At 38.8% G+C, this 72,089-nt stretch overlaps 4 protein-coding genes across 4 annotated transcripts; all 4 read left to right on the top strand.

Moving 5' to 3' along the window:
* Window positions 1-3,217: 3,217 nt before the first annotated feature.
* hoxd10a (homeobox D10a) lies at window positions 3,218-5,590 on the top strand. Its single transcript, XM_079464891.1, has 2 exons — window positions 3,218-4,064; window positions 4,849-5,590. The coding sequence occupies exons 1-2, from the start codon at window positions 3,341-3,343 to the stop codon at window positions 5,121-5,123; spliced, it is 999 nt and encodes a 332-aa protein (XP_079321017.1). The 5' UTR covers window positions 3,218-3,340; the 3' UTR covers window positions 5,124-5,590.
* Window positions 5,591-7,395: 1,805 nt separating this feature from the next.
* On the top strand, window positions 7,396-9,157 carry hoxd9a (homeobox D9a). Its single transcript, XM_079463880.1, has 2 exons — window positions 7,396-7,990; window positions 8,226-9,157. The coding sequence occupies exons 1-2, from the start codon at window positions 7,441-7,443 to the stop codon at window positions 8,468-8,470; spliced, it is 795 nt and encodes a 264-aa protein (XP_079320006.1). The 5' UTR covers window positions 7,396-7,440; the 3' UTR covers window positions 8,471-9,157.
* A 9,396-nt stretch (window positions 9,158-18,553) lies between these two features.
* On the top strand, window positions 18,554-20,994 carry hoxd4a (homeobox D4a; the record flags this gene model as incomplete). The annotated part of the gene is made up of 2 exons (XM_079463508.1): window positions 18,554-19,025; window positions 19,404-20,994. The coding sequence occupies 2 exons, from the start codon at window positions 18,554-18,556 to the stop codon at window positions 19,703-19,705; spliced, it is 774 nt and encodes a 257-aa protein (XP_079319634.1). The 3' UTR covers window positions 19,706-20,994.
* A 1,694-nt stretch (window positions 20,995-22,688) lies between these two features.
* On the top strand, window positions 22,689-31,102 carry hoxd3a (homeobox D3a). The gene is made up of 4 exons (XM_079463509.1): window positions 22,689-22,824; window positions 26,800-26,862; window positions 28,763-29,328; window positions 29,520-31,102. Exons 3-4 carry the CDS (start codon window positions 28,863-28,865, stop codon window positions 30,266-30,268), a joined length of 1,215 nt encoding a protein of 404 aa, XP_079319635.1. The 5' UTR covers window positions 22,689-22,824; window positions 26,800-26,862; window positions 28,763-28,862; the 3' UTR covers window positions 30,269-31,102.
* The last annotated feature ends 40,987 nt before the right edge of the window (window positions 31,103-72,089 follow it).

Below are 72,089 nucleotides of genomic sequence, written 5' to 3' on the forward strand. Positions count from 1 at the left end.
TTCGTCAACTTTGAAACGTAAAATGAAATATGAAAAATTGTATTTGAACTTCTGTAATGTCAAGGTCGTCGCCTTTAACCTTTTTGAATAAGTAAAGTTGACTTTTTGCGGTTTTCCTTGAAAAACTACGCCCTCTCAGAGGCGCCGCAGTGCAGCACGGCCCAACATGGCCGCTGCATTCCTCACATTTACACTGAAACTCATGTGGCCTACGGGTCCATGCAGCTGACTGAACACTCAACATGGACACCCTTTGAACAATAAATGCTCTAATCTGAAATAAAACAAGTATCATTTTTGTTATTCCGATGATTATTCCGAAGCCTATTGTTAGCATTATTATTACTTATACTGATATAGGCTTCTAATAATCACTTCATAATTTTTTTGGCTGCAAAGCCAACAGCCTATATACAGTATGAGACGAATAAAATTAACATGATTACCTTCAATAACTTTCTTTATATCTTATGTTTTAAAAAAACAGAGCATTCCAAAATACATTCAGGCTATAAAACTACTTTAATCTTGCCATTATACTTAAAACAAACATCTGATGTGTAATTTGAAAATACTGTGAAAATGCATGCGGCGGATTTAGGCAAGCTGATTTGTTTTGTAATTGTTTTTCTTGATATTTAGTTGTGGAAAACATGCCTCCATGCATTTTCCTTATACATATTCCGTGGAATATGTGTATTTAAATACGTTAATCAAAAAGTGCTACAGTAAATTATGATGGTCTCTTTTAGCTATTACTACATGAATGCTATGGTGCATTACAAATGTCAAATGTAACAATTACAATGTATTTGCAGAATTAAAATGCAAATACTTATAACTGAACACAACTGCTTTGTCCTGTATTTTCATTTTGCATTAATTTTGCAATGAGTAAACGTTTACATTTCATTTTCACGCCATAAATATCTAAAAACACAAAATATGAAATAAAAAAAATTCACCAGACATCTGCAAATGTATTTTATTTTATATAGTTTTATAGTTTTGACGCATGCTTAAAGCCACAAGAGGGCGAACTTACAGCAATGTTTGGGCCTGGCGCAGTGTAATCCAAGTGTATGTCCGTAACAACAATGACTATGATCTTGAGCGAGTACGTGATCAAAGGTTTTTACACGTAGGCCTAATGTTGTTAATGTGCCGTATCAAACCTCTTAATGTGTTTACTTATTTTGACCCCAAATAAATTGACACTTATGTAAGATTATATCTCAAATTAACCAGAGAAAATCGTTCCTCTTTTTGATCTTCTGGATCCATGTCTGTGAGGTTAGCTTCTCTGGAAAAACGCATTTGTGTGGTATACATGCGTCACCATTCTCTTTTGAACCACCACATTAATATTATTATCATATTAACAACATGAAATTATTATTGTTATTATATATATTACTAGCAGCAGCTAAATATAGCAGATGCATTGTGTAAGGTGATACGCAGTAGGTTTTTGGTGTTTAGTAATTTTAAACACTTTTATGAGAGAGATAAGACGTTCGGAAAATGTATGAATACTCATCGATGGGTTATGCATTTGACACGAAGCCACCACACATTCCAAAAGAACGCCATTCAACTTGTCCGTGTTGCATCTGAACAGGCCTGTTTATTATATTAGTCATTTGTCCGATCTGTTTATTTTGATAAAAATAAGGTTAAAAAATAAGTTTTAGAAGTTTAACTTGATCACGTAGGGACCTAAATGTTTTTAAACAAACACATCATTAAAAACCACAAATTATTACAAATTCTATTCAAATATATATTCTCAAAATATTTGTAATTTCATTAAACCACAAAAGAGTTTTGCTAATCTAAGAAAGAAGTAGCCTATCTGCTCAGCGTTTTCTTTTCACAGATGTTGACATGTACAGTTATTCAGATTTTTTTACTTTTCACAGTGCTATCAGTCATATTAATGTTAAGCGGATACTCGCGCGATTTAAAAAGGAAAGTGATGTTAAATTTAGTTAGCTCATTTTCATGTATATAGTGTGTAAGGAAACATAAAATCCATGACCATACGTTTATTATTTGTTACTTTGCTGATAGTATTAAGCAAAAAATGTACTACCCAAACGTTTACTAGATTTTACAATAAGTAGATGACAGCTTAGCTATTTTCAAAAAATAATGACTTGAAGATAAGTAGGTTATTGGCTACACTTGTAACGTGCATAAAACAAATAATTTCAAGACGCTTAGCAGACATTTATATTTATGTTTTCAATTTGACCTAGTTCCAAAACAAATTATTTTTCTGAAAAGTGTTTTCACTTAAAGCTTTTAGATTTTTTCCTCCTGTAACTTTATAATGACTAATCGACCTCAATTAAAAACACCAATGTTATGGCTGAAAACATGTATACGTATTTGTTTAACCACGGGGTTGATGCCTTTAAAATGATATAATTACACAACATAAATAAAGTAGCCTACATTTGAAAATAAACACACAACTCGTGTGAGATAACTGTATTAATTCATTTGAATGTTTTATGAAATATGTTTGGAATTTGCCTGCTGCACTAAATGTAATGTGCCTGCTGTGGTATTCACTTAAAAAAATAGCAAATACACACACATATAAAGATAAAACACAATTACTGATTTGCACAATTATAATTATCATAAGTTTGTTTTAAAAAGTGTTTTGTTCGTTCCTGGTTCGGTTAGGATTTCTTCGATCATATGCTCCATGCACAAACAGACAACAGGCAACATAATTTGTGTCGCTGAAATTAATGAGAAATACACATATTAACAGGTAACAAGATTTTATTATAAAACACAAGTTTTGCCATTCAGCCTTAGTTCAATGTGCAGTTGGTGATCTTTAGGCTCACGCCCGTTGCATCAGTCTGCGGCATCATCTGCATTTTCCCAATGAAATATTAAACGACGAGAAAATGCTTCAAGTATCTGCAGACAATTCGTATCTTGACCTTGAATTCTTCTCGAAAGTACAGAAATAAAATACAGGCTGTGGTAACTGGTGCGATTAATTCGCCGTACACCCAATCTGTCCATACTTTACATGTCATGTTGAAAGGTGAGTTTTAAAACGATATTCTTCTCATCTTGGAACCAATTTCAAGTCCTTGTTCTAGGTGTCGCTGTTGACCACGTCTAAAACTTCAAACCGCGTTCCACGTTGCCCACGTGATGGGGAAGAGCCTGCGTCTCAAGGCCATTTTCAAATTTCATTGGTGAGAATGTCATGTGGTTGCAGAGAGACTCTCTAGGTTACGCAGGGATTGTTTTGCTAGATATGTAAGCCAACAGAGGACACCTCTCTCCTTCGTAAAAACTCTCCAAAATGTCCTTTCCCAACAGCTCTCCTGCTGTTAACACGTTTTTGGTAGATTCTTTGATTGGGGCGTGCAGAACAGATTTTTACTCCAGCAGTAACATGTACATGCCATCCACTGCAGAAATGGGAACCTATGGAATGCAAACCTGTGGACTCCTGCCGTCTCTTGGCAAACGGGGGGAAGTAAACCACCAAAACATGAGCATGAACGTTCTCTCGTATATACCTCAAACTGATAACTGGGCAGATCCGACTAGGTCTTGCCGGTTAGAGCAACCGCTTAACCAGATGTCCACCTGCACATTTTCACAGAGTATAAAAGAAGAGACAAACTGTTGTATGTACTCCGACAAGAGAGCAAAGGTCAGCGCGTCTGAGATACCCGCGTACTCCAACCTGATTTCCGAATCGTGTTCCGTTGACAGTCCCGAGATTCCGGTCCCTGGCTACTTTAGACTAAGCCAAACTTATGCGACGGCGAAAAACCACCAGGACTATGACAACGAGGCGATCAATCCAAACACCACGTTAATGCAGCTGAACCGGGTGACTCCAAGAGCGCAGTCGACGCCCTTTGTGGAGGTGGAGAAGAAACTCCCGCAAGAACGTGACACAAGGAGCTCGTCCCCGGCGCAGAGCCCGGAGCCCAAAGCCAGCGCGCAGGAGGACAAGATCTGCTCTACTGAGGCGTCTGTCTCTAGCCCTGAATTGCCACAGAGAGAAGGGAAAGGTGGGTACAATAAAAGGATTAATCGCGTCGTGGTGTAACGCGAACGCTCCAGCATCATAAAACCCAATATAAAACACAAACAACCCGAAAGTCGTAATGTTTAATGGGAGTCTTACTCAGGTTGCAGTAAAAGCTTTAACAGGAAACGGCGCTGCGAGGGCGCGTTAACATCAAATACCTTTTGTTGCAACTTGCAAGTGACTTGGAACCATTCTTCTTTGCTCGATATCAGTGAAATGCTTTTTTTTGTATTTCATCCGTACAGCAAAAAATTAATAAAACGTATAACATGAACGAAATTAAACGTTTAAATATTTGTCATTTATTTGATATGGAAAAATTTGTAGAATTCTGGATTTGTAGAATTTGGTCTTGCCATATCTATGTTGCAGCAGTCAGGGGAGGTATTTTCCTGTTACAACATGAACCTATGAACATAAAAACCACATTTACTCAAAAATGAGAAAACGAACCGAATAAATGATAGCAACTTACTAAACATTCAAAATTAGGTTTTCGAGATTTGTTGTTATAAATACCAGCAAACTTGCGTTTGTGCCAAGGACCAAACGAGGTCACATGCGCACACAATTACAACTGGCACGTCCCATGTACGCTCATTTGAAAATTCAGTGTATCACAATATTTCTAAATAGAAATATAGGACAACCCATATCAAATAATTAATTTATTCATACTTTATTTAAGGGCAAATAGAGCCTATCCCAAAGCGAGGAAGCAGGCGGCTGGTGCTGTTGGGTCACTTTGTCTTTTTGTTTTGCAGATTCCAAAAGCGAAACGCCGACAAGCAACTGGTTAACTGCGAAGAGTGGAAGGAAAAAACGATGTCCTTACACGAAGCACCAGACCTTGGAATTAGAAAAAGAGTTTTTATTCAATATGTACCTGACTCGGGAGCGCCGTCTAGAGATCAGCAAAAGCGTCAACCTCACCGACAGACAAGTGAAGATCTGGTTTCAAAACCGCAGGATGAAACTTAAGAAAATGAGTCGAGAAAATCGTATTCGTGAACTTACCTCTAATCTCACTTTTTCGTGAGCATGCAAACAATCAAGAAATCACCTCTTTCTCTCTTTCGGCCCATCTATGTTCTCGTGTGTAATGATAACATGAGGGCTGCGGGCATTGTTTTGGTTCCTTTCACGTTCCAATATTGTAATTGTTGCTACATCCTTGTGATTTGTTGCTACGTCCTTAATAGGATTTTCAATGTGAAGCGTTGTGTATTTTGAATATGTTTCACAGGGTAAACAAACTGTGTTAGGTCCTAATTTAAGCAAACGCCGACATATACATGCATAAACGGTTAAAAACGCCGATTTATTTCCAGCGTGGACAGAGCAAGACTCTCACAAAGAAGTCATGGCTTTGGACATGAAAGCACATATAAACAGTGTCTCCATCCTTCCACAAGTGTATTCAATGTTTGTAAAATACATGTCTAATTGTCTATATCAGTGCATGTTTGTGGCATGTGGTCAGTGGATTAATAAATGGATAATGTTACGTGTAGTTTGCTGTGTGTTTTCTAAAAGCACATCAGATGAAATTGGAAGTTGATTTCTTTGCTTTCCATGCTTTAATTTCCGAAACCAGTTCTGTGCAAGAACAGCTGTACTGACGAATAAGTCAACTTCAATTAATTATGTACATGTAAACGTTTGCACTTGGCGAGATAGCAAACGATGCAAAATATAATGTTTTGTAATGTAATGACTTAAAATTCATTAAAGTCAAATCAATGATTGCGTAATGTTAGTGGCCAGTTTTTGAAGAATTGATATTATAGTTAAGTACTACATTTTAAAACTCGAAAGAAAAACTAAATAAAAGTGCGTTGAGGCACAATCATGTTTTATTAAAAAATGCTTCAACTTTATTATAAGTCAGTATAGAAAACACTACAGTACATATAACGAATGCAACTGCTGCAAACTCAATTCGAAAACAAACATATATAGGCCTATCTTTTTGCACACTTTAGGGGAAAATGGCCCACATCTATTAGTATTGCAGAAGCGTAGCCTACATTGGGGCTTCAGAAGACTCGCATGAACACCTAAAAGTGGAAATGATTTGGCCTGTCATGTACAATTGACCGTCCCTTAACGCCGCTGTTTCCACAAGTCCCAAATAATTATTTTAAAGCTCTCTTCCGCATTTTTCTCTGTGGCGTCGACCGCTATAGGCACACACACACACGCACGCACGCACGCACGCACACACACTAAGAATTCCGTAGAGAAGTGTGTGTGGCCTGGCCACAATAGATGCACAGACAGAAATATAGGCCTATATATATATCTCGGATCTATAACATTTCTGCAAGTTTCTGTTCCTCATGAATATTGTTTTTTTTAAATCACAAAAACGTGGAAAATGTAATCGGTTGCTGTTGTATTTACCCTTTACGCATCTGTTTGCAATAAACAGTAGCCTATTAAACCTTATTTTCATTTGAATTATATGACGCAGCAATATTTGCCTTCTCTGAAGTCAATCCACATGCAGGTCGCCTGCCCGATGTGTTATCAAAAATAAAGAAATTGACCCGAAATATTTTACATTTCATCCATGACAGACACTCATACGCTGCAACGGCACGTTTCTGTTTTATTAAGGGCACATTAATACATAATCAAACGCACCTCATACAATTTTATTGATGTACATAAAATCAGGCATTCTCTGGCTCTCTTTTCAATAAATACAAAAATACGAATATTATTTCCTTTGTCAGCCGTACAATAACAAAAGCACCTTTAAAAGTGAAAGATCTTAACAGTAATGCAGTGCGGACAGTTTATAAAATATGAGAATCTGTGAGACTGTGGTGGATCGTTATTTTACAGCATGTTATTGCATTTATTTTACGAGGACTTGCAACTCAGTACTCTATAAAATACTTTACAAGGCCAGAGTATATGACATACCTTGTGATTACATTTTGCAAGATTTTACACTCTACTGGAATCATTTGCTAATGTAGCCTATTAATGGTGAATGCTGGTTTGAAATAAATGGGGTGGTGTTAATATACCCGCAAAGGAAAAAAAGAGCGGCACCACCTCCGTTCGAGTGGCGCGTTAAAAGCACGAGGAATCACCGGAACCGAATGTACAATCTCATTACACGTTGGTTATGTTAAACGTATTTTTTTGTCCTCATTTTTGAAAGAACAAAATCAAAACATACCGTTATGTGCTGACTGATTTACTCTCAGTATTAGTAAATATGATCACGTGATCCATGTAACCAATCACTGAAGATGAAGGCAGCGAAAATACTATGATTGTTCAGAGGCAAGGTTTCCGTAACGGAGTAACGTTTTATATGAGTTCGCAGGGGTCTGAAAATGTCGACCAGTTCAGCGCTCAGCAGCTATTACGTGGACTCAATAATGGGGCACGATGCGGTGGATGCGTACGGAGCGCGTTATGTTCCCGGTTCACACGCCGCACCCGCGAGGCCGCCAGGTGTGGGTGAGAATGCGGATTTTTCTTCTTGCAGCTTCGCTCCCAAGTCAGCCGTGTTCCCTGCATCTTGGTCCTCGGTCCATCAGTCTTCTACTGCGGCTGTGTCCGGAATTTACCCTCCATACGTTCACCAGACCCATCTGGCAGACAACGGTTACGTGCGCTCCTGGATAGATCCAGTCTCCAACCATATCTCTTTTTCCGGGTTCCACTCTAGCAACCGGCACAGCGGGTCAAAGACTGAACATGTACACCCGAAAAGGACTGAACGCGCTGCGTTTGAAGCAGAGACACCGGTAGTTGCCGAGTTTAACTGCAGCATAGCATCCGAGTGTGTAGACAAAGCTACTGAAGAAAGAGTTGGCAGTAATAGTTCGAGTCACAGTGAGCCAAAAGACGAGAAACAACAACAACAACAACTTGACCCAAGTAAGTACAATGAATTGCACGGTGATTTACAACCGTCGAACTGTACGAGCGGGGTTTTCTTGACCTTTAAAAGTGTCCGTTCTTTTACCATGGGCCGAAAAAAAGGTATTTTTGTGGAAAGAACTGCATTCACATATTCACCTAACTTTATTTTCTCGTATACACTCGACAATAATGTAACAAGTCTGATCGTTTGTGGATGTTATTTACAGGATTTTTATTGTTTATTTTCCAGGCAACCCAGCAGCAAACTGGATCCATGCACGTTCAACAAGAAAGAAGCGGTGCCCGTACACAAAATATCAGACTTTGGAGCTGGAGAAGGAGTTTCTTTACAACATGTATTTAACGAGGGATCGCCGCTATGAAGTTGCACGGATTCTCAATTTAACAGAGAGGCAGGTGAAAATCTGGTTTCAGAACAGAAGAATGAAAATGAAGAAGATGAACAGAGAGAGGAACGTAAAAGACCCTCTGTGAAGAGCGTTATGCTACAGCTGAACAACTCCTGCATCTTTTTACATTTGCTTAGTTTAGATTTGTGTGTCGTTTCGTTTCTTTAGAATTTGAGACTTTTACCCAGGATTGCCTCAGCATCTTCTATTCAATCTGACATCATATTCGGAGTCAAACTAGCTATTCTTTATGTGACCTTCAAAGAAAATGATCATGAATTTACAAGTTTGTAGGAATTAGATGTTGTGTCTTGCCCACTGAAATGTTGCACTTAAACTAACTTGTAGCATTTTATTAATTGCAGAGTTTAATCGGTGCTCTGATCATTTTTAGTTACCGGATGGTCCGGACGACCACTGTCTGTTGAACTCTCTTAATGATAATGCATGCAAAGCGAGCGCTTTTCCCTCGTGCAGAAACATACCATTTCAGATCCTTCATAATTGAAAATTAATTCAATTTAAAATGCACTTGCTTCATGGACGATGCATCGAAAATGTCTAAATTATTTTAGTAAAACGAACTTCTGCTTATAGTCTTGTTTTAGTCTTTCCACAGTGGATCCACCGTTCTTCAGTGGGTGTGTGCCATCTTTGTTGGACACTCCGGTGTTTGGACATGTTTTCGGTCGACTACTCGACATGTGCGCTTACAGATTGTAGAAACTTTCTTTTGTAAAACCATTTTCTACAAATAAATTGAAAGTGGCGCATTTTATTGTACAATGTGCGTATTTGGAAACATTTTTAATAGTAGCATCCATGCGCTTAAATTATGTTAAAATGTCACGACAGACAAAAAGAGAATGCCGCAAATAACCACTTCGTGATTAGAAAATGGTGTTTCAAAGACCCCCAATTTATTGTCAGACCGGTACTAAGAATTGCTTTAAAGCAGGAAGAAACGAGGTCTAATAAATCTATAGAAAGAGCTAGACGTCTGGTCTAAATGAGTTTATGATGCATGGCCGTAATTGCCCTCTTCTTTGAAACAAACCTCACTGGCTTTTTGTGTCTGTTTTTAGCAAACGTAAATGTAGACACTTTTCTACGGGGCGTCCGGTCCATGTGTTGATGAGACTGAAAAGATATCGACCCCCCCAGCAAAATGAAAGTCACGTTTATTTACGAAAGGCATTTTCTCTCTTGCCTTAAAGTTGATGGTCCCTTGGCTTAGTTATATGAGAAAAAATGAAGCAATTAATAAATTAATAATAGGCCTATACTTTTTGGATAATTGTTTAATTTTTAGGTTGAAAGAAAATAAAATGACGAAATATATGGCAGCCAGTCAAATATTCCTTGCACACTATATATGTAGATTATTACAATTTACTACCATGGCCGAAAGTGACATCAAAATAATGACACTTGATAATTCAAGACAGTGAAAGAAAATAACACAACTCCTGTTTTCAAATGCTAATTAAATACATGTGTACATTATTGCCGCTAGAGGGCGTCGTAGTTCTGTAAAAATAATTGGTATCTTGTGGCGGTGCTGTTGTGTACACCACGATAAAGGAGCTCACTCCAATAATAACGACGAAAAATAGACAATGAGCTGTACATCACTTATTAAATATAAATTACCTACAGAAAGTATAGGTATTTCTAGAAATCTGTCTGCGTCTGTTCATGTTTGTCTAAAGTGTATCCGCACTTTCAAAGGCTGTTTCAAATAATCAGTCCTGCTGTTGAATATGTTGGTTTGAAACGAGAACAAAAGAATTGACTGAGTATAACCCACCATGCAATACTGTGGAACTGACATATTACATAGCCTACATTTATTTACAGTTGGAGGTAAAATGGACAAAATGCATTATAGTCTACTATGCTATAGAATATGTCACTGTTAGTTACTGAACTGTAAACATAATTTTAAAATTTATTCTGCATTCTTGACCTTTAGGTGCTAGTGGAAATGACCGAGAACAACTGAATAAAGTATGGGTAATAAAAAGTATATAACAAAATGCACACAATTGTTTTATTGCCCTTATTACAGTGTAATTAGACATCTTAAGACGATGTACTAACCATAGATTTAGGATTTGGTTTTGGGTTAGTTGAATGCAATTATGCATAATGCATACTGTTAATGATATAGTGTGGACGAAATATGAAGTACGTGTAACATACACATTATTAAACAAAATATCACAAAATTGATTAATATGAACACTTTCAAATGTGCATCGATTTCTTTCTCCAGTTCTCTCTACATCCATTTACAACAGCAACTATCTCATAAAGCATGTACAAGACAATTGTTATATTAGTGTTTAAAGCACTTGTGCACGCTGACAAACATTAACACTCCTGTAAAATTTAACTGGCCACTATTGGTGTAAACATGCTAACATATAAAGCTCATTTTAAGGGTTTGTTTCAAAAAGGTTTGCAGATAAGGCAAGACATTTGGTGCTTTTTAAGTCACAGACACTAAGTTGATTCTTGCTTTAATTCCAAATAAACACGCACGTCTTACAACCTCCTAGTAGGAAGAAAATATGTTCCTACATACTGTAATCTGCTTCAGAACCAACACCTCCTTTAAACGCATGGATTTGTGAGATTTTAGAATGCATTGCAATGTAAAAGCATTATAACTTTATTTACCACAAATGAATTGTTGCATTTGTTTATGTTCGTTCGTTATTGTTGATGTTCCCACTCTATAAGTCAAACATAACATATCTCACAATTCACAGTTTTTTTGTGTGTTATTAAAAAGCTCTACACTCTCAAGCAAACGAGCACACAGCACACACCTGGGGAATGATCACAACATTGACACAAGTTGCTGAACGGTAGGCAATGATGTCGACTCAATAATTGTATCTGCTTGGAAACCCTGCGCCTGCACGGAGCACCAGTTATCAGGCGAATCCTGCTGGAATTACGTGTCACAGCGCTTTATATTGCGCTAGCACGATAACTTACAAAGACAGCAGGTCTTTACGACACGGCGAAAGGCTGGCTCGCTACAATACCGGGCCTGTAAATCGTCCGGCAGTAATACTGGCGCCGAACCAGCGCGCCTAAATCAGCACTCGCCTCCGTCTCAGATGCTCGCCTGGATGAGACCTCAAGGTTGTGTGTCATAAAATCTGTTTTCAAATTACCAGCTTACTTTTTCATTTTGAAAATACAACGCGTTCTCTTTCAATACCGTTGTTTGGCCGTGGTTCCCACTTAAAAATGCGTTTTATAAATGATCATGAATAAGATTATACTACTAAACAATACGTTAGGCCTATTGGAAGACAATATTTTATAAGGAATATATATTAAATATTATACATTATTGGAAAACCAGACTGTAATTACAAAAATAAATATTTGAAACTCAAGCATAAATACAATGAAGATCAATCTAACGAGTCTTAGAATTTCTGCATGTTCTGCCCGTATAATTTGTATTGTTTTTGTAATGCTTTATTTCACATAGCCATTAAAGTGGTTAAACATATCGAGAGACGATCTTTATATTCACATTTTTGTCTTGTTGTAGATTTGTCAAATAAGCCGGTTTGTGATTATTTGATTCAACATAATTGGTCTAAAACAATGATTTTACCATTTCTTTGCTCGTTCTAAAAAAACATTTCTAATCGAACTCTTTGATGATTCTTAAAGCAAATGATTCCCTATGATTGTTTATATTTTTTTAATACAAAACACTTAGCAAACCAAACAAAAACAAAAACACACTAAACCAGAAATATAGGGCAATTATAAATTGCAATACTAAAATATTTTAAACTCGTATTACGAGCATTATGTTATTAATCTTAAGTATGAAACGAACCAAACATATATCATAATTGTATTCGTAATTGTATACCTTTATGGGTATATCTCATGAATTTAAAAGCGCTCTCTCTCTCTCTCTCTCTCTCTCTCACACAAACTCACTCTCTCTCTATCTCTCTCTCTCGTTATCTCTCTCACGCACACCCACAAACACTCTCTTTTAGCAGATGTCTGTGGTTGTATTTTCTTTTCTGAAGAAGTACAGCTGGCTCAGTCATTATGCGCAAAAAACTGGAGGCTTTGCGGCAGTCCAGATTCCTTTTTGTTAGAAGACAATTTACAGCTTCGTAATAGATCTTTTTACGAGCCTGTTTCGTCTGTCATTGGATGCCACTGGTCATGTGCAGGACGCAAACGTCTTCATGACCCTTTTTCCTGATTTCCCAGGCGATTTTTTTCTCTGCATTCTGTGGCTAAAGGTTCCAAATCCAAAAACACAGTGCGCTCATATACATTTTTCTTATCTGTGTGTTAGTGATCATAAAAGACAAAAAAAGCTTCTATTAGCGTTCACGTAGGCTGTGTTGTCAGATGGTGCTACAAAACTTGCATTTCTAATCTGAGCAGATCGTACAGTGCTGGACGACTGACACCAAACATGCTTCGTAATGTTCACCATCATCGCAGAACGGAGGACATGGATTATACAGCTTTGTTTGGTAAGTTAAATTTCGTTTCAGTTTACATTAAGGGCTACGCTTTTTGCAAGCGAAACGACAAATATTTCAAAAGAGAAAACGTTACGCTTACAATGCAAAATTGCAAAATGCGTGATTGCTGGTATTGTTAAGATGTTTTTTATATTGATGATGATGGCCTAACTCTGAAAGTTTGTCAAAATGTATTGTTGTTCAATCGAAGGCATGAATAAAAACAGAAACGCATGAAAAAAACAGGAACCGAAACGGATACATCCATAGTAATATTCGTATTGCATTAAAATTATATGAAACTTTGAGAAACATTCACATTACACCTATTCTGTATTTATTTTTTACACACAATCGCGACTTTTGGTAAGCCTGTAAGATCACTTGTGTTGTCCATTATAAAAGACACAGTGTTTATTTATAATAATAAAATTAAAACAATATGCACGCTAATGAAGTTATTCATTATTAGTGTTCAACAATAATGTTTATATTTGTATCTACTTCTTCCCTATATATATTGAATGTATATTAAATATATTAAATGTTTGGATGTAAAGTTGTTGTGAGATTTAAAAGATGCCTCCATTAAGGGTGAGAATGGCGCAGTTTTAGGGCAGGGAGAGAGAGAGAGAGTAAGGGTTTGCGGAACAAAGACAGTATTTCACAGTCAGCTGACAGGCAGAGGTATTTACAACCTTACTGCAATGCGGCAAAATGCAAAGAGCGTAAAGCCTAAGAGCCAAACGAATTTCAGAGCATTAGCTACACGTTTAACTTCATAGCTTCACAACACATTTTATTTCACTTGAGTTTATCAAAATAAAATTCAGCGTAATATTACATATTTCATAAAAGTTATTTTCGTATGTGCAAAGAAAGAGAAAATTGTTCTTATTCCACGATTTCCTCCCCTTCTCATACAAAAACAGAGCTGGAGTCCAATGCAGTTTCCCATCTTGGAATTATGTACCCACTATGCGTCTTTAATTTGGACTTTTGTATTGCATTATTTATATCGTTTTGTAAGGGATTCAGAGAAAAATGTGTCGCCGATATGCAATGTACACCATATTATTTGGAGGCAAGGTATTTTTTTCAGAATTGTAAATATTGCAAATATAATTACATATTAGAAACCTCACAGAGTTTTTCTTTTTTTGGGGGGGGGGGGTTTGGTGGGTGGTTGATTCCAAATACAAATTTTAACTGTGTTGCACAGAATATAAAAACTAAAAACGCTGGAAATAAACGACGTTTAACAACCTTTGGCGGTTCTTTGGGCAAACAAAAACATGTGTCTTTTATGGCATTGCTGCGAATTACCCAATTGGCAACTTTATTTTTAAGAGTATAGTTGTTAAGTGCATACTGATTTTCGGATTGCCCTTGTATGCTGGAAACTGTCACCTGGGCATTTAGCTCTTTGTCCGGCAGGCGGTGCTGTTGTCTAACACTCTGTTCCTTGCTTGTCCGCTTTCTGCAGCTTTGTGCGCGATGTAATTTCCTGTAAGTGTGATTGGCCGACGGCGAGCACGTGATATCATGCGCAGTTTTCTTGTGTGAAATGAATTGTTGACGCATCTTATTTAAATGACAGACTGGACGATTTCCCAACGAAACATAACCACTTAACGCGCTTCAACATTTCCACAAAATGTTACATTAATTTGAGTTCATATTGTATCAGTTTATATGAAAAAGAAATATATGAAATTGTTTTTTTTCTGAAGCTGTGAAGGCCTGTGAACTTTGATGCTAACCAATTGAATATGATATATGTTCATATAAGCCTTCACAGTGCGTGTTTGTGATTTTACATGTCCTGGATTCACCAAATGGCGTTAGCGTGTCTTTTTCACTTTTGTTCGCCTGCTCACCAGGGATGCATTTTATTACCCCACATTTACAGTGAGAAAAACATTCACATTAGTTCGCACGTCAGAGATTACACAAACACCTCATTTGTCCAGAGAACTCAGGCAAAAAAACGAACAAGCCGAAGCGAGGTATTGGCAAGGAAATACCCCAATTATAATTGGTCTTTGCCAAAATATATAGTAGATAATATCCTACTAGGATACGTGAAATAATCTCTAAGGTTCGACAGTGTGGTGTTTTTCCCTCAAAGTGCATTGAATACAAATTATACCCCGTGTCTTTATTTCCTCCTGAGATCAGAGTAATCGCCATTATTGAATAAGTGCAACTTTCAGGATTATTTATGGCACCCGCGCGCTGTCATGAATGGCTGTGGGGAAGCACGTGATACCATTAAACTTTGTTTTATGGCCTGGGAGTTGACAAGCCAAAATATAATTCACATTGTATATTAGAAAGGACGTTCAGACGCTTTAGAAAAGATCCCAGTATCGTTGCACGGACGGAATAAGCTCCACGTTCGTTTTGATCATGGATGTAAGAGTTCATCGGTGTGCTTTACGCGAGAATCCGGCCACTGGAGGTAAGATTATCTTCAGTACTTGTCACTGAACTTGTTTCAATTGAATTGTGCTATGACGTTAAAAAACAGTAGTGGTTTCAAACAGTTAGCCTGCAAACCAACGTGGATCCAATGTGAAATCATCTTTGGATTGTTGGGAAACTGTGGGGAGGAAAACTAATGACGATGACGTAAATGTTGCAGTCTGGTTTTTGTGTGGCGTTACGTTATGAAAGGAAATATTTCCCTTCTTCAGCAGGGCTTTCTTTTTATACGTAGACGAAGAGAACAAATGAACTTCACGTTTATTTTAGATGGAAAATAACAGAGCATATTGCTAATTATTACAATTATTTGGAAAAGTTTTGTATTTTTCGTAAAATAAAAAAATCTATCCCCCTATGTATTAATGCCACAACATTGTTTGTTAGTGTTTGACCTCTACCTAAGCTGTGTAGCAGGTTTTTCAAAGAAACAAAACATCGAAACAAGCGCATAAATGATCTAAAGTAAACTTATATGAGCAATATTTCTAATGTTACTATTATTAAGCTCTATAGCGCCCCCGTTTAAGCATTATACATTTTTATTACATTCATATAATATATATTATGTGATATATATATCCATATATTATATGTTAATAATGAATATATATAATTTAAAATAAAGTGTGACATACAGGTTATATTTGCTATAATATTGGTCCAAAAACTGGATATAACAACTGAAAAAATGACTATAGAAATATCTTAAATAGATGTTATTTAAGAGGGCAATTATTAATTTATCTTAGAATTACGATTGTTTAAAATCGAATTTCAACGTTAAATGTATTTATTTCACAACAACTGTATTTTAGTGTATGGTTTTACGTACATGTATATAATGAGAAAAACCTTTACGTACAACAGTGTATTGAATCAGGTAAATAGTTAACATTAGCAATTAAAATAACTTTAAGTAGAATACCCAATAAAATGTGTGTGGAAACTGGAAAAAGTCACCACAAAAATACTGTTTACGTTAAATACGTACTGTTTGATTTAAAGCAGAGGTCATGACAAATGGTGACTCTCTCATTCTTTTGTTCATCAGTAACTCGGCTTTGACCCGCCTCAACAAGTCGAGAAGCGAGGTGAAACACAGGTCAACATGTCTAACCAAAATTAAAAAACAGATTACAAATCTGGCTACACAAATATGACTATGCAAAAATGTATTTAAAAATCCAACCGGAGGGTGAATGGCCTGCAGATTTGATCAGTAAGTCGCTTTGTTCTTAAATCCTCCAGAACCTCAAAAAGTAAAGTGCGGAATGAAATATTAATAATATGGATTTAATTTTACCATTTTATTTGTATAATTTATTCCTAATTCATAAAGTGTGTTTAAAGTAATTACGCTTATAAAACATTTTTTATTATAGGATTTTTGTTAGCCTGGCTCCACTGATCGGGTGCAAATGGCCACAGGAGCTGGTTATCCCTGCAGGTCATCTGTTATCCGTGAACTTTAGTGCTGCTCTTCCGCTTCAGCCCTGCAAAAAAATGATGCAAACTTTGTGATGTTTGTTGTAAAGGATTCGGGTTGACCTCTCGACCTTCAGCATTCATTTATATTATATTTCTCGGTATCCAAACAGCGCAATATTTTCAAACAGGCGATCAGTTTGACTGCCAGGACAGCATCAGTACTTCAGCTAGTTTTCAGTACGAAAGCTTTTTCTAAACCCTTAACTTGATTAAATCTGGTTTGAGTTTTACTTTGCAGTGTAATTAAAGAACTTTAAAATTGAGGTTTTCAATTCAACATTGATAACCTCTCAGATAAATAAACAACACGGCGGGGTTCAATTGCTGGGAAAATTAGCTGGCATCGTTTTAAAGATTTCTTTCTGGTGAAGAAAATGAATTGAGAGCACTAATCTTTTTCAAGACGCTAAACCTTGGGGAATAAATATTTCACTTGATTAAAGTGTTGTCTTTCAATACAAGATACGGGGAATAACGGTTTCGCTGCATTTAGAAGATGCATTTGGATTATTAAAGACACTTGGACACACACATGCCGTCGTCTATATATACCCTGTAGAACCGAATTTGTGTGAAAAGATTACGGTCACAGATTCGATTCTAGGGGAGTATATGGTCGATGCAAGAACTTCGAATAAAACGTTGTCTTCCTTTCCTTCTCTTCATATTCTTTGTCTTACCCATATTTTTTGATGTTGAATGTACCTCTGAGACATATGTAAAAATATGGCATTCTAAAATATGATATAGCAGTCGTTGTGTGTAATCATCGTATGACCTCCCCATAAATGTATGAATAAATCGTGTAAACAGTGCAATTAATACATGCAGGGTGATGTTAGTTGTACCTGCCTGCCTCAATAAAAATAATCAGTTCAATAGGATTTCGAAAGTCAAGGTGTGCCTACAGGGGACTAAAAATAACAACTGCATTATAAAAAAATAAAAACAAGGTGTGATACCTTTCAAATCTATTTCTTAGATTCCTGTCTTGTGGTACCTTAAGAGCTGCCATGCGTTTATTCTCTTTTATGTGGTGTTTGATTATTGATTGGCACGGCGCATTAAAGGCGAACCAGGGCGCCCTATACAGAGACCTGAAAGGATGAGAAGCGCTGGAACGATGAGACTCCAGTAACTTCTGAGTGACCTCAGCATCACAAAGACCCTCTCCATCAATTGTCTACGGGCTCTATGCGCTTGTTTTGTGCCCTGGGCGTTTATACCTTTTGTCTTGTTCTGTTTTGTTTTGACCTGTCAAAATCCTTCGACTGAGTTTGATTTACCTTAGTCGACTTTTGTTTTACCCCATGGACCACACCGCATGCACATACCTGTGATCAAATATTTTTTCATTTGTTTGTGTGATATCGATAAATGTACATCGCGCACCGACAATGCCCGTGGTTCTATATAGCGAAAAGAACGCGTTTGACGTTTTTAGACGCGAAATGTTAATACAGTCTGCGCACTGGCCATAAGATCAATTTAATTGAATATTGTAGTGATTCTAATTGAGGGATGATGTTAAGTTTGTCAAATTCGCTACTAGGTGTGCACAGCTTCTTCTCTGTTGATGGAGTCTCTCCAACTCGATTGGCCAAGCTGGTCACATGGGTGCCTAACTTTATTCAGTTGACAGCAAGTAGGAGGGCTTTATGGAGGGAGGAAAAAAAGACAACTCGAGAAAAATTAGTATTTTCTACCTTCAGAAATTAATGGCCATGAGTTCGTACATGGTGAACTCCAAGTATGTGGATCCTAAATTTCCTCCTTGTGAGGAATATTCTCAGAACAGCTATATACCTGAACAAAGTCCAAGCTACTACAGTCCATCGCAGGACTCAGATTTCCAGCATCCCGGGATCTATTCACGGTCAAACTACTCTGAACAGCCTTACAGCTGTACCACTGTCCAGAGCTCGCCGGTACCGACGCGGGGTCATGTGCAGGATCAAGCCAGCCATCCCAGCCCTTTCCCGGCACAGGCGCAGACAGAGCAATGTCCGGCGGTCCAAATATCTGGACCTAGGACGTGTGGACAACAACAGAACACAAAGAGCCAGAACGGGACAACCAAGCAGCCCGCAGTAGTTTACCCATGGATGAAGAAAGTGCACGTTACAACGGGTAAGATTCAATCTTTTTTGCTGTGTACTTGTAGGCCAGCCCATTCTGCCGTTTCAGACACACTTAAAACCATTCAGTGGAATATTTATTGGTTCCTCTGAAGGGGCCGCCAATTACACCAGCAATAAATTTTTATTGCTTCGGAAATAGGCCGCTAGCTGTGCTGGACGGTACTATTGCAGTACTGTGCAGAGTGCAACTTTTATATTGAATAATTTAGCCACGGTATGAATTAGTTTTTCTATCTGTTTTCATCGTTCCAGGAATTTTCGCGTGCTACACTGGAACCGTATTTTATCAAGTGGGGTATTTTGGTGAGGGCTCATTCCATTCAGCTAGCTGCTTTTTTACAGAAGTGTGCTTTTGTCTCTCTCCCAGTGAACCCGGATTACACAGGACCCGAACCCAAACGCTCTCGGACAGCCTACACAAGACAGCAGGTCCTAGAACTAGAAAAGGAATTTCATTTTAACAGGTATCTTACGAGACGGCGTCGCATCGAGATCGCGCACACCCTGTGTCTCTCAGAACGACAGATTAAAATCTGGTTTCAAAACAGAAGAATGAAATGGAAAAAAGACCACAAACTACCTAACACGAAAGGAAGATCGGCGTCATCTGGAAATCAGCATGTACAACACGCTCAGAAGGTCAACCAGACGGAGATCACAACTTTATGAGTGGATATCTCGCTCTCCCTCCCTTCAGATGTACAGATGAACTGTATGTAATAGACAATGTTTCTTTTGACTTTGCATGGTAGCAAAACATGACATGTTGGTCACAAGTGCCAAAAACTGAGAACAGAAGCACACACCGAGACTTAATGAAGTGTACAGGACTGCTGTGCGTTTAAAACTCCAATCTCAATACTTCTACATTGTAACTCTTTGTAACTGAGGCAAAGAGGATATAAGGCATCGAATGACGAGGTACAGTAAAACGACAAACAGCTCAACGTTTTTTACACAAACTAGCCACATTTATTTGCAAGCTTGGTTCGTTCTAGTGACACTTTTTACATGTAATAAATTCTTTCTATATTTAATCACCCTTCTCCTCTTTTAATGCCCACGGCGCGTCAATTTATCTTAACTTAATTCTGAAAGAGAGCTTAAGGAAGGTTATGTCCTGCATTTATTCAATTATAAATGTCTTTCGTGATTTTTTGGTGCATTTTAAGTCGGTGCTACGCAAATACAAAATAAAACGAGTTAATTTTGAGAGACAAATATTCGTTTCCTGGGAAATTATTTATTTGTAAAAACTGATACAATTTTCTATTTGAACCCGCTTTCTGCGTGCGACCCCTTAAAGGTTGACTTTCCAGTAATTATTTGGCTGTTCACATAATTCCATAGACCTTCGTTAGAGGTTTCTATAATTGTTTATTTCTTTTTTATTTTGTCTATGTCATCATCATCATTTTTTATCTGCTTGGCTTTAAATCCCAGCTGACATCTTTGTGAACAATACAATTCAAATTAAAGAAGTATATTTGTCGCCCCACATTCTTTGAATTATTTAATAGCAACCTTTAACTTTTAATTGTTAAGATGCTCGAACCGTCTAGTTATTAAATTCAAAGTTAACGTTTTATATTCCACGTGAACGTAAATATCCCTTTCAGTATTAAACGGTATTGTAATAAAACACTTTCGTTATTATATATACATATATATACACGTTATTATATTTGCACATTTCCTGTATGTTGATATATGGTGCATTTTTATATAGGCATATTTCCAGTAAATAAAGATTTAAAAGATCACGCAGATGTGTTCATTTTAGGTGCGTAGGCTTAGTATGAAAATCGGCTTTGTTTGAAAGGTAGAAATAGTATTAAGCACTTTGATACTCGTTTTGTTTTCTTTAAGTTATTTTATGACGTTAGACTGGAGTTGGCTTTTAAAATGTAAGAAGTTTTTTTTTTCCATCAGTGATTAAAGTTAAACGCTCTGCTATCATTGTGGCGTCTTTGTCTCCTTGAACAAAAACACGAGGCGCACATGCATTGCGAAGATGTCTCCACTCTGAAGCCTTCACGTTGAGAGCGTGAAAAGGTATTTTTACAGAAGTTTGACAAAAGCCTGCGGGCAGGTTCATCCAGAGGACACAGTTTCTGTTGCGTTAGACGCTTTTGAGCCGCGAGCACTGACCTCTGAAGTCGTGACCTGCAGGACCTTCAGCCTGTTCCATCAGACGCTTTTTGCTCCAACAATGTGATTTTTTCGCTATATAATAAATATTCTGCTTTGTGCTGCAGAATATATAATATCTTTGTTATTGGTCATAGATATTTCTAAATGTGGCATGTCATTCAGAGCTTTGGTCTGAGTAACAATAATTTAATAAACATATTTCTGTATGTAAAAACGATTAAAGATTTTGGAAATGACAAAGGTAGTTCCATAAGAAGGAACAGCTGTATTCACTGAGCTTGGGTACATCCTGAAATGTTAAGAAAGTTTTGGTTTGCAGCCCCTAATGACATAGTACGTAAAAACCGCAAGTTAACCATGTATTTTATACTACTCCATCAAGTCTGCAAAATGAACAAACTGGGTATGCATTTTTGTGCTTTTAAAAGGTGAATTTGCATCGTGGAGAAAATTACGGATACGGATATTATCCTAATTAGTAGGAAATACCAGTAACCGACTTATTTTTAAGCCGTAATAACCGTAATTTTGTCTAAACCTGAAATATCGAGGATTTCTTTTTTCTTTCTGTCTTTCTTTATTTCTTTGCATACAATCTAGTTCTGAAATTGTGCAAAAAACCTTTGTGTGTCTGTGTGTGGGGGTGTGCATGTGTGTGTGTGTGTGTGCGTGTGTGTGCGTGCGCGCGCGCGCGCGCTCGGGGGGGGTTGTCATGTGTGTGTGAAGGTTTATATATTTTGGATAATTGTGTGATCAGGCAAAGGGAGACAGTAAGAGACTTAAAAACAACACACAAATTGAAGATGAATAAAACCTTTATTGAACGCAAAATAGTCACCAGGAGTCTGATCTAATGTGAAAAAATACTTTTAAAGTTATTGCACGACCACCACGTGTCGCATGGTATGGTATAGTGTATATATACAAACTTCGGATGCATAAGCCTCTAGGTGCAGTTTCTTCTTAAATTGGCGTTTATCGAGGCTTCTAAACTGCTATTAGCTATAAACATTGGAGCCTTATAAAAATATACATTATATAAGAAAAATATCAGACGGCACTTTTTCCATCTAGTACATCTGAAATATATATATACATGAAAAATAGTTAAATAGCGTGCATGCATTAATATCTAATTTTGTTTATGAATCAGCGTGGAAACGTGTGGGGAGAATCTCTCCATTGTCTAGCTTTCAGCACGGCATTTTGATTATTGACCTGGATGTCTGAGAAGAATACACGGGAACATACGCAGCTCCATTCGCAGTGACACTGCGCCCAATACTACCACCGCTTTCACAATGCTGCTCAAACGGCCATATTTGATTTCCAGCTGTTCGTCGAAAATGAATTCGCTCATCCAGAGGACCCGTTAAGATACATCAAACTGTGCTCTCGAGTCCCAAGACAGAATTCGGTATATGCTTCCGCTCTGTATCTTTTCCGTTTGACCACGTGATTGTCTAAATAATTAATGCAGCACGTCCCCTAGAAACACGGCGTCGTCATTAATCGCGAGGACTCTATCAGACTTGAAAACTGAAGAGATCCAAGAAAATAATATCCAAACGTTCCGGTTCCTCACGCCTCCGTAGCCTGCACGTTCGTTCAGCATTTGAGTCAATAGAAGCTCGGTAGGTACACATTTAAGATTAATATTTGTATCGAATCTGTCAGAATTGTGATAAATTTGTATTTGGATTCAGTCTGCCTTGGAGGACTGACCGAACTTGGTTGTTCTCTTAAATAGCCTCGAGATGGTGTTCAATTGTCTTAACCTCGAAACAAAACCTGTTCAGTAGCAACACTTTTATATATTGGTTAAATACAGACATTACAGAACATTTTCATTTTATAGATGCATTTGCGTACGAGAGATGCGAGAGCAAATCACTATGATATTGGTTTGTTATTGCCCATCCGCCAGGGCATCGGCGAAGGCCTCTTTGTGATTTATAATCCGTCAGAGATGATGTTATGTCCCGATTTACTGGCACCCATTTGTGGGAGACGTGTATGTTTTCTTACATTGAAGGGACAGGCTGAAATTTAGTCCAGAGGTGCATTTGAAAAGCCACTAGTTATTAACGTGTAATAAACAAATAAATATAATTTCTGAAAAAAAACTGGCGTCCTTTCAAAACAACAAAGCAAATATAATTGCCATTGAAATAGTACATTTACAAAACTACATTGAAAAAAATGATACCCACTATTGCTTTTGTTTACATCTGTGCGTTATGTGATTGGATTTATTTCTAAAGCGTTATGATATGTTAAAGAGGGATGACGGTGATCTGCATCGTTGTAAATCATGGTCAGTAATTCCTGAAAGGGCGAGAGGCTGTTGGGGGCCGGGCGTAGACTGTAAATCTTTCACTTTTATTAGCCCGTGAACATATGCTGCAAGGGGAGACGACTCGCATCCTCTCCTCAGGACAATCCTGCGCTCGGCCGCGTTCCCAACCGTTTCATCTCAATTTTTCCGTTCAGCTAAACATCTATACGAGACATTCGCAAACATTTGACTCGAGGTACACAGGCATTCAAACTCCCGAATTGTCTTACGGTTACAAAAAGAAGAGGGTGAAAGGATAGTCATTTATTTACAAGAACCCCACAGTCCACCGACTAACTAGTTATAATCTATACATAAAAAAAACACACACGCATTACACGTTTATTTCCGGTGAAATCCAGGCAACTGCTTCATTAAATGAATAATATAACATTTGGGATGATTTTGATGAATCTCTGTGGCTGACGAGGTCATAAATTGCTGTCATTGCCTGAACCGTAATCGTCAAACAATATTTCAGTGGTCTCTTAAAGCCCAATAACACTAGCACTTTCGTGTAAATAGCAATACAAAAGCACCGTTCTAAAACCCCATTTAATCACAGTCATTTTAAAAGCAGTTAGGCCTATTTCACCCTTTTTATGTGTGATAAAAAAATCAACGCGTTCTATATTAGCAAATTGTTGGTTTCCCCCCCCAAAAAACCACAGACAATAACACGTTTCTTTGTCCTTTATTTGATCATTGGATTACATTATTTCTCTATTTTCGAGCCCATAATTAAACCATTTTATCCTAGCAAAACACTCCGCTACATTGGCTAACCACATCGTAAGAGAGAGAGAGAGAGAGAGAGAGAGAGAGAGAGAGAGATCTTGTGGAAATATGATTTTACAATGGGTGAGGGAATGCTAGTGCTCTTGCTTTTAAAAATGTATTTGTGAGGTGAAGCTCTTTGGAGTAGCAGCCTCAATCAGGACAATCTACGACCCAGATCACGTGAACAAATATGCTTGTATTTTAAGGCAGCGCCTTTATTTGTCATGATAAAGGTTTCCTAATGTCGACTCATTCGGTGAGCCTGCCTCTGTAAAACGTTTTTCTCCTTTCCAATGAGAAGTTGATTGCCAATAATATTTCGCTTTGGAATAAGAAGATCTTCTTGGCTTTTTATTGGTAGCTGAGTGAGTGGCTCCATTCTTTCGGGAATACTGTCTGCATCGGTATATGGAAATGCATGGAAAAGCGCGAGATCAGTTTTAAGACAGTACTGTCTATAGACAAAGGGTGAAGGATTTATACGAGTAGCAGCACTGAGAGATATTGAGACTAGGAAGCGCTGCAATATAATAAATTGACTCACAGGTAAGCAATTGCATGGCAAAACGTAACCTTTAAGCGTGGGTTTACATTAGGCCGTCGTAAAAATATGATTTATTCCATTCAAAGCAGCTGATCTTTATTAATGCCGCTGCCTATAGTAACTGAGCTAGCGCGATTTGAAGACATTGAAAGACATCTTTGGGACTGCTTTACAGCCTTTATGGCATCCATGACTACTTTACAATGTTAGCTCGGACGAATTTTCATTTTGCTTTATTTTATACACATGCACATATTTTGTCAGCTGATTTTGCCATGAAACGGAATTGAACATCTGTGTTATACAATGTGAGGTCGTTAATCACTTTAATTTGTGTTATAGTCAATGCTGTGTTAGACATGATATATGTGGGTTAGGCTATTTTGTTTGCACACGATCAAATCGTTTTGAGTGTTTCTCTCATTTAGACTGCAGTGTACCCAAAAGGATAGTACTTTTAAGCCGCTTCAATCTATTACATATGAATCCGTTTCCAAAATGAAATTTAACAAAATAAATAAGCAATTTAATAAATGTAACTGTAATTATTTGAGCATTATTGTTAAATGGATACTGTGCAACGAATAATAATATAGATGTCTGACGAAATCAAATCCGATTTAAACCTCACATGAAGACTTATACTCTCTTTTCTAATTTTACTTCCATTCATTTTTTTTAAACCAGCTTCGCAACTGAGCTTTGATTACTGAATGATATTTACAAAATTAACACTTATTTTCTAGCTGCTATTAATTGAATATTATTCCGTTTGCAATATTTTTCGAAATGCAGGATGAATTGTCTCATTTAGCCACAAAGCATTTTTCTCGCCCATTGCATTCATTTCGCAAGATCTTACAAAAATCTTTAACACAAATAACGTTTTTTTTGGACGAACGAAATTCGTGTTTCCGATTATTTTAACTAGACGCTACAGAGACAAATAACTTAGCATCTTTACGTAGCAATATAAATAGGCAAATACATAAAAGGCAATGAAAACATTTAAATCAGTAGTACTTATGATATATATTATATATTACCACACACATATAACCAGCCAGAGTCTATTATTTCTACAACCCATTGTTCCATTATGAGTACCAAACTTACCGTGGGAGTGAGTGGGCGAAAACACTGTTGCCTCATAAAGGCAGACCATGTTAAGCTGCAGTGTTCGATACATTTATCCTATTAAGGAAGACTTTGAACCTGACACACAAACTTTAAATACAGGCAAACACGCTTTCTCTTGCAATGCGGTCCAACACCAAATAACCACAAACATAATCGTATCAATAATCCATAGCCGGGTTCCAAGCAGGGTCCTCGCCTCACGATTGAAAAGGCTTTGCCGTGTGAAACCGAACCGAACAGCTCATCTGCCTGGTATGATGTGGATTTAAATATCGTCCTCTCGCTTGGTTTTAAAATCACCGGTGAAAAGTTGTGTACTGTGGATAGTGTTGAGATTACTTGAGTCCCTTCCGTTCGTTGTTCATTAATCAGTGAGTTATTGCAGAGGAAGCCAAAGGTCACACAAAAGGCTTATGAGTGCTAAATATTTTGGTCAGCGTCTCTTTGTGTAAAACCGCTTATGTCAGTTTTTCCTCTTAGATACAGATTTGACTCTTAAAACCCGCACAATTATTCAAATCGTTTAAGCACCAAACTAATTCGTTTAGGCAGAAACCATTTCAGGGAAACGAGTAAATGTATCTGTGCTATAAATGTGTGGTTCAATGTAAGAGCCTAATAAAAGTATTATACAATATTATTATTACGCAATCCAATACTGGGTAAGTAGGTGTTGGGAATTTAAAATGTATGCTACAGTTTTTAGAACCCCATGTATCAACCCCCGTAGAATTCATGAAGAAGGGAAAATTGAACAAAATAGAAAAGAAAAGAAAGCAACAATTCAAATGTGTTTTTATTCTTTAGGTCCAAACCCAAATCATGAAGATCGTTTAAGGGGAAAGCGCGGAGAAACAGCCACAGACTGCGGTAAGTGATTTCTCCCCTTCACATGTTTTAATATTTTGTACTCACATAAAATACAATTTACTTTAATACCTTCTCTGAATTATAATTTGACTCTATCGCAGCTCGTGAAAATTATAGGCAATAAAAAGGAACACGTGCTTCTTGTAAAATCAACGCAATACGATCATTTCAAAATGATTCGGTCTTGCAATGTTGTCTGTAAATCCCCTTTATTTACAACCGATTGTGTTGCTCGGACACCAATACAACAAACATTGTTTACTTGCGTCAACGCACAGCGCTCTGCATCCCTCGATTTTAAATATATGTGTGGTTATGCAAAAGCATCCTCGATTACAAGAGAAATAAAACATCCCTTCTGAGCATGTCCTCATAAAGTCCACACTAATCCGGGCAAAACGTTGCTCCATGGGAAGGTTAGGAAGGTTTTAAGAAGACAACAGTGTGTGTCTGAACTCGGCTGGATTTATACTGGCGGGCTGTCCGCTTTGGCTGTAGCGAGACATTCTTACCCCCAGCCATCCTCCTACGCTAAGAGTTTTACCCCTCTGACGGTATCAAGTCTCGAGGAGCGCCTTTCTTCTCACCCCTCTGTTAGGCCCGTAGTGTGGCCAGTCATAAATTTAGCATGGCTCCACGATGACAGGTGTATTGATATGTATCGCGGGGAGCTTTAGGACGACTAACTATACTGGACGTGTGCTGGTGTAAGCATGTGTTCAGGACGGAAAAATAGAGAAATAAAGCGTGGAGCCTATAGCGAGCTACAGTGCACATTTGGGTTGCGAGAGAACTGAAGGTGCCAGACTGCACCCGACCATTTGTCACGGATCACACTTGCGATGATATTAACATATGTGAGCGAACCACCAGTCCAGCCCTTCTTTGCTCTAAGGTCTAATAACGAAGCCCAAATGTAGAATTAAGAAATGAATAAATGTGTTGGAGCATTTGAAATGTTATGAGGCCTTGCATTTGAGTAGTTCCTTTAATGTTCACAACCAGCCAGTCAGAATCAATACAGCAACAGACGATCATGTAAAAGTCAAAACATAAAACTGGATAAATGTGGAATGAACAGACTACTTCATTATCCTGAAAGCAGTCTCATATATATATTGTACGCTCGAAGGGAAATAGCGGCTCATTGTTTGTGTGTGCGTGTGGTTTATTTATTTTATTTTCATTACGTTATGTGATATATGGGGTACTAGTTAACACGCATTCTTTTAAAATGTGTCTTATGTTTTATAGCTTGATGTAGATTTAAAACCCTTAAAAACGCAAAGATGTCTTGTATTGAGGAATGAGTCTGAAAAGAATGGGATATTGTTTGGAGAGAAATGCTGATGCCCCTTCTGCTGCAGTATCGTTTCACTCAATGGGGTTAAACTTTAACCCTGTTGTTGCCTTATTGCCTAGAGTTCTGAAAGTGAAAAGCTTTGGGGGTTTGAAAGGCAAGCACATGAAAGCCTTGTCAAGGATAAAATAGTAGTGAATGATTAATAAAAAAATAAGAATTTATTTAAAAACAATACTTTGCAATACCTTTATGGAATAAATGCATTTATTTTTGTCTTTGGAATAACTGCGCTGCTAACATTGCTTCCTTTATAATGATATCATTGAAACTATGCTGTCTATCTAGTTGAAATTAATCTATATGCAATTCTTATTTAATATATAGTTAAGTCTGGCAATAACATATTTTTATGGCCCTTCTTTATAAACAATCAAATTAAGAAATGCTCGGCACATAGATTCATGGGTATAAACATATCGATTTAATTAAGAGGGGGACCAGGCATGTGGAGTTTAGGCCTTATAGTGTGTTATAATCTGTTTGTAAACGTACCCTTATTGCAGCAATCTTCACTCAAATTGACTAATTGTCTTTCAGGTCCAAGGACATATCATTTGTGGGAAGCTCCAATCACGTGACCGAGGAGCCCATGCAATTGGATAGGGGTTCACAGGCCTTGCTAGTTTGAAACTTCACAATGCAGAAAACCACTTATTATGACAATGCTGGACTCTTTGGAGGATATTCCTACCTGAAATCTGACTCCTACACATACGGTCCTGCACACCAGGGCTACTCGTCCTCCAGCATAGAGAATGACTATCAAAATCCAATCTGTCCTATTCAAACCACATCAGCCCGTCCGCCAGCACACAAAAATGGAGACATCAATGGCAGTTGTATGCGACCCAGTGCCAGCCACAGCAACAGCCAACCAGAGAATATCATAGAGCAGCAGCAACAGCAGCAGCAGCAGCAGCAGCAGGCTGCCCCTTTAGCGGCTAGCTCACCCAGCCCGAACACCAGCTCCACTCAAAAAAAGAAATCTCCCAGCAGCACTGGCTCCAGCACTGCCACTCCAGTCATCACCAAACAAATCTTCCCATGGATGAAAGAGACCCGTCAAAACGCCAAGCAGAAAAGCACTAACTGCCCAGCTGCAGGTATGTGTGTCTGTGGCAGGAGAGGAGGAGTTTAGGTAGCCTGCATAAAAATGAATTATGTCGTTAATAACTGCACCCAAGGCTTTCGTAGGTCACATTAATAGGGAGGGTTCCTTTGTGTACAGTAGCTCATGTCTCTCACTGGTGATGTAACAGGCAGTGTGACGTTACTAACGCCTTGCATTTTACAGGAGAAACCTGCGATGACAAGAGTCCACCTGGTCCTGCCTCGAAACGGGTGCGCACTGCATACACGAGCGCGCAACTCGTGGAGCTGGAGAAGGAGTTTCATTTTAATCGCTACCTGTGTCGCCCCAGAAGAGTGGAGATGGCTAATCTACTCAATCTGACTGAGCGCCAAATAAAGATCTGGTTTCAAAACAGGAGGATGAAGTACAAAAAAGATCAAAAAGCTAAAGGCATAATGCACTCTCCCCTAGGACACTCTCCGGACAGGAGCCCGCCGCTAAGTGGCTCGAATCATATTGGATATTCTGGTCAGCTTCCGAACGTAAACGGCCTGAGCTACGACGCGCCATCTCCCCCGCCATTCGCCAAACCGCAGCAGAACATGTACGGCTTGGCAGCCTACACGGCGCCATTAGGCGGCTGCATACCGCAACAAAAAAGGTACCCGGGCACAGAATACGACCACCACAGCATGCAAGGGAACGGTAGCTTTGCCAGTGCCAATTTACAAGGTAGTCCCGTGTATGTCGGGGGGAACTTCGTTGATTCAATGCCAGGCTCGGGCCCTATGTTCAACCTCGGCCATCTTCCCCATCCCTCATCCGCCAGTGTGGACTACAGCTGTGCCGCTCAGATTCCGGGCAACCATCACCACGGACCGTGTGACCCCCATCCCACATACACAGACCTCAGCTCTCACCACGCGTCTCAGGGAAGGCTGCAGGATGTGCCAAAACTCACGCATCTGTAAGGATCCCATCCGTGTGCAAAAGCGCAACGCCGCTTTTTTTATTACCTCACTAGTTAAACGAATTTATAAAAGTACACTCCGAGAGAAGCGTAACGTATTATCCTGTATTATTACGACTATTGATATAAGTATTACTGCTATGATTGTAATAATTTTTAACAATAGCTGTGGTCCATTTCTCTCGGCTGTCTCGGAGATGCACAGGAGTGTGTTGTTGTCAGTTGTTTGGTTCTTGGAGGAGCTATATGCGCAGAATGAGGGCAATTTCCATAAAGTATTACTTGAAGGTAAGTTCTGTAGATTTGACAGTTTAGGCATCCATAGAGATGACATTTGTAAGTCGATTCTTTGTTAAGTCGTCTGTTACCGAATCCGTATCATTATTATTTATTATTTTCTCTCAAGATTGTATGACAAACGTTTGTCTCGAGCGAGTATTATATTTATTATTTATCGATTTCCTAACGCACATTATTTATCTTTTGATGTACATTATTTATATGGACAATTGTAGAATTTATTTTGGAGCAAACCCCGTTGACGTTTTCTTAGAACTGGTGCAAACAAGGTAATATTGTGTGACTGGTGTATTTCTGTTTCAATTGAAGAATAAACTATTCTGCAAATGAAGAGATAACAACGCAAGGATCTCGACATTTCGTTTATTTGTTTCTTTTTGTTTGTTTGTTTGTTTTCACAATAATTGGAAATCTGGCAATTTTGTGTCAGTGCCATGTTAATATATGTCTCTTAAAAACACCACACACTCACATCCTTTATACATGTTATTTTGTAAGTTACGTAATTTATGATTAAATTATGAAATGTTAACGATATGGAAATGTTATATTTTATTGTGTTAATCGTTTTGTAAATAAAGCGAACAGACGCAACTGCACATCATACATGTCCATACATCCATGCATTTTCACGGTTACATTCAGTATTCATTAAACGCATTCTATAACTTGCGTAAATGGATAGATTTTTAAATTGAATGTCGCCCAGCTCACATGTCTGAGGCGCCATTTTGGAAACATAAGAATAGTAAACAAAGGAACCTTCGGCACTCTCCAGCATCCAGATGCACTTGAATGTGCGCGCGCACGCACAATGGCTGTTTACAGTAAAAGCGCCACAGTAAATCTTACTACATATTGCAATTATTTTCGATTCAATGGAAGAGGACTACAAGCAATTTCTATTGTCAATTAAGAAACTTTCTTATCGTACTTTTATTCAGCTATATATAAAACAAGTGTAGCCTAAATGTGTTTGAAAGTTCTTTAAAATATGTTATCTTGCAAAAGTGGCCCAATAGGCAAATTTGATCAATTCTGGAAAAGGCTAGAATGCTGTATTGAAAGACCATGACTTTTACTATCTTAAAGAAATCTATTCATTCTTCATAGACTGGGATGGGTCTCCTTAGATGTTCTGCTATGCCCTGAGGCAAAGAGTATGTTTTCTATTATATAAACAGTTACATATATCATTAACTTACACTACGGTTCAAGAATTAATACACATAGGTCTCTGCATTTTAAAACGCACTTTATAATGTCGTAACGAATAGCCTAAAACGTCTCTGCCTTTGTAAGCATCGGCAAGCCTTCTCTGAAAGAATAGGCTGTTTCCCGCTTTCCCCCAGCGAGGCATTTCAAAGCTCATTAATCAAAAACTCGTCGCCTTCAGTCTCGGTACTGATTCCACCTCTTTATGAACAAAGCCTTTTGCTTTCTCAACTCTGAAAACACATTTCAAACTGCAAGAGGCCAAACTTTGTCCAAAGAGAGAGCGAGAGAGAGAGAGAGAGAGAGAGAGAGAGACCGTGACAACACACTCGGGCTACCTACATGGCATGAATGACAGAGAACTCAAAGCTGGAAAGACATGTTGCCAAAGAGCCTCAAAGCGTTCAAAAATTGGGGTAAGGACATATTTCTATTAAAAAACATAAAATGAGAATAATAAATTAATTAAAGTAATAATTTGAATAAAAACGAATCATGGAAAGAAACAGTGATCATAGGTGAAATTGGTGCATAGCCAGATTAATCGATTTTTGCCTTTCTACGAAGTTAACAGCTGCCTGTCCCTATATGGCGTAATAACATGCATTTCCATCCGTCATTATTATGAAATGTGCTCTAAATTAATTTTACCTTCCGCATTAGAAAGGGGACATAGTTTGAACACTAAAAAATGTGAACAGAATATATTATTTTTATTATTATTAAATTACCTGTATAAGGTTAATACATGTTTTGTTATTCAACAGAGGTTAGTAAAATTAAATTAAAAGGGGAAGTAGCCTATATTAAAAGGGGTAATCAATAAATGTGCTAACGCTGAACAGGTTTGTGGAAGTACTTTACACTAACCAACGGGTAATATATATGAATGAAGTAATAGATATTTATGAAGACAGACCTTTTTTTATATTCAAATAAAAATCAATTCAAATGGTTGCTCATAAGTGTTTGTTGTAGGTGCATTAAGGAACAATAAATGACAATATACAAGCAGAAAAATCAGAAATTAATAGGCCTATATCATTTATTTTAAATTGTTGTTTTTCATCTTATAGCAGAATTCCTCTCCAATGGGGTGTTCGTAACCGAGATCATTCTTGAAAATCCTAATTCAGGAACCCATTTCGCCTTTCTTTTTGGTATTTATGTGCAGGCCTCTATCTGTTCAAGTCTAATCTGGACAGGTTAAGCGGTTGGGTATCTCACAGGCCTGTAGGTCTACTCGTTATGGGTGGCTGGATCAAATGCTCGTTAGGGGAAAACAAATTCACTGTTACGACGTTCAGTGTTTAAACAAATGTGAGTCATTGCGCTGTTCTTCGTTGTAGAATCAGCTCAGAATAAACGCACGATAACACGAGAAAAACAGTGCGACTCTTAGTTTGAGTGCTGCAGTTGTCATGGGTGTTTGCTGGATACAGGTCATCAATCACCGATTGTGCACAATTTTCCTCGACAGCAGTTCAGAGTCTTCCGAGGGGAGAAGCCAGATGCGCAGCGTCCATCTTCTGCTCAAAAGGGACAAAACCGCAGAGCCGAGCGCACAGTTTATCACACTATACAATGATGAAAAACCTTTTAGGAAATCTGCTTTATTATTCTTTTGTATTCTTTAAAAATTCATAGAGTGAAATACAAAACCAAATAAAATACAAAGTAGTAAAATGCTGGGAATCATATGTACCTATCCAATGGATGAAAACTGGCTCTCACAAAAATGGCATATTTTGCAGTGTAATTCGTGTATTCGACTTAAATAAGTGACATGGTTTTGTTCACCATGAGTATAGGCATCATAAGTTCATTTAAAATGTTTAATAAATTATGTCTTTAACAAACGGGAGAGGGGTGCATTTAAGTATATCATTTAAAAAATATATGTTATATGGCCGAGATATAAGGTCAGCATTGCCTCCAGACCAGCCACACGGGTAGCTTTTGATTGGTCAGAGTAAAAAGGCCCCGCCCATCGATGTAGGCAATATTTACATGTTGAGTCCGAAAGTACAGAAAGACAAGCGGCGCGAGCTATCATTCACAATTTAAAGTGACGCTTTAGGAGAGATAATGACCTCGTTTTTACACCGTTACCCACGCGGAGACCTGGCGAGACTCACGGCCAAGTACTGTGAGGACCAGAGAAAGACTGGGCGCCAGTCTTACACCCGAGAAAGACAGACAAGCGTTCTGGATCAACCTGTCAACACCCGACTAACTCCGGACACGCTTCAAGGTACTTTCACAGTGCATTATGGTAGAAACGAGGGTCCGGAACGAAATATAAATGTAGCTTACGCATGCTGCACGGGAGCCGTGGACACTAACATCCTCGAGGGCTGCTACGACAACTGTGGGGAAACATGTGAGTTCAGACATACCGACTTTACAACGCATGCGCAAAAGGTCTGCGTATCCGAAAGTTTCTATGAGTCTCGGGAGGGTTGCGACATTGCTCCATCTAACACGTACAGTTGGATGGGAATCAAAAGCAATATCCACCAAAGCAGTACGTTTCGCTTTAACATATCGTTTTGTTTTGTCAATAGTGAAACAATTGTTTGGGTGTTTTTCTGACCTTGTCTACACTTTTCGCAGACAGCAGATACGCGCATGGACCGAGCGACACCACACGCACAATGTTTACCACCAGACAACTCACTGAACTTGAGAAAGAGTTTCACTTCAACAAGTACCTCAGCAGGTCTAGAAGAAATGAAATAGCCCAAGATTTACATCTCAGCGAGGATCGGGTTAGGATCTGGTTCCAGAACAGGCGGATGAAGCAAAAGAAGAGAGAGAGTTTGACCATGAACATTGTCCAGATAAACGTGCCTGGGACCAAACCCAATGTCTTCTCTTAACCCCATATCTATTAACATTTATGTGCCTTATTGATACAAACCCGTTATTTATTATGCACTAATATTTATTGTGTTAACAGTACTGTGCTATGTTCCAACTGTGCCTTTATTCTTAAATATTTAAATAGTATGGAGGTTCGATATAGCTTTGATGTTTGCTGAAGCTTTAATCTTGATAAGTGTTGGGTAGAAGAGCTATCATACCTTAATTGATCTAATTGATTGACTATAACTGCTTGTAAGATGAGCAAATCAATTTCACCAAAGACTTAAGGGAAAGTCCTCTGTGTTCTCTGTCTTCTCTGTCACTTTGACCTCAGGAGTATTACATTTTCCAAGGTACTCAACCCCCTAAAAGATCACCCCTGTCCTTGTCTTTAAGTCATAACTAATTACAAAAAAGACGATCTGCAAAAGTAAATGTATTGAACTTGAACTGAAATAAAATTTGGTTATAACCAAACTGTTTCTGGGCAGAATAGTATAACCTGGTTAACCACAAAAAGTTACAACGTACCAAGTTTTCTCAATCACATCATGACATGAGCAAAATGCTTTTTTCAGACCTCAAATGAAAATATTTCAATATTTTGACAGAACTGAAGGCATGTTAACCAAAGATGAATCATGTGGTGATAAATAAATCTACCATCTATCATATCAGAAAACCGCTGTAGCTGGGAAAATCTTGTAGTAATAAAAAAGTGTAGTCATTATTACGCAGATCTGGATTTGTACCAGGCAGAAAGAACTGTAGATCTGACTTGGTCTCATCACTAAAGGTCAGACCTGTCTGCTGGATTTGCTGTTAACATTGCTGAAACAGCAAATTGGTGATGTTTAGTTGTAGAGAAATGACCTCCCTCCTATTCCTCTCTTTCCGTCTGAGAAAAAGACCATTTCTGGAGTGGTGTGGATTGTTTTAATGTTAGCGGGTCTTCATACATCATCACATTACATTATGCCCTCCATTTGGGGCGCAGCATCATGCCACAGTTGTCACAAGCATGAAAATAATGAAGACTAATAGTTACTAGCTATGAGTCTGTACACACACACACACACAGCGATATACATCCCTCTTCCAGATCTCTCTCTCTCTCTCTCTCTCTCTCTCTCTCTCTCTCTATATATATATATATATATATATAGCCTACATATATATTCTCTACAGTCATGTATATGTTTACAAATAGTAAAAAATATAGAGTCTTGCTTTTTTCCATGAGCACATAACTTTTATACATCTACAGTGGAATCTTTTAATATGCGTATAAACCAGTACGGTTGATAAACAGAAACACAAAATGGAAATTGCGCATACATCTCAATGCAATTCAAGAAATACCTCTGTCACGTTGTATTGGTATCACTTATTTGGATCAACTAAAACAATCAATGATCTTGCACTGTGCAATGAGTTTATAACGACATAAAAAAAGAACCTCCATACACTCTAAAAATGTTGAGTCATTTCAACCCATCGTTGGATCGAATATGGACAAACCCAGCTGTGGGTTCAATTAACCAGAATTTGGCAAATTTGACTTCACAATTGTTTAAAAAAACAGCATTTTGGGTTGAAACAACACAGCATAGATTGATTTATTATTAACCCAACTGTTGGGTTGTTCCCTCTTTGACCCAACGTTGGCTTGAAATAACCCAGCATCCTTTAATCGCATTAAAACACAATTGTTTTTATTTCAAGATGAAAATACTGTTTTCTGGGTGTAGAATGTGGCACCATCGTTTTATCAGTATTTTTCACTATGGACTACATCCTCAACATACATTGAGCTCACCAGCAGCTGATGATTTTGATTTATTTTTATCATTAGGAGATTTAACCCAGCAAACATGGTGCGGTGTTTCTCTCTGTCTCAGAGGCTGGTCCTCCCTTTCTCCTCCACCAACCTGACAGACAAAAAACTTATCACGCAAGAAAGACGCCATAAATTACAGACGCGTAAAAACACCACACCCCACCTCCACCCTCGATCCATATGGATGTCATCCTTTATGGCATGTTCAGTGTGAAATTATGACGGAATGAAACACATCTTCATTTATCTTAAATTTGGCTGTGCGATGAGAGATTCAGATGCTCCGAATTCCACAGCACATCATCATATTAGCCCTGAGACGCAGCGAGAAATGGATTGTTCTGGAGAATGAACTTGGCTTCGCTATAAATTACATCTCTGGATTCGGAGCGGTGTGTTATTATGTTAAAAACTGATGTAATTAGTGCTCTAATTTATGTAACGCTACAAGTGCACCTATTACAGCAACAGGGTTTGGAGTTTAATCTGTCTGTATGATAAAGAATGAATCTCCACACTTTTCATTTGTAATCCCAGACACATTATTTCTGTAAAATGGCCTCCAACTATTAAATATGAAAAATGGCTTGCGGACAGCTTTGTTCGTGGGTCTCAGGTTTTAAGCTTGGCAGTCTTTCCATGAACAGAACTTTACAAATGGTTAATTAAACAACTTATCAGGAGCGGGAGACACCTGTCCTGTCCTGGAGAAACGCTTACCTGAGCACGGGAAAGGTTTTTATCATACTCACTTCCACAGGTATAATATATTCACACCACACTTGTGCTTCAAAAAAGGCACTTCTTAGACAATCGATGGGTTTATTGTCTTTAAAGCGTGAGAGATGATCCGGTTACATATATGCAGGAAAACCCCTGAAACATGCCCTCCGGTCGCGCGTCGTGAACCCGAGCGTGCTTTTGTTATGGTTTGATCTGTCGATGTTAAATCTGTTTTGAAAATGCCATGATTTACAGTATTTCTCATCGTGTTACGTGCATTTTTTTAAATGCTGAGCAAGCCAGTGTTAGTCGGCTCCTGTTTTGTGCATCATGTCTACCTAAATAGAGATTACAGCTATTAAGTAAAGAGTGTTTGCGGGACATTGGTGACACACATTTGCGTCGAGACCTTCATTTCTCTCTCGGGCCCTATCCAACGGACTCTCGCCCATGCGGAAGGCCTCTGGGCCATAAAAGTGGTGCTTGTAAAAGGGGGTGGGCCGGATGGGTAATTATTGTGGTGGGTAGACGTGGTCCATTACGGCCCATGTTATGATCTCACAAAATGGAGGATGAAAGCCCACGCCATTTGCCAGAGATCTCAGGAGTGTTCAGAGATTGCCTTCATTAGGAAAGTAGATTCTCAGCGGACTCACTGGGTCCATATATACACTGTCTCTCTCTCCCACACACACACATACACAAAGAGCTCGATGTTAATGGAGTTTCAGGGATATGTGTCATAATATCGAAAAACAGGGTGTTAATCTTCATGGAAGAGAGAGTGATCGCCGCGTTTGTTCGCAAATGACCGTGCGTCACGATTTTACGCTGATGCATAATGTATGCACGAGGGGAGGCCACCGAACAGGTTATTATCTCTTAGTGGCAAGAACACAGTAATGCACTTTATCAATATCACGTTCTCTCCGAGGGACAACCTTACTTACACACGACAAGAAATGACACCGAGATATATCGAACCGTGAGCCTGAAATCACTGGCCGTTTCTCGCCCGATCTAGGGCAAAAACTCTAAGTGACATTGTGGTGATAAATTCACACAGCTTTGCTATGTTGTATTTTAATCATAGTCAACCGCACACACTTTGCGGGGTTAAATTATTCTACACTCTAGCAGCATCCATTTGATTTCATTTGTAGAATGTCTTGTGGGCAGCAGGGGTGAGAGACCCTTGGCAGTACTGGGAGCGGAGCCGCGCACATATCTAGTGTGTGGAGACACAGAATTGACAATGCATTTATCTTTGAATAATGTAAATGTCTGGAGAATGCAGTGGCTGAGGGGGACAGAGCCAGTGTGGGACGCTGAGGTGGGGGCGGAGCAGGGGCTGGGCTGTCAGGCTCCTTCCGGCGCTATCCCCCTCTCTCCTCCGCCCCATCCCTCCCGCTCTCCTCCACCGCACCGGCATTCGGCCCGCGGCAGCTCCTCACAGCTCATTTGCGGCAGAAACCAAGGGGGAGTTCGTCCTAAAAGTGCTGCCAGGCTCACATTCTCGTTTCTATCCTGATTCTCTCACCGCCACCATCTTTTTCCTGCTTTCCTTTATACTTCTGGATTTCTTGTAATTTTTGTAATTAGTTTCCAGAACAATCCTGCCTTATGGCATTGATCTGCCAGAAGAAGGAAGTCCTGCCCCAAACTCACACGATTGGTAGACCGCTATTGTTGCGATGGCCTGGTAGGCCCGTATTGATGGTGTTTATGCATTTGTCAAATGGGGATATTAGAAGAAAAATTTGAAGAAATATAGGATGGGTAGGAATTAGGGAAGCAAACTTAAAAAGACAATCGTTTAAATCAGTGGTTCTCAAACGTTTTCATTGTAAGGCCCCATTTGTGAATTACTTTGCGGCCCCCCAAATAAAGATCTTATCATTTTTATTAAACCAAAAACATATTCAGTTATACAATGCTGGAATGTCAATTCTTTTGGTTGGTAGTCTTTTTTTATCATGTTTGGTCGCACAAATCTAAGGTAATTTTCTAAATTTCAAAAAATGGCAAAAAATCTGTGGCCCCCTCGATCCATCTCTGGGCCCCCAGTTTGAGAACCAATTATTTAAATGATGAACACCAATGTGTTGATCTTTATGATTACTGAAAAAACAGATATTGACAGCATATTTTTATGTTTTTTCAGGTCTTTGTACGGTACACATATATTTAGGTCTGTGGTATGTGAGTTCGCTGTTTGTTGAGATGCGCATTGTGCTCATAGTTTGTTGGTGCCTGTACAAATAGTGTGTGTGTGCATGTTTGAGTGTTGTGACGTATAGTGCGAACAGTGAAATGGATGGGAGCTGGCAGGCAGACAGCGTTGTTCACTGAGGCAAAGTGCCAGTAAATTGTTTGTCTTCTGCAGTGCAATCCTATAATTCTTCTGGGAGCGGATGACATTGTGCTTGCCAAAGAGAATAATGATAAATGAGCTAAAATCAAACAGGGAGATTTTGTGATGCGTCCTGAGCAGCGGTATAATCTGAATGCATTTGCTGTCCCCTGGCTGATCTCCGTCCCGCCCGCTCAGCACCCTGCTGCCGTTCAGGTGTCTGACCCGCATTTTCACACAACGGCAGAGGACGTATACAACAGTGCAAACATTTACATTTCATATCTCTGCCATTAATCAACATCTACAACAATCTGTGTCGCTTTCAGATGGGGGGGCAGTTACACAACTTCCTTTATTCAAATACATTGCGGGACAATTTGTTTGCCTGTTTGAAGCCACTGACGTCCACTACAGTGTGTGTGTTACCATCTGTTTGGTCCCCGGAGTGTCACAGCAACATGGTTCCACCTTTCTAGCACCGTCGCTAACACGCTTGGTGCGCTACAGAATGGTGAGAGTAAATCTTCAATCTAGACGGCGTCTTAAACAGCATCCTGATTACACCAAGGGTGCGTGTGGTTTTAAACATGAGAAATATGATCTGTTTGGAGACAAATCGGGTCAACTGGGAACCAGTAAAGCAATGATGTGTGTCTCCACTAAAAGCTCTGGAGCTCTCAGAGACGCCCCTGGCCCTACACACACAATTACACAATTTAGCCCATTTAACACATCACTGATACTGCTGATACACACAATGATGTTGCATGCTGTTTATTTTAATCCGCATCTAAAGAGTTAGATAACCCCCCACCACCACCAGTGCTCTTGCAGAAAACTGTACTGTGGTGGTATCAGATGATATAAACATAGTACTTTGAAATAACATGGCACTGAATGAATAACATCTTTATGTACTATGGTATTTACATGGCACATGGTATCACATATGACTATTGCATACCCATCGAAATTTACCACGGTTTGATTATTGTAAAAGTGTAGTAACCATGTTTTGGGGGACTGATTATCATAGTTTTATGGTGGAACATTTTTGATAAGTATGACAAATGAAAACCGCAGGTAAGTTCAGAATGGATCTGTGCAACAGCCTCAGGAGCTGGTAAAGCTCTGCATGCTTCGGATTAATGTCTCACATTAATAAGAATGTGTGTGAACATGATGACCAGAAAGAGAGCAGTTCAAAGCCAAGTGTGTGTGTATACAGATGCTAATAAATACAGACCAGAAACTCAGAAACCGCAAAGCCACACCTTTCAGCACAGTAAGTAAAAAAATTAAAAGATCTGACACAAAACAACGTATATTGCCACTTAACAATACAACATACTATACGACACCACGTTGCACACTATATTGCAGCACAACGTTACACAATGCTAAACAACACAATGCAGGACACATGCCTACCACTCTCTCTCTCTCTCTCTTTGTGTAATCAGTCTTGTTTTGTAGTCTCTCTGTCTGGTCCACCATGTCTGTGTGCTATTTTAATATAAAGCTATAAACTCCATTCCAACTATCATCACTCATTCTCTCGCTTCAGTCTCTGATCTGTGAGCCTCCGCCGTCACTGCTGATTACATCAGCGTGTCTCTGCGTGTGTTTTCCAGCACGGCTGCATGATACATTCAGAGTCAAACAAGACCTCACTTCTACCTGTGCACGTGCGCCGCACATGCAGCCCCTGCTATTATTACTCTATGTTAATTGAATAAATCCACTCATAATGAACGAGGACTGGATATTTAGATGAGAGGTCGTTTTTAAATACATAAAAAAACGGCATATCATTTTCTGCATGGAGCACATTATAATGTCATTGATCTCGGACCTCATGAAAACACCAGAAACTGCTCAAACATTCCAGCCGGACCCGCACATGCGAACGGAGAACCTGCTATTAACAAACAAAGATCTAACAGAGGCATTAAGCAAACATAATATACATTAAATGCTATTAAGTGTAAACCTCAGGACCAAGCAACAAATAGCTGAGATTAAACCCTTGCTAATATGTACGTGATCCCACATCATAACAGTCGCCGTATAATTAAATCGAGCAATAAGTATTTCCAGATAGTCAAATGGGATGTTTGAGTGTGAGATACTGTAAATTCATCTCGTACAGTCAGTGAGGAAAGAAGCCGTGTGATCTGTTTTGGCAAACACAGAGAGATCTGTGTGAGGACCACTGACTCTCAGCCACTGGCAATATTGTCTCAGACCCTGTGCTGCTTTATAAAAAGTCTCCGGACACAATTTAATTTCTGTCAGTACTGAGGCAGAGCAAACAATGGATTTCTTTCAGTTCTTCGCAACCGCCTCGAACTGAGTGGCTTTGTTTGTCGCAATTGGCACCATTCTCTCTCTGATACCCTGTCTCTATCATTCACTTGGTCAGTCTTTGACTGTATATTGCTCTATCTTTTTCTTATTGTCTAACATCTGTTAACTGTAGTCTTCTGTGGACTATTGACTTGCGCACACTGCACAGTAAACCATAAAATACACCTGCTGCAACATTCCTTCTAGTCCCGTCAGAATGAATTACCTATTGCGTTTGTGTATGCATGTGTAGTTCACAGATTCTGGAAAAAACATTGAGCAAATTACCTGTTGTTTTTGGGTGCAATTCTGCTTTGACAAATGAGGATCCAGCACTGAGCGTTTGAAGATCAAGCCCACACAGAATCTGGGCCCAGAACTCCGCAGAAAACTTGGAATACCATCACAAACCACAAGATGGTTTCCAGGTTAGTCTTTTAGGTAAACATCACTTCATCTAGCCTTCTTTTTATGTATCACGTTATAATTCAGTCTGAAAGCAAACCGTCTGTATGATTCAGATTTCATCTGGTTAAATCATGAAATAAGGAATATTGTTTCGTGGTCAAAGCCTCCGCTCATTTCAAGGGAGGCGACTATTTAAACACACATTTATGAGCACTTTTTATTCATATCTCACATCTACGGCAAACTTTTATAAACTCACACTGTACACTACAGTCTCACGGAATCTGCTAAATCCATATTTTAATAAATTGTATAAAGGCACTGCTGTCCGGACATCTGGGATTCGTTATGGAGAAAAAGTCTGTTGGCATCTGATACAGTATATGGTGGTACAACCTAATCTCAAGGCAGTTTGTGACGTAGTCACGAAATTTAGAATCTATTCATTTTCATGGACAAGTCATATTCCCAGTCTTATTTGTGCCAGTCAGCGAGATTTTTTCATGTCACCAGAACGATTTTTTTCATGCAGTCAGCACGACTTTTGATACACATACCCCGTGAGTATAGACATTTATATGTTTCTAGCCTTCTACCTTCACAGGGGCGAAGTGAAATCATAGTAAAACGCACGAATGAGACGGTAGGAATTCACTGTGAGCCACCGTGTAAAATAGGTATGAATTGCCATCAGATTGCGTTGATATCTATTTAAACATATTAAAGATACTGTGTATTAAAATACATTAAATTTGTACTGAGTGGCACGGAAATAAGGGGAAATTCGTGTTCATGAACATAAGTTAATAGATTCTACATTTCGTGACTATGTCACAATTTGTCTTAGAGCCTGGGTTGGGTAGTAGGTGACATCAGGATTAACAAGTGGATAGTGAATAGACGTATACATGTTCTACTTTTTATTGAAAGAACATGATTGAGCATTGACATGCATCGGTCGTCAGTATTTTAAGTGTGTCGTATCGATAGTTTAGTTATCCTATAGGCTACAGAGACCAAAACAGTGGATAAAGAGCTTCAAATGTTTGTTTATTGAGTCAATCCAGTTGTTACCGCTTTATTTTACTGGGGTGTTTAAAGCATTAAAGCAGACCGCTGATGACGACCTGAGTTAGATTTTCAAATTTTTCGAGCCCACCTTCCTGTCTCTACCCACTGCTTTCCTGTCAGCTCTCGACTATCCTTTTCCCTTCATGATATAAAAGGCCGCTAAAAATATAACATTAACTCACTGCTAATTGGTAAACACATGGATTTTGCATTGTCGTAAGGAGAAAGGTAGACTGTGACAGGTTTAAGTGAATGAAAGACAGGTCCAGAAGTGAGAGAGACAAAACAGCAGTACTTCAAGATGACATCTATGTGCAAAGCTGTAACACGTCCTTAATCCCTGCTGGGATACAGTACCACAAATCAATCACACAATCTTCACCTTTATTCTGTAAGAAAGACTATCCCACACCCGACCTCCATATGCCAATACAGCCACAAAACCAAAATGACCCTTACGTGCGTTAAACCACTGAGATGTGAAGCTGAGAGAATCCTAACAGTACATGAGGTCAATCCTTTGGAGGCGTTGCTTCTGTAAGAATAAATGTAGTGTATTTTCAGTTCTGGAGGTTATCATAGAAGTTCTCCTTCCTTGCAAGACCGCGTTTGATATCAACACAGCGGACGACCACACAGGACTCTCTATTGATCCGGCTGCAGTGTGATTAAGTAGAGTTTTACATTAAGGTCACTCCACTAACTCTCTCTCCTCTCGCTCTCGCTCCTTCCTGTCTGAAAGTGCAATGACAGACTCTTCGAAAAGTCCAAAGGTTTCATAAGGAGTCTCAGTGCATTTGTATTATACAGGAAAATCCCGTATACTCATCTCTCTCGTCCATTTGCTTGTTTACTCTCAAAAGTCACTCTATATAAGCATAAATTAGTGTTGCCATTCTTTTGCATGCCTCTGTCTAATCATAAATCAGTGAAAGATCATTTTATTTCTCTTGGGCCACGAATTACACAATCTAACGTGAATTCACACACAGACACTTCTCGAAGACATTAGTGAAGACTTATAAATGCAACGCTTTTAATACTTCATTAATTATATCCCACCCTTGAACTCTGTTAGCATTATATAAAGATGAACATGATTCGACTGATTCATGAGCCTTTCAAACAGTGAACACTTCAAATATCTTTAGTCAGTTTTCAACACTAAGCCCTTTTCAAATATTTCTCCATCACAAATATAGCTGAGCCTGCATACATTATGAGAAATACCATATTAGAATTTTTAAATATTAAATAATTTATAATTTTAGGAAAGATTAAGCCGAGTTCCAACCCTATCCCAAATTGGAAATGTTGGCATTTCTGGAAGAAAAACATTTTGTTTATTTATTTCATATTTGTTTATTTCTTTAATTTTTTTTTTGTCAGATAGAATTAAAAATGTTTCCCTACACTCTTAAAAATAAAGGTACTTAAAAGGTTCTTCACAGCGATGCCATAGAAGAACCATTTTTGGTTCCACAAAGAACCACAAACCATCTCTTTCTTACTTTTGTATAATCTAAAGAACCTTATTCGATACAAACAACCTTTTGTGAAACAGAAAGCTTCTTCTGACATTAAAGGTTCTTTATGGAACCAAAAGTTTCTTATATGGCATTGAAGATCCTTTTGAAGCACCTGAGTACATAGGCTTAATAATACTTGTGGATATCTGTAATGATTTACTTTCTGAAGTTAAATTTTTTTCTTATAACCCCTTTGGCAATCTGAGACAATGATTTTCCATCATCTGTCTCTGTTCTTGCTCCCTCTATGTCACCATCTCTCTATGTGTAAGTGAAAGTATAAGCTGGTGCGTCTGGAGGTAAGTATTGTCCATGCATTTGTCTTTATTAATCTTTAATGAAAACAGCCTCATCCAATCCTCTCTCTCTTATGAATGAAAGATGGAGTTGAGCAGTGCTGATCTTGGTTTATTGTTAAGGTTCCAGGAGGTTGCATGGCCTTCTCGCTCACTGCATTATTTTTTTTCTCTTTTCAGCAGCTGTTCATCTGCGCTCAGGTTCAGGTCCTTTGATGTTTGTATTTAAAGGCATCATAAACTTGAACAAAGCTATATTTTGATATATATGAATAAAAAACTGTCTGTTTCTAGTGCGAATTTGTAAATATGATTCCCCTACAAGGGCTCATTTGGTTAACAGATGAGGAGAGTCGAGGTTGGCTAGCCATTCCTATACCTCAATGATACAACTGCTGTAGTTGTTATTTGAGTAACAAAAAGATCGCACAAATGTGACCAGGGTCATTTCTGTGACGCAAGTGGTGCCAAAGGCAATTGCAGTTTGCTTGTATGGCCATCGCAACATTGGCTCATTTCGCTGGATAATATTGGTGAAACTACTTCAAACAGTCAGTCCTTTTTTCTTCATTATTTCCACTGCTTGTATTTACATTTACACATTTGGCAGACGCTTGTAACCAAAGCAACTTTAATTGCATTGTATTATACATTGTTTTGGTTCTGACTATGTGCAATCCCGTGGGATCAAACCCATGACCTTGGCATTGCTAGTGCCATGCTCTAATCACTGAGCCACAGGATTTAGGATTTGCATTTAGTTTTTGTTGTGTTGATGACAGATAATTTGTTTAGAGATACTTAACTTCGAAGTTTTTGCATTCCATTTGACCTTCATAGAGAGTTGCCTACTTTTATGTTTTCTAAAACAAATCACAGTGTAAATACGTTTTTATCACAGAATAAGAAAAGGTGAAAAATTTAATTTTGGGTTGAATGTAATAAATGTAAGATAGAAGTCCAAGGTGACTATTATTAAAATGTGAGACCTAAGCTCTTGTCATTCTGTTTTGCCAGGAAATATTTGAAGGCAATGTCCTCTAAAAAAGAAAAGCATAAATTCAACAGAAGTATATCTCTCTTTATGAAGAAATTATCACCATAAATGCAATGATGATGATGAGGTCTGGCTGCCAGAGGGCAGAAAATAATATTGGGAGAATATTGGGATTTATCATCACATTTGCAAATATTGGAGAAAAGGGTCAGGTAATGGACATAACTTGATGTAAATTATGAATAAAATTGGTCTGATTACTGAACCTTGTGGAACCCCAGTAGATAGTTTGTGGGGGGGTGTTCTGCAGGTGAGACTTGAACCATGGGTGATAGCAAATGTATAAAACACATATTACATGCAGGTCACTGTGACTATTGAAAAACACCTGAATGTTCCGTCAGTGAAATGTTTAAACCATCTGTGAATTCATCGGAGTGCAGACCTCACAACCGACAACCTGTTTGGAAATAACCTCCAGCACTGCAGAACCGGTCAAAATAAAAGCAATTCCTCTAACTGTTCTATGCGTTCCCCAGGGCTTGTTTCACTGAGGGGTCTCCGGCTCTCGCTCACTTTTTCTCTCGCTTTTGTGTTCAGTGAAGCCTATAAGGGGCTGTTCTAGTTTTGTCAAACCTCTGTCACATAGCCAGTCTTGCATCACATCTGAACTGTAGCACTCTAAGCTAAATCAATCAGCTCCTTTACTTCATAGCACAATCTATTACTCAGATCGCGATAACATACATTCATCATGCACACTTCACTGTTTCACAGAGAATTCATCATGAGGAGAATCTCACACAGCTTACTTCACTTTAAGAATTAACTTTACTCTCTTGAGAAGCTCTATACAATTTCATTAGACAGCATCGGAAAGTTTTGTTAGATGCAGTGAGGTTTTATAATAAAGGTTCTTCATTGGTTCTTTGTATGAGAGGGTTGAACAAAGAGCAGTCCATACCAATCTAAACCATTTTCAAAGTTGACTACACTGTCCATTAAGTACATGTTTTTGCATTATGAGTTCAAGTTCGCTGTGCTGATTTCTTGGTCTTTTGAAGCGGTGTTATATTTTCTAAACAACGCAAGATTGGTTTTGACTTCTAACAGCGATACATCTCAGAGCTGAGAAAAACATATGTGTGTGAAGAAAGGGAGTAAGTTCTCAAATTATTTTATATTTAACTGCAGTGTGTACACGGCCACGAGGAAGCAGGGATATCAGGACTGTTCTCATAGGATATGAGGCCTAGAGTCCAAGGAAGTGAAAAAGTACAGAGGCATTAAAAGATGAAAAGCATTGTTATGCAAATAGATGTAAGAAGATTTGAAATCAAGGGTTTTGTCCCTAGAAACACACAGAGTACTGGATACAGTTAGCAAGAGGCATGTGGCGAATAAATAACTCTAGGCTTTAAGGCAAAGCACGAGGGAAAATCAGGTAACTGAAAGCATGTGAGATTTCGTACATTACAGCTATGAAACTTTAGCCATGCTGCATATGCAGAAAAACACAACGCTCTACTGTTGATAACAGAAATACTTCAGCTGAGAAGTTAAGACTGCTGGAAAAACACATCTCTGAAATGGTTTCATGTAATGCACACACTGGTATTTGGGGCATCTAATAGGTGAAAAAGGCAAGTTATTTACCAGTAGTACAGCAGTAGCCTACTAGCCGATGACTATATTAAAAAGAAATAAGGATTCATTTAAATGTCTTGTAAAGTAGACGCCAGATGCAGCTGCTAGGAAAGTGCCTGTAGATGTAATTCAGTTTGTTCCTCTCTAGGAAACACAGGAGGCAGAGAGACATCAACGTTCTACAGGAAAGAACCCTCAGTATGAAGATGATGCTGTGGGGAGAAACTGGTGCAGTGGATGATAGAAGCTGCAGGGATGGTTCAGTTCACCCCTGCACACACACACACACACACACACACACAGAAGTGTGGGGAAATTCTAATTAATGTGTTAATGACAGCTGGACCTGTGGTTAGCTGGGGGAGTGTATAATAAATTGTGATAATAAAAATGCATCACTGAGCTCTTCTGAGGCTTTATTTAATGTAGTTACAAAAATGCCAGCAGCTGATGTGGACCAGAGAGCTTCATTTTAAACCTCAGACCTCACACTTGCTCAGTGCTGCTCTCTCTCTCTCTTTCAGCACACAGCTGCAGTGGATAGGTGAATTTATGAAATGTCTACTTATTATTTTACATGAAATTTTTTTCTGCGTATTGTGTGATTTTAATTTCTGGCTCTTACGTGATTGGTTTCTGTCATATATCCTTATGTAATGCACTTTCCAGCTATTTCCAGCATATTACAGGTATTTTCATTGACACACACGCATTCAAGGACGTAAGTTTGATTTTGACATTGGTGGGGACATAAAATTGGCCAGCAGAGCTGCCATGTCCCTTTTGTTACCACCGTTTACTTGACTTATTTAAACCTTAATCTAAATTATAACCTTAAAATAAGGAACAAAAAAAAGCATTATCATGTTTTATAAGCCTAATCACATTCCTCTTTTTATATTATAGATATAAAAAAATTATATTTTAAAAGTTGCATTTTAAATTAATTTTGTAGTAAATGGATTGTTGTGTAATAGTTATTCCGCAGTCACACTAGACCGTGAGCATGTGAAATTCGTTTGTCCGGAGCTGCGAAAATAAGCGGGAACAATTCCTCCATCTTTTAAAATTTCTGTACCGAGAGGTCACGTTGTGACGTTTTGATCTTATATTGAACTCACCCATTCACTTTTTGCGAATTCGCAGGCCAGAGATTACCAAACTCTAACTTTGCTACGTAGCGAAATGCTAAATTTTTTCGGAAAGACATGCGTTTCGATTCTGACGCATTCGCATTATGAATGAAAGTCAATGTGACCACGGCCTAATCCGCATGTGAAATCGTGATGTAAGGAGTATTGTTGCAGGCCCAATCCACTACTCATTTCAATGTAGGATATTAAACAGCAGTTTATGAGCACTGTTTAATCAAATCACAAAATTTAAGTGAAAAATCAGACGAATCTCCAATATTTTTTTCATTTGTAAAAAATTAATCGCAGTTTGGCCATGTGTGATTTCGTTATGGAGATGAAGCATGGGATTGGGGGGTTTCGGCAGTTTTACATCATGCCATGAGTGTATATTAGCATCTTTTTTTAATTGTCATATGGCATCTGAAAGAGAGGCTGGGCCCGGAAACATTATGTGTCCTACCATATATGGTGGTGTATGACATCAGGCTTCATTAGCATGTAATATGTTATCGAGGTGACCAGCTCTTTGAAATAAAAGTTCGTACAAACTGAGCTCTCTGATGGTATCTTGGGATGAGAGTTCACCAGCAGCTTTATTAACATGTTGAAGTGAACACTGATAAATTGTTGAGTGCAATTAAAAAGGGCACTGATGGGTAAAGGTGGCAGAGTTTTTCTGCTTCTTCAGTATTAACTTGAAGCATTAGCAGCTCACATGAGGCCATACAGAACAACACGCAATGTCTGAGAACGTCCTCCTCTTTGATGTGTCACAAAGCCTCTTCTGTGCAGAGAAAATCCTTCAAATACACAAAAACTTTATTCGTAAAGGGAAAACCAGCCTTCTGCTTTCAACTATACTGTTGAATCCATGTTTGAAAGCACTGTATTGTGGGATAGTTTTTATGCAGTGTACACATTTAGCTCATATTTAAATCAGTGCTTTTGACATTGTAGTAAAATCAATAAACACAGCTCATGCTAGAATGAGTTTTGAGACAGAAATTAAAAGGTAGTAAGGGTCTAGATAAAGATCCCCTGGTGTTCACCACAAACCAGCGATGTGAGATGCCAAAGGCGGGTGTTTGAGCAGGTTTCAGTAATGTGGCCAGTTAAATCATTATCTGGAAACACAGGTAAAAATCTAACTAGCAGCAACATTGGTATCCATAAAGTCATATTGAGCTCTCACAGTCACAGTACACCTCACCAAACAGACTGTCTAGTAGTCGGCGTTTTGATTATTTTAGATATTTTTGGTTTGTTGAATGGACAGGGTCCAGTCACTATCTGATGATACTCAGTCAATTCAGGCACCATGCTTCCTGGGACTCCTGGTGCCGGGTTCAAGCTTTGCCTACAGGCAGACTGCTGAAGAGGCTGAACATGCACCCTGACACCACTTAACCCTCAAGCTTCATCCAGGTCATCTTGCCACAACATTGCCCTCTGTGCGACATTGGACGGCAGTGCTGAGAGCACAAAGCCTAGCCTGTAGCCTGCAGCTCTCTCACACACAGTTCAATCAGCAGTCCTTCATTTGGGCCGAGAAACTGTGAACTCATTAGTGCTTTAGTGACCACAATCTCACCCTGCTGGGGTCACTATCTGGACCAGACACCGGGGTCAAAGCGAGGATCCGCTCTTGGATGGATGGCTTAGGTCATTGTGTGGGCCACAGGCGTTCAGATGTGATGAGAGAAGCTGCAGACAAGAGGAGGTTGTTGTGGACCGGAATGAGATAAATTGCGTTTATGTTGTAGTAATACAAAAGAATAACGCTGCAGTTATCAAACTCCCATTCATAACGTTAAGCATTCCCAGAAGACTTTTGCTTCAGATGTTGCGTTTTCTGAGCTTACGATACCTACTGGAGTTATTTTTCATTTTGATCAACTCAGTCTCAAGTGATTTAGGTGGAGGGCAAAACACTGTTGAAAATTAAGATTATACTCTTATTAATAAAGGTGCTACATGATTCAATAGAAGAACCATTGCTGAATGGTCCCATAAAGAAGCTTAAACATCCAAAGAACATTTCAGTTTCTCAAAAGGTTCTTTGTAGTGGAAAAAGGTTCTTTAGACTTTAGAAAGAATTTGTTTTTGTATGAATCTTTGACTGAAAAGTTGAGTTCTTCCATGGCATCGCTTTGAGGAACCTTCTGAAGCACATTCATTCTTTAAAGTGTACAAAACATAACGAATCAAAAACTTAATTCGCAAACCACAGTTTGGTTCCACGTCATTTTCTTAGATTTCTATAGTGTGAAGAACCTTTTTCGCCACAAAGAACACAAGTGCACAAAGTAACTTTAGTATCAAATGAAATGCATGACAGAAAGCCACTAGTACAGATATACCAGAAGGTTTGAACTGATACGCACAAGCCATCAAGGTTTAAAAAAAGAAAGCAAACTAAACCTTAAGTTAAAGAAATGCCGAAATGGACCATGAATGTGCCTTCATAGTAGTGCTATGTGCTGAGGTTTGAATCATGCTCGTGTCGTTTCCTGATCCAACCCCTTTCTAATATCGTAGCTTCCTGTTGCTTCTTCCCTTTCCGCTCCAATCAAAGGCATAACCCCTACCCCTTTTGGAAATGAATGGAAACTATCACCCATGAATTGGGCTATTTCCCAGTCAGCCCGAGACCAGTCTGTCTATGTCTGATGACTATTTTCCTCGTCTCCATCATGGTTCCCATGGTACTGCAACAATTATCCCATGCCTGCTCGGCAGTTGTGTTGTTTTAGTTGAGATTGTTTGTTATCCTCTCTCCCCCCCCCCCCTCTCTCTCTCTCTCTTTCTCTCCGGTGAACAGTATTAATCATAATAGAGAATGTTATTTATCACCTGCCACTGCTGAGATGATCGTTTTGGCACCGCTGGGCAGGACAACCAAACGCACCAAATTAAATAAAACATTTAACCACATACACACACCAATAACAATCACACACGTACAAAACCATGTACACACACAGTTTCCCACTAACAACCAACTACATGAACACACACGCAAGTTCACATATTTGTTTCTTTGACTCTTTTCTTTCATTTCACTGATTAATGACTTTATCACGTCATGTTTAGCGGCCTATAGGTGTACAAGACTAAAATGTGTTTTGATGTCCCGTATAAAATGTCTGCTTGGATTAGTTTGGTCATTTATTTTCATCAAATTCACACAAGTCACACGAGAACACATTAGCAGCAAATCCACAAAAACATTGCTGCAGAACATTCTGCTCTGTGATTTTTCTTAAGACATTGTTTAGTAAGGCTTTAGATTACAGCCCGCAATGCACCGCATAAATAAACAGGATTTACAGCGTAACAGTAAACTGTAAAATAAAGTGCAACCAAAATGCTTCTTTATTCCCCAAACTTTGCATATTGTTCCCCTTTACCCAAAAAATATGTACCATAGAGGAACATTATTGTTACAATTAGTGACGTGGTAAATACTGTTTAATTATGCGGTACATTGCGGGCTGTAATCTAAAGCGGTGCCCATTGTTATATATATTGTGAGGAAAAGCATAATTGTTTTTAGTGACTATTGAAACTCCATGCGTGTTACTGCATGTACAGCTTTTTGGCGAGAAATAGTTTAAGCTGTGGTCGAATAAGTGTGTGTTAGTCATCAGTTTGCTCCTGTTGGTAGATGATGGAACTACACCATTCTGCTGCCAAAAAGCATTTTTCTCCAGACCATTCAGAAGTAGGGATGTATTCTTTCAAATATATGGAACATTGCAATCAATGTTTTTTTTTCTTCTTAAAATGTAAGTAAGAAACTGACTTTTCCCTGTCTGCTGCTTGTCAAGTACATTGCTTGAGAGGTTTGGGATTCAGGAAATGAGTGGCCACGAGGAAAGATGGCAGCAAGCAGGCTGTGTACGTCTGGGGCCACCAGCAGGCCATATGCCATTAAGATGAATGGTAACGTTAACAGACAGCTCTATGTCGGTATTATAGACATCCTCCAGTTAACTCCACATGTGGCATCAAGCTGCAGTATTATCTCAGAAAAAGTATTGTACATTTTGAATCAAATTTTCTGAATATTACTTTATTGTATTTTGCCAAATTGTAAAGCACATTGCAGTGTGAGATACAGCATCACACTCAGTCTGCACTAGTTGTATACTGCAGTAGGTCATCTGGGTATTCATTGCATGCACAAAATGTGTCTACTATGCATGGTGTATACTGCAGATAAAGCAAGAGTAGATTGCTGAACTTATCAATCTGAAAATAAGATGTGTGTGGCCATGCGTAAATGAGGGTTGTGGTGTGTGACTGTGATTTGTGTGGCTGTAGTGCATTTATTAGGTTGTAGTGCGTGTGTGTGGAAGTGAGTGTGTGAGACAGTCAGTGGAACTGATGTGAGTCCAGCTCCCCCACACCACAGCACTAATCACACTACTGAAGAAACACATACATCATCTGACACTACATTTCACACACACACACACACACACACACGCAACACACGTGTGCACACAGATACACTTACACAAACATGCGCGTGCACAAATCACATCACTCCAGGCTGGACAACTGACATGCAAACGTTCTCCAGTCTTCCTGCAGGCATCTAAACTGACCGTGCCTCTTCCACACACATCCAGTTCCTCTCATTCACTCCTTCTGTTCCTCTCTTCTCTCTCCCTCCATCAGTCTCAGAGCAGGAGGCGTGGTAAGGGCAGGAGTGGAGAGGAGGAGATGCGTCACTTATTTGTTGAGATTTTGACACAAGCAGATCATTATCTTTACAATCATCATAAACCGGCTGTCAGTCTGTCACACTGGATCAGCATTGCTCGGGTCTCACACACACTACTACTGTACACGACTTAAACCTGACAGACGGAAACATGGGGGTTCTGGTTCACATGATGTCCTGGGCAAAATACAATCTTTGTTAAATCCTTCATAGCAAAAAACTCAGTAACCATAATCCGAAGGAATTTTATATGGTTTCAGGTGTTGGTCTCCGTGGCACATGTTGATGGCAGAAGTGCCCGACACAGGACACAGCAAAAGCGAGCACATGAAGGCGTTCTGCAAACACCTAAAAAGAAAAACAGTTTACACAGGCAGATGAATCACACAGGGCCTGGAGCATGTCTGATATGCAGCATTAGTTTGGTTTCGTTTGGCCAAACGTCTGCGCGTGCTCATTTGAGCTGCGCAGTAGGGCATGTAATGATACACTGAGCACGTTCTGATTGGCTGATTTTATAGCATGAGGTGGGTTGGAGAGGTATGCTAGCAGACATTCGCAAAACGATTGCTTTTTATGAAAATTCGCCACCGCCGAATGAAGTGATATAATAGCAAGTGATACGAGAGCGTACTGACGCAGAGTGAACATGAGCGCTGTAAACATGCGGGTCAGTTCCTGTAAGTGAGAGAAAGACTGCTTAGATGGAAGAGGGCCGTGAGTGCAGATGACTGTCGGCACGAAGGCTTGGAGTAGAGCCAAGCGGCGTCTGAGGAACGCCTGAGATAAACAAATATTATCGGTAGCAGCGGAGGCACTGTGTCCAGATACTAAGAGATACTGTCATTGAAGCGAGCAGCATGCGACTCCGCCCCTGAGCAAATAACGCACACGCGGACACATGCGGTCACACGCTGCGAAGGGGCCGCGCAATCCCAGAATTCCTTCGTACTAAAAATCACTCGCACACACCGTGATTTCACACACCTCAGTGATTAATGAATGGCTTCCCTTTAGCTTTGACGCTTGCTGAGGTGTCTTTTCATTTGCATACGCAGCATTCGGCCCCGTGTGCAGGCCTAAGTGCCCGAACTGTATTAAATGACAGCTTTAAAACCCCCTCAGAGTGGAGGCAGTGAAGGGCAGTAAGTCAGCGGCGAGGCAGGGCAGTTCCTGTGAGCGCTATAATTAATGTGTGCCTCCAAACCATGAGGCGAAACCCGCCCGAGTACAGCTGGATTATAAAAAAACACTCCTCGGTGACTAAACTGAGTGCCGCTGCACGGTAACAGATTTATTTTTAGTTCGCACACCTATTTCACAAGCCCCTGGAGGAATAGGCAGAGTTTGGCGAGGTCATATGTCTCACCGGGTATAGAAGTGGAAAACAAAAACACGGTGGACTGAAAGGATTGTCGAACCAGCGAGAGGTGAGCGGAGGACCCGGCGGGTCGAGTTCTGTTCTGAAGATCCGGCCTCCGTCCCGCAGTCTGTCTGGAGCCACACAAACGTTGGGAAGACCTCAAGATTGATCACCGTGCATTTATTTAAACAAACATCGTGCGTATGAATCAAGTTAATTCCTTTGATGTGCCCTCAAAAGGCACTTTAGTTGCGTTCCTCATGAGTCAGCAGAAGAGAGGTGCTGTGGTTGTCTTGCATTCGCAGAATGATATAAATCATGTAATTATGGTGTCAGTGTGGCGTTTAGACTCCTGATCGGGGAGATAAACCTGCTGCATCTCTGCACTTTACAAAAATACTTTATATATAAAACACTTTTAAATACACACACACCGAGTCTCTGTAATTGTTATTGAGGGGCTGGTGTCGCTTTGTTTTCCTCTGATTATCTAACAAAAATCTGCAAAAAACATTTCCAAATAAAACCTGTACCATGATTAGTTTAAAACACAATAGCAGAGAAATGCCCCAGGTCACATTTTTACACCCAAAATAGTGTAAACACATCAGGATTTTGTGTGCAGAAGGGGAACTTGTGTGAACATGCATGTGCTTGTCAAGTTTCACATTGCCACTGGATGGATTTAAACGTCAGTTTCATAAAGATTATATCAATGTGTGTTTGTTTTAGAGAGAGAGAGTGAACAGCGCTGCTGTAAGCATCTATGTCAGGTGGCGATAGTTGACTCTCAGGGAGAGCGCCACCATCTCCATAATGCCCTTGAACAGCAGCAGCCAGTAAGCATGGAAACCAGCTCTCTCCCTCCTCACGCCATGCGAATCTCGGCCATAACATGAGGACGCCGGCTTTAAGCAGAGAGCAAGGCAGCACGAGGGAGAGATAGTGGAATATGACGTGACCTGCTGAAACAGATCCTGTGCGGCTGAAGGAGAAAAGAGAAGTAATGAAGATGGATCATTGCGATGTGTTTATTTCTCATTCAGTTAACAGCCAGCATATGCTTTTATTACCAGCAGAGCTCACCTCTCGCCCTCTCCGCCCGCAAAGCCTCCGCACACACACACATATTGTACTGCTCTTGTTTGTCTGTGTAGGTAATGTATGCCGGAGAAAATGTGCCAGTGTAGTAGTTCTGGACTTACTGTACTCTCCAGGGATTCACACGAACACACACACGCGGGTAAACAAACACACACGCGTAGGATGTGTGGAACTGGGCCATGTTTTATGTGTGTGTGTCTCTTCCTGTCCTCTGCCAGGATAAATGTAATTCTGTGTGATATTGTTTCTTTGTGTGTGTGCGTTTGTGAAGGGAAGGGCGAACGAAGAGAGGGAGAAAAGAAATAGAAACAATGTATTCGCATTTAAAAGGTCTATTGCCATTTTCTAACCAGCATATACTGTAAAACAGGCTCACGCAACATATGTTTTGGAAAATGCGGCTAAAGGTCTCTTAAACGGTTCCAAATAGACTCAGAGCACCCGCTGCACATTTACTGACCATCTGTTGAATGTTGCACACAAATCGCAGAATCACATTTTCAATCTGATTGGCTGGCTTCACGTCATCAGGATATTTTATATCAGTACACATGAAAACAATAAGATGTTTTCAAAGGGATTAGGTTGATAAAATATGCACTTTTGATGAATTATGACTTAAAAATATTATAAATTGTGGATCTTATTATTTTCCTTTCGGCCATCAAACATTTTTTCCTCACAACAAATTGCACAATCCACGATTCATTGGAAAAAAGTACAGGCTGAATCCATAGCTTTTCATCTACTAATAATCATTGATCGAAGTACTGATTTCCTGCGGAGTACTGATTTTCCTCGGTGGTTAGAGCATGGCGCTAGCAACGCAAAGGTCTTAGTACATTCGATCTCTGGGATTGCACATTCTCAGATGCAAATGTATAGTATAATGCAATGTAAGTCGCTTCTGAAAAGAAGTGTCTGCCAAATGCATAAATGTTAATGTAATGCAAATGCTTACAAGGTAACAAAAAAAGAACAGTTACAAAAGACGTTCACAACATAACATGTCATATTTATCCATATCATATTCAACGTTACATTCAAAATACTATCATACTTTTATTTTAATTAGCTATTTACATTGTTTCTTACATACACAGTGAATGTCACCTTTTCCGTTCTTATCACCATTACCCCTTTAACGGATATGCATCTTGTTTTCACATTTGTCATTGCGCTTATTTGATTTTATATACTGCGTGACCACAAACCTCCACACAATAAGCAATGATGGTAATATTAGAGAACAAAACAATATATCTTGACTTTTTTGCTTTTATTTTGACATTTCAATTATAATTACATTACCTACAGTATATGTGCATTATTTGAACATAAGGTGTTATCTATTATAACACCCCAGAATGTATTGTGCTCTCTTTCGTAATTCATAATTATTCATATAATTATTATTAGAATCATTATTAAAGAGATATGATTATTAGTAGTAGTAGTAGTACTTTTTTGTTTGACCTTTATCTAAAGATGCCAATATGTGGAGACCAAATGTACACAAATATAGTAGCCTACTAGTTATTTTATATTGGGCTTATAAAGCACAAATCTAGAAAATCTGAACGTTTTCTGTGAGGGTTCGGTTAAGGGTTATAAAAAATGGAAACCCAACATGTTTTGTTTGTGAGTGGGGTGTGGTGGGTTGTGTACGTGTACCTCTTGTGACCTTGATCCAGACCCAGTCTAACTGAAGTCACTCCATCTGTGTAACAGTATCTTTCTAGTAATAGTTTGATTTTATTTGTAGTTGAGATTTATGCACCAGATGGGACTGTATCTACACTAAGACTGAAGCAAAACTGACTGGTTATTAACACATCTGCACACCTAGTCCGTTAAAGATGCTTCGACTGTTTAAAGACAAGCGTTCATTCACCTCCTTGGTCTCTTTGTGAAAAGTAGTCACCTTCAATGCTTTTTGAAACTGGTTGCTTCAGACGTAGTGTTGTTGTGTGCTGGCGTGATTGTCTGAGGTTGATGAGTGCTATGCGATACGGGCAGAGAGGGGTTAAGAGGTCAGAGTTTATGACCTGATGATGTCAGAAGCACCCTCAGGCTGACAGATGCACCCTGACTTTAACCCTGCTGCCCTAAAACACAAACACACATGTACATTCAGACACAAATTACTCACAAAATGTACCTGTTAACCTTAGCTATATTCTTTAGAAAACCTGTCTAAGATATCGTTTAGCAAGTAAAGCTACTGTAGTTACGATAAGACACACTTATAAATATGGAAAATTGTCAGATGTAGCCTTGAGGTACGAGAGACTGTTGGTTTTGTTAGTTGTCTTACTTTTTAGGCAGTGATGAAGAGATCATAGCTGTGAATAAATAAATAAACAAACCATAGTTCCTGACCAATCAGGATCAAGGACATCTCAGCACATGTGTCACTGGAAGAGAGACTGCGAAGTCTCAATTGGATTTTCCTGGTTATGTAAAGGAAACAAAGGTTGCAAGCTTCATATAACAAGATGTGAACCTGATGTATGTCAAAGAAAGCATCTCCAGATGACATAATTATAACAGCTTAGTGACTGAATATCAGCCTGAACACATTTACATGGATTGTGTATACTCGGGTATGGTTCCCATGGTTAATATCCACTAGAAGAGCACGCGTGTAGAGTGGGCGAACACCATCTTATAGCAACATCTATACAAATTTAACGATAATAATGTTCATCTGTTTAATTACTAAATTGGAATGAAATCATCCAAATCTTCTCATGTTGTGCTTATGTTGATTGTTTCGCATTGGCCACAGCACACTAACAACACATAGTGAATGCATATCAAATGATCATTAAGATTATTGTTTTAAAATGCAGCGGCGATGTTTCTCCATTTGATGAGGGATGTTGATGCACAATTCATCTCCTGCAGATATGCAGTAGTTTTTGCATTGGATTGCACCAATTAAAATGAAGCGCTTACGCAGGCAGATGTGTTTAATTTGTTTTTCCGGTTTAATAAGGTGGAGCAATGATCTACACACCTGCTCTGCTCTAATGACATACTGTAGATGTACTGCATGTATTCCGCTGGAGATTGGGATGTGCCGTGTATTGCGCCAATTAAAACCAAGACCTTGTGCAGGGAAATGTCACGTATGCCACACTGCAACAATCCACCAAAGGTCAAGGTCGCAATTGACATGGCTGAGTAGTAAAGAAGATGATAGCTAAAATCATGAACATTTTTTATACATATTTGGTAGTACAAAGTCCTAATGGTATTACAAATGTAATTATTTATTTAACTTGCATTCACTGCACTGATTACAGAATCACTGAGTATTAAGCTTTTTTTAATCATCTATTTCTCTTCCAAAACACAACGTTGGCCTGTTTCCATTTTTGGGAGAACTGTCCCTTTAACAGTATACAATATTTATTTTTATTTCAATACATTGAGTGGTTAAGGGGAGATATTTGAAGTGGGTTTTCAGAAGGCTATCTGAGGATGCTATGACATTGGTAGGATGTTGTGCTCTGGGTTGCTTTACATCGATTACATTGATTAAAATGATTAAAATTACATTTAAGTCAATGCAAGTCCGAGCAACAAATTAAGTCAAAATGTAAATGAAGTCAATGCAACAAATGCAATTTGATGTGATGAAGTCAGTTGCTCGTGATTTGAAAGTGATATAAAAGTCATTGATAAAATGTGTGAAAATCTCACTGACTCTGATATACTGTATACTGACCTTTAAAAATCAACCAGTTCCAGCAGTGTGTTATCTACAGCATTGAAGATCCAAGATGTCATATACCACATACATATCTTATATGACATGAAAATAATGAAATGTGACTTCATCATGAATCCAGGCAGCAAATGGCTTCACAGACCTGAATAGCACCAGCTCGGAAGAGCGATAATGGCAGGAAATGTTCGACTACATTAAATCGCGTAAGTAAGGGACACGCACTGAGATATTCCACAGCATGATTCTCACTGACTGAGATGAAACAGACGATGAAAACTCAAAATACCGATAGCAAGATTTCCATTTACAAAAATACATAAAAAAATCCAAAAGCTCGATGCTGCATGGGCGTAGGAAGTTATTATCCTGTTTCTTTTACCACTTGACCTGACGTTGAAGGATCGGTATTGTCTTTTGCTCTCCGTGCTTGACCTTGGAAAGTATTCTGGGCACACATACACTCAGAGAGAGAGAGAGTTTATATAGATTTTAATGGAGGGTTCAGAACATCACACTCGTTCAGCGTGATGGGCCGTCCATCCCTGACTGTTCAAACAGTCGAGCTCTGCGTGTTGAGAGACATGTGTCAGAAACTGCAGGAGCTCTTTCACGTCACATCACTCCTGATCATAACAGCCATCATCATTATACACACACACATGCTTCACTTTTTGATATTGAACCCGTAAGGTGTTTCTGAACTGGATAAATCTGATTACGTCATTAAATCATAGATGAGCTATCTTTTATATTTACATTTCTCCAAGACATCGGTGAGATTAAATGGAGAGCAAATTGCAATGTTAACTTTAGTCTCATCTGCATGTTAGATATCTCACAAATGTCTCAAGAGTTTCAGAAGTGCTCTCAATGCGTCAAACTGGGTTTAGATTTTTCAAGTCCGCAATCAGAAGTCAATATTATTGAAGATCTCAATATGAACTATGAAAACATTTATCATCAAAAGTAGCCAAACCCAGAGGATTGTATCTCTGCAATCTTCAGAGATTTTCATTTTTTTACACACCTCCATACTCTTCATGTACATATGAACAATTTTCTCGTTTGTTTTTCTTCTAAGCAATTTTAAGGAGAATCATCAGAGATGATACAATAAAACACAACTTAAAACTGCATAAAATCTCATAAAATAAGAGAGGTACGGTTTTAGAGTACTTGGGTGTATTAAGGTGTTATAATGTCATTATTAGGGTTTAAAGAGTGTACTACACATTATTAACCACAATTTAAATACCAGTCATTCGAATAACACAATCATTTTGGTCATTTAGTTAAGACCTTTCACTGTAAATAAAGTAGTTGAGTTAACTTAAAATAATAAGGCAACTCACCACAAGCACGTTTTTGAGTTAACTCAACAAACAGAGACAAAAGTCCACCCAACTTAAAAATGTATGTTTTAGTCATTAGTTATCACAACATAGTGAAGTTTACCTAATGAACAAGATATTTGTTTTGGCTGAACATAAATACAGAACAGAGAATATAGAATGATTCTTTAAAAATAATCAAATTTATTCGTCTTTTATTACAATTGTACGTGTGTTCTGCCTCAAACAGACCATAACTTTGATCAAATAACAGTTTAAGAGTTTCTGTTGAGTGCATTAATGCCGGTTGTGCCATTGTGTCATTGACTTACACCTCAACATTGAACACACAAACCTCAAACATGGTAACAATCAAAAACCATCATTCATAAACTCTACTTACAGTAACAGCCATATTAAAGCAAAAACATGCTGCAAAGCAACTTGGGTATTTTCAAACTCTTGCAATATTGTTTGTTCAGAATACCCAGTTTTGTAAGTCGGGCAAACTTTCTGACGCATTTTGGCCAAAAACTTCATTCAACAAAATAATCTTTGTTAGAAACATGTTTAGGCTGATCATACTTAGTATATGTAAAACAATCATTTGACTCATTTAACAAAAACATCTATGTTCAAGTTACTTATTTATTTTTGTAACGAGAACATTTTGCAAGTGGGATTTTTTACAGTGCATGTGTTACCCGGGGACATCCATATGTGACTTCTTCTGTGAGCTACAGTGAGTCTTTCACCATAAAGTCTCTTGATTGTCCGCCCTAAGGTCTCCGGTGATGAGATTGAGACACACAGTGTTCATTGTTATGGGCACATGACTGCAGCGGGCAGCACTGCACAGTGTCTCTCTGCTACATCCCTCTGCCGCCTGGGAGGTAGACACACAGACAGGTGGCCTAGATTAGATAAAGCTCTGAGTGTGTGTGTGTGTGTGTGTGTGTGTGTGTGTGTGTGTGTGTGTGTGTGTGTGTGTGTGTGTGCGTGCGTGCGTGATTGTGCATTTGTCTTCTCAGTCTTAAACAAATCCGTTGTGCTGGGTAATATGGAGGCTGCTGTTTCTGGCTCGCAGCGATGGGAGGCGATGACCTTTTACTGTCAGTGTGCCGTGTGACAAACGAGCAGCGCAGCCCAAGCGTGTTTTCCAGGAGTGTGTGAGGGTTCAGCAGCTGGTCAGGGAGGCAGAGAACCCTGCGCACCACTCGCAGCCTTTAACTAACGCATAATGGCTGCGGTAATGCGAGGAGACGTTGAGGGTTAAATATACCCATCCTATTGGGGGAGTGTGTTTCGATCGGTGCAGACGGGAAGTGGATCATGTTTCAGAACAGGTGAGATCAGAAGCTGGACTGTAAATGAGTTTAGAGTGCAGATGATGGATTTAATGCTGGATTTGACCCAGATTATGTTTGCATCCCAGAGTGCCTTCATATACCAACGGAAACAAAATTGCTGGATTTACAAGCATAGCCAGCAAGGCTTCAGTTAACCAGCATTCAAAAAACCATGCAAGTTGTGCTGACAAACTGCTGTGTTATTCCTAGAACAGCAATAACCAGCGTTTGAATAGTAAAATTAAAGACTTTTTACTCAAACTAATGCTGCCTTGTACCTTCGTGTCGGGAATTCGTATGTAACGTGTAAAAATCAGTCAAACTTATCAAAACAATTAAAAATGCAACAAAAACTGTTTAATTGTGAACTTTATGAATCATTTATACAACTATAAAGTATCCAGACAGGTAGCCCATTACAGAAAGTCATGAGAAATCGTATAGTTTTAGTTGTTCCATATATTGTGCCTTTTCATATGAAGTACAGCATGTCAAATACATTTGCCAAATCATTCATTATCACTTACAACGGACTTGCTTTCCATAGTTTTGAAAGTGACTCACCGCTTATAGAATCATGATTTAGCAACTCATTTATCATCAATTATCCTTGATGATAGTTTACCACCAATAAAAATGACTTGGCTTGCTTTCTCATGATGCTTGAAATAATGACATTTACTGCTTGCCTTAAAGTGGCCATCGGATGCCCAAATTGGTGTGATCCTTTCAACATAATCTCACTGGAATTGAGGTCACAAAATGTAATTTATTGATTCGTTTTCATGAACACAAATTTCTATATATATATATATATATATATATATATATATATATATATATATATTTCAACGCAATCTGATGGGAATTCACCTTTTTTTGAATGCAAAAAAAGGTGAAAATGTAATTCAATGTCAAATATAAAGGCAAAATAAGTCCATAATTTTACATTTTTTGGATTTATATCTAAACGAATACTTATAACAGCTTGTGGGAAAACACCGGATTCAACTGCAGTGAAAATGCTTTAAAGTCAACATAAGATCAAGTGTTTTGCACAGAGTTACATTAAATGATTTATCCGTGCACACCATTATTTTTTCTAAATTCATTTGCACTTATAATCTTTAATCACAAACGTCAAGCTCCTCTCCCCCTCTCAACACATGACATCGGCTACAAAAAAGAGGCCGGACTATACTGACTGTCCAATGGCCAGGCCTTTATATCCCTCCCCTCCAGGCCCAACTTACATCAAACCAATCAAAAAGGGAAGGGCAAAATAAAGTCCCGCCCATGATCCTGCACAGCCATAACATTAAACCAGTAAACAAAGGCAAACCAATACTTATAAAATGAAAGGTAATTAAAAGTTTAGTTAAATAAAACAAAATTAATCACTACTGTACATGTGAAGCAAAAAGACAAAAACATCAGGCATAATTCATTTCATTCATTCATTTTGTCTGCTGTGGTAAATACACAAACACACACACGCACATTCACTTTAGATGCATTTTGGCACAGCAGGATCAAGTAGGAATTACTAAATGTGAAGTGAGTTGGGAAATTGGTCTGGATGGACGTTACTCAAACAGCAGTCTGACTCTTACTGTTGTCTTCTGTCTGACAGGCCAGATCTAAGTGCACTAAAGGGACTCCTAAAACAGCAGCTCCAAAGCTCTGAGATGGTCTCGCTGCTCGACTCCGTTTACACTGAAGTTTAATAGCCTTTCTCTCTACATCACTGAACAAGGATTTCATACCTTTCATATCATAAATATATATAAGTGTTTCCGCATACATCTTATCAACGCATATGAACTTCATTTCAACGTCATTCACAGAATCACAAGTCTTCCTCTATTGTTTTTAAATATAACATTTTTAAAAAGCCATAATGTATAATCAATGGTATTGTCTAGGAGATCACGTTAATACTTAAATATGGTAACTTATGAGTGCCCTAGTATACCTGGCTGACCTAATAAGCATTATGAGGGGAAATATTTTCATATGTATGATAGGATGCGAGAGCCAAACAGAAAGTGTTTATCAACACATGATATTTACAGAATAGAGCGGAGACAGTTTGAGCCGTGAACTCATCTATTAAACGCTATTAAACATCGGGTAGACGTATGGTCTCCAGGTGAGTGTTGTTTTAGCTCCGTGTTGACTGAAGCTGGAGGGTTTGATCACAAACTTCATTATGAATACCGTGCCTCACATGACCTGAGCTGCCGAAGAGGGATGAGATGGTCAATAGACCATTTCCTCCATGTTCTTCTGGTTTGAAGCAAAAATACACTTACTTTCCCCTGAGCAAATATTAGACAGTAATTTTCCTTCAGCAAGACTTTGAGGAGTTGAGAAATCACCCGAGTGTGTAAATAATTATTTATGGTTTAGTCTATATTTTATGAAGATGTTTATTATGTTTAATATAAAGATTGAGATAAGTAGTGCCTAAGCCCAGAAAAAAGTGAAACAACTGTAATTAACTTAATTTATTTGGGAAATGACTGAAAGGAACCGGTTCGTTGAAATGAGTATTAACGAATCGATTCGTTAACAGGAGTCGGACTTCCCAATGCAATCCGTGCGTTCATTGACAGACAGAGTGAGGTCAGACATGAGGACAGACTCCCCCAGCTGGACATCAGCGGTACTGCACACACACACAAATCTGACAAACTACAGTAGCCTTCTGATGTAAGGACAGGCAATAGCATGCCACTGTAAGCTAGATGAAGACTGTTCACATGTGTGTTCAGTATGGACAGGTGATGGAGCTGAGACTGAAGGAATTTGAACAATGTCAGTGATGTAAAACAGAAGAGCGAGAGAACTCAAGTCAGATGACAGTAAAGATAACCGAGAGAGAGAGAAAGAGAGCATCACCCCTCTTTGTGTTACTATTGGCATAATAAGTCATATTATGGTAGTTTAATTCTATTCACTGTTTAATGTTGCTAATTGTGACCCTGGATCACAAAACCAGTCTTAAGTGGCACATTGCATCGCTCAAAATTATCAATTTTTTTATGCCAAGGACCATAATGGTTATTATAGTAAGTAAAGATCATGTTCCATAAATATCTACCGTAGCTATATAAAGGCTTAAGGTGATTTTCTTAATATTAAGATTCTCAGATTCCAGAGTTTATCTCGGCCAAATATTTTCCTATCATAACAAACCATATGTCAGCGGATCAACTTTCAGATTTTGTAAAGATCTCAATTGGACCCAGAAATTTACTGTTATGTTCAAATTGACGTTTGTTGTCCGGTGTCACAATTATTACTACTTTTTGTAAGAAAAAATATGATTATTTTTACTTTAATACTTTATTCTTGTTTAAGTTGTTGACAATTATAGTGTTTTCAATATAGCATGTTAAATTTAAACTAAACTTGTGAAAAGTAAATAGAGAGAGGAACAACTTTATCTTTAAACTTTGGAATTAAAGCGATTTATGGAGCTATAGTGTATCTTCAATCATGAAATCACTTTGACTAGCAGTACACACCAACTAACATGTGCAGTGCCACACACGTGCCAGAGATGAATCTTCTCATTAAAGGTAAAGAAAACAGAAGGGTACGACTGGAGGTGTGCCATGTGTGAGTGAGGAAAGAGAGAGGAATGTGTGTGTGTGTGTGTGTGTGTTTGTGTGCGTCCGACACACAAAAAGGAAGTGCAGCCCTTTGCCATTGCAAAGAAACAGGAAGTGGGCATCTGTCATCACTTTGACCCTCTGATCTCAAACTACAGAGAGATTTCATCATTACTCTCTCTCTCTCTCTCTCTCACACAAAACACACACACACACATTGAAACACACTCATAAACAAAGTCTTGTTGAAAACAGTTGATGGACAATAACGGACCGATAAGGTAACGCAGCTGCTGTGTACTTCACTATTATGATGGATTTTATATAACACACAGTCGTTCTCTGAGGAGACAGTTTGAGTCATGTACCATTTCCTTTATTAAACATAAAACGATCCAGCAACAATGAATCTCACTGTTTCGTCTTACTGTGTGCCGTGGTGTGTCCCTCTCCACTTACCCAGAATTATTCTGGATGTGAGTCGCAGTAGCAGTGTTTGAGAGATGATCACTGTCAGTTCCCACTCAGGTCCTGTGATTTGTAGTAGGTGACAGTTGTTCATGCTTCATGTGTATTGATTGGTATTGTTAGCTGCAATAAAGTAGTCATATGTCTTAATAACAGATACTGTACATGTGCTAAAGCGGCAAGCACACAAAAGATGACAGAACGAGAGCCGTGCTGTGTTTTAATGACACATTAAATGTAATCCAATACATTTAGAGCAAAGGAAATACACATTTACTGTAAAGTACTGAGAAACCAAAGGATTTCAATACGAATCTATAATTCTGGTCAAACTTGTTTTCATATCAGTCTGAATTTAGAGAGTAGGGATGTCAATTGATCTCCTGATTTGACTTTACTATCTTATAATAACATTAATATATTCAACATTAAAATACATAGTCTATTGAAGTCAAATGAAATCCTTGATAAGCCCTCAAATGTTTTTAAACAAAACATAAAAATGAGTAAAAAAAAACAAACAAAATGAAGGAAATCATATTCCATAATTTATAATCCCCAGATTCATAAAACTGCACACAATAACAGTCTGTTTTTAAACCTGTGCTCTGATATAACACTAGAACAGTCCTGAGACACTTTGTGTTTCGTTTCACTCTGTCCCCAGTAAATGATCCCGTGACAAATTTACTGATTTTACTGTAATAATAAGCACGTCATGGCAGACCAAAATACACACACACACATGCATCCTTCTCAGTTACTTATCAAACAGCCATTGGTGCTAATTGTAAAGTTATCTGTGGGTGTCACTTTACTGTTGAGTGAGTGACACAACACAACAGTTTAATAATGACTAGCAAAGGTATTTTGGTATTTCAGGTGAATTTGTATTTCATTCAAATGTCAAGAAAACTACTCTCTACCAGAATGAGAATCCATGACTAAAGAAAGAAGTTTCACATGCAAGAATAAGTTTTTTGACAGCAGAGGTGTAAAGAGTACCTGCAAACCATACTAAAGTAAAAGTACAGATACCTTGCAGTGAAAATTACTCCATTACAAGTTACAAGTCACAAATTCTCAAAGCATCACTAGTCCTCAACACTTAAGAGACGTGTCAGTGAAAAACAAGAAACAGTTGATTCGTGAGGAGAGCAATCGCATCAAACTGAACCCCAAGTTCGACACCATAGCCTACGTCTATTACAAACACCCAAGTCTCACTTAAGCTCAAGCGCTCATAAGGAAACCAATATCCTTTACAAAGGACTCTTCAGTGAAACGGATCAATAAAATAATGTAAAGTAAAAAATTACAAAAGTATTTTTGCACTGGACAGGCTAGTTTGGCCTTATCGCTGGCTATGTCAACTACCCGATAATGCACAGCATTTGCATAAAGAAGCCAAGTTTCAGTAAGTAAGGTTCAAATGCACAAGATATGGTAGCTTCAATGCCCTTTAAATGGCAATTTTGCTTCTCTGTCAAGTAGACAGTAACACCGTGTCTACACCGGACGCGACAGGCGCGACAAAATTCACAATTATAATGAGCTATTATGCTTTATGGTGCAGACACGGTGTCAAGGTTGCTAATATCTTTAATACTCAGAAAACGTATTACATTTACTCCGATACTTTACACCACTGTTTGACAGTCATTGTGTTACTCTAAGTTATAACAGTTCAGACCACTGAACCGTTGATGTAATATCAGACTCGCAGTGTGCGTTATGGCAGTATATCAGCACCCTGTGATTGCCTGCAGCCTGGAATCACAACCGTGCAGCTCTAACACACTCTCGCTCGTGTGATGTTGCTTTAATCTAATTCAATGACATTCGTACATTTTATTAAATGTTGCTTATGTCCCACTGTGTTTCATGTTCGGTGTTAATGGAGTGATAAGACACAGCGGTTTACTCTTGTTCACGTGTGAATCTGAGAAATGCTGACAGGAGTGAAGTGAGATCTGTAATATATTTCACCCACGACAGAAGGACTGATAGTGTATAAAGTGTCAGAGTAAGATTCAAATGGAATATCAATGTGCGTGTGTGTTTAGATGAATGTGTGTTTCTACTCGTATGTCAGTGTTTACACTGTTACTGACACAGCGACATCACTTAATATCTCAGTCTATATCCGTCTCGCATTCACAAGCTCGCTTTACGGACACACACACACAGACCGGAGGAAAATGTCATAGCTTAATAGAGAATGAATGGAGTTTGGTTTTGTTTAAGGTGGTGTTGGGTGGCTGCGTGTTGATGGATGGTTAAATCATAACTACAGTGTATTAACTACAGTGTTCATCACAGGGTTGAGGTGGTCTGGAAAAACACGCTTTTATTCGATTGCAGTGAGGGTCATACAAGGTGAGACACGCGAGACAGACGCATGTGTGCATACGTTCATGCACAGAGTCATTTAGGTCTCATCACTGACAGTGTTGGATACAAGAGGTCAGGAGTTCAGGGCTCCATAGATTTCTCTCCCTCTCTCTCTCTCCTTCAGTCTCTTTTCAGGAAAATGCTGGAAGTTATTTATCTTCTATCAGTCATCTTCAAAGCACAGAGGACTTTTGTGTGTTTCCCGGGGTAAAGGTTGTATAATTATATAACCTCAGAGGATATAATACATGAAAGCTGCTCGGTTTCACAACATTACTCTGTTGACACGCACAGGAAACACTACCGTATGATGGTAACATTATACATGTGTAAGAGCGTTTATGGTGTAATACAAGTTTTGATCGGCCAAGATGTTGTCTTGACAGAAATGAAACCACAGCCACTGCATGTAAATGTAAAACTGTTAGACTGCAACTGAGCCGGTAAACCACTGACTGCTCCACAGTCCCATCAACATGAGCGAGAGAGCTTAGCATGTAAAACACTGACAGCTGAAAACGGCTGAAAGTTATACAGAAAAGGAACATTAAGAAGATATTCTCTGGCCATCTACGGAGACCTTTACACCGCTGGGTGTATGGGAGGCGAGGGAGGATCAGACCAAGTGAACTCAAGCAGCTGCATACGGATGTTTGCATTTGTTTATATCTTCTGAGTGAAAAGGGTTATTGAAGTTTCAAATATGGTTCAGGTGAGTCTAAATTACAGCGATGACACATTCCTGAAAACCAGTGAATTAAGAGCGCTCTCCATCACCCACAGCAGACTGGACACACGAGACAAACCAAGACTGATCTCAGCACAGTGGCGGGAGAGATTTCCCCCATAGTGGACAGAGGTGTGATAAAACCTTTGCCTTGTGTTCCGAATGAAACTACTTGCACCAAAACACAAACATCTCTAAGTCAATGTCCAGATCAAATCAAAACGTTACTTTGTTGACACACATTGCTACACATTATATATAACATGATATCAATCAATCCATGCAGCTGTTTTATATATGTATATATATTGAATTAGAATGTGTAAATATAAAAAGTTTTGGTTCCAAAAGTTTATGCTTTGTATGATGTTTTCATGTTTTTTGTGCACAATAAAAAAAACATGATTTTTGAAGAGTCATCTCATTTTAGAACCAAACTCTTGAAATGTATTTCTGCACTGGACAGATGAAAGATGTCCGTTTGACATCTTGAGCAAAACATCCTCCTACAGTCTACCGTCAGCCACTTCTCTCAATGAAACAGCTAAGAAAAATACATCCGATCAATTTAAAGTGGTTGACCAAAACTAAAACATTTCTGTTGACTGAAATAAAATAAAGTATTGGCCTAGATATTTTAAGAAATTAAACGCTTAAAAATAAGCATGTTGGTCAAAAATTATTATTAACAACAACACTAAGATGAATATCTGAAAATAAATAAACTAAACTAAAACCATGAAAGTAGTTGACCTGACAGACAACGTTTACATTAATACTATAGCTCCCCTTGTGGCAGTGCCGAGAATAAAACACTTTGGGTTGTGTTTGGAACACCGCTGTGGCACATTTCTGAGAGGGGTGAGTGGATGTGTGAGCATCTCTCTCCATCCTCCCCTTCATCACCTCTGATCCTTCAACACTCCCGATAGAGCAGCTGCCCTCCTGCCCTACAGAGATATGAACCGGTGAAGAAGAGCCAGAGAGAACGGGAAGAGGCTCTGCGCTCTCTCACACCAGCTGTCTGCAGCTGAGATCAAACACTGGACTCACGCTTTATGACACACGCTCTCGGCAAGATAACACACAAACACAAACACCGCTGCTCTGAATTTACACCACTTTAACTGCTTGTCTACTCAACACACCAGCCAAAAGGCTTTCTTTGTTTCTTTCTTTTATATTGTGAGTATAGTGAAGAAGTGTTGCTAAGCTTGCATGTATTTTAGCTACAGCGTGTCTTTGTGGCTTGTGTTTCTTCAAAAACTATTTTTCTACCTAAGGAACAACAACTTAACCACATGATACGTGCACTTTGACCAAAATCCTATTTTCGTAACATGTTTTTTTCTGCTGAGTAAACACATGGAACACTTCACTGCTGTTTTATATTCCCATACATATTTAGCTTGTTCTCTCCTCTGCGTTCACCCCGATGCAATCCCTCCACTGTGGTCTTTAAAACATCATTTAAAACATAAAGCGAGCATGATTTTCTATGATCCACTTTACGTTGCGGGCTCCCCCTCAGATGGGGGTCGTAACACTACATTCCACAGCGCTTGGTTTAATAATCATTGGCCTAACTTTACCAATTCAATAATGTGATAAAGTTCTCAAAAACTTAAAGTCTGTGTAAAGTGAATTCTGAAAATTGTTTAAACACATTATACGTTTTAGTAATGTATTGCTGAAACACATTAATAAGACTCTCAAGTATTTCGTACTGAATTGAGTAGTTAAACCGGTAATCTGATTTTACCAATTCTGTTTAGGATGGTCTCAGGGTTGCCAAGTCTCGCGCACACGCTTTCAGGCGCTCTCATGCTCTCTCATGCTCTCGCTCTGCCCATCTAAACAAATCTCACAGCAAATAACGCAGATGAACGGAAAGGGTATCAGTGCGTGTGATCACCATGCGCTTCAGTGATTCTCTATTGATGAAAATCTGGCGTGTTTGAATTCAAATCGTCCCGTAAAACTCTTCACATATACTGGGGTCTCAGGTTGAGAGATGCGCCGGGCCCCCAGCGTTTGAGAGCACTGCTCATTTTTTCAAGATTTTTCTCACTTTTGACAACTCAAATTTGGTTGATTTGGTTAATAACACATTTTCTAAGGGTGTGACACACTCAGAACACATATTTAATATTGGTTTAATATTGGTTTACACAGACTTTAAGTGTTGGTTTTTGCTCAAAAGTTTATGCTGACTATTTTTAAGGATCCTTAAATTTACGAACTAACCAAAATACAATTT

The sequence above is a fragment of the Barbatula barbatula genome (genome assembly GCF_947034865.1).
Source record: "Barbatula barbatula genome assembly, chromosome: 9".
Classification (NCBI taxonomy): domain Eukaryota; kingdom Metazoa; phylum Chordata; class Actinopteri; order Cypriniformes; family Nemacheilidae; genus Barbatula; species Barbatula barbatula.

Bases quoted from the DNA above. Each gene is read 5' to 3' on its own strand.
- hoxd10a (XM_079464891.1), top strand. From the start codon at position 3,341: ATGTCCTTTCCCAACAGCTCTCCTGCTGTTAACACGTTTTTGGTAGAT. The intron at 4,065-4,848 runs GTGGGTACAATA...TTTGTTTTGCAG, and splicing joins GCCACAGAGAGAAGGGAAAG to ATTCCAAAAGCGAAACGCCG.
- hoxd9a (XM_079463880.1), top strand. From the start codon at position 7,441: ATGTCGACCAGTTCAGCGCTCAGCAGCTATTACGTGGACTCAATAATG. The intron at 7,991-8,225 runs GTAAGTACAATG...TTTATTTTCCAG, and splicing joins ACAACAACAACTTGACCCAA to GCAACCCAGCAGCAAACTGG.
- hoxd3a (XM_079463509.1), top strand. From the start codon at position 28,863: ATGCAGAAAACCACTTATTATGACAATGCTGGACTCTTTGGAGGATAT. The intron at 29,329-29,519 runs GTATGTGTGTCT...TGCATTTTACAG, and splicing joins CACTAACTGCCCAGCTGCAG to GAGAAACCTGCGATGACAAG.